The 71,911-nt window shown below is 50.6% G+C and overlaps 1 protein-coding gene across 1 annotated transcript; it reads right to left on the minus strand.

Annotated features, from left to right (window-relative positions):
- Window positions 1-11,546: 11,546 nt before the first annotated feature.
- WFS1 (wolframin ER transmembrane glycoprotein) lies at window positions 11,547-32,156 on the minus strand (the record flags this gene model as incomplete). The annotated part of the gene is made up of 7 exons (XM_079713174.1): window positions 11,547-13,355; window positions 18,035-18,180; window positions 19,043-19,123; window positions 20,554-20,724; window positions 22,506-22,650; window positions 23,128-23,210; window positions 31,922-32,156. 7 exons carry the CDS (start codon window positions 32,154-32,156, stop codon window positions 11,547-11,549), a joined length of 2,670 nt encoding a protein of 889 aa, XP_079569300.1.
- Between the last annotated feature and the right edge of the window lie 39,755 nt (window positions 32,157-71,911).

The raw sequence follows: 71,911 nt of genomic DNA on the forward strand, positions 1-71,911 counted from the left end.
AAGCTTCAGTGAAGTCTTGCCAAACCCTGCAGCTCGGTCCCTGTGGGAAATCAGGGTAGCCTGTGTCCATGCTGAGAATGAAGAGGCCTTGCGCAGAGGGCAGCAGGGAGCCTGCAGGAGGGAGGGGGGTGCTGGGGGAGGGGGAGGGAGGGGAGGAGAGGGGTTTGCTGTGCCCGGAGCCAGCAGGCTGACCAAACCATCGCCACCACTCAGGAGGATGGTCTGGCCTCTGCATGCACCCCCAGGACCCCTGGCACTGCTGGCCAGAATCTGGAGTCCCTGCAGCCATGCAGGTTGGGAGGGCAGGGATGCTGTTCATCGCCGCCACCAGCCACTTTCCCCTCTACTGGTAACTGGGCTATGAACTGGTTTGGGAGAAACCTCATGTGTGCGGGCTGGGTGCAGTGCTGGTCCAAGTGTCTTGCCTGCTTTAGTCATGGGGTCAGTGTCTGAGCCAAGCGAGGCCAACCCAACCTCTCCCCTGACTCTCAGGCCAGGAGAAGAATGTTGTATCCATTCCAATTACTTCCAGTGGCCAGAAATTAGGCCCGCAGCAGGGGAGGCTGGGAAACAGGGCTGTTCCTGGGTAGCCAAAGGTCCAGCTCAAGGTCAGGGCTCCACTACCAGAGAGGAAGGGCACCTGCGAGGGATAAAGATAAATGGAGTGGTGCTGGTATCTTCTAATGCTGGAACTGTGCAGAGCCCTGTGCGGGCCCCCTCCCAAGTACAAAGGTCCCTCTATGTCCCCTGCCTCTTGTTTGTATAAAAGCTGAAGTTTCCCAGGCCTCCCTGAGTCACAAAAGAGCAGGCTCGAGCAGTTAACGATGAGGACGATAGAGTCACAGATTCAGTAGCTGATGTACATCCCTGAGTTGTTTTACAGATACTATAACTGCCTCCAGAGGGAAAAGCTAACTGCACGATGACCAGACTGCAGCCATGACACAAGCCGCTCTATCTTGAGCAGTATTGAATCTGTGGCTAGCACAATTCCAAGAACTGCCCTCAAGAGAATGAGATTAACACTACTGCTCATAATAATCTATATATTTGTGGGCATCCAAATAATAGTACCTTGTTCTGCCCGTATATGTAAATGGGCAGCTAAAACTGTCAGCAAAGAGATGCTTCAAACCCACGTCGATACCTTTCACTCTAAGACCTCGACGCCCTTTCTCAGGATTAAGCAGTTACAGAAGATGGACCTTCGTCCTTAATCCCATAGAAATGGAATGATCTCTGAAGGGGGGGATTTGTAAGTAGCTCTTTGCAGGAAACAGTCCTCTCCAGGAAATCCCTTTTCTCTTATCACTTTAGCAAAACTGCATCGTGACTAACTTTTAAATCAGGCTGCCCCATGCCCTACTCAGCTCTGGCCCAAGCACACCTTTCAAATCTTTTGCTCACACAATACCTTCCTAACTTGTTGGTTCTTTCTGTAGATCAAGAAGTAGGAATAAAGAATAAGTAATTGGGCTTCCCTGGTGGCGCAGTGGTTGAGAGTCCGCCTGCCGAAGCAGGGGACGCGGGTTCGTGCCCCGGTCCGGGAAGATTCCGCATGCCGCAGAGCGGCTGGGCCCGTGAGCCATGGCCGCTGAGCCTGCGCGTCCGGAGCCTGTGCTCCGCAACGGGAGAGGCCCGCGTACCGGTAAAAACAAACAAACAAGAATAAGTAATTGGGCTTCCCTGGTGGCGCAGTGGTTGAGAGTCCGCCTGCCGATGCAGGGGACGCGGGTTCGTGCCCCGGTCCGGGAAGATCCCACATGCCGCGGAGCGGCTGGGCCCGTGAGCCGTGGCCGCTGAGCCTGTGCGTCCGGAGCCTGTGCTCTGCAACGGGAGAGGCCACAGCAGAGAGAGGCCCGCGTACCGCAAAAAAAAAAAAAAAAAGAATAAGTAATTAACAGATGACCAGATCTCTTCCCTGGCTTCCCCTTCAGTAATCTCACAAACTGTGTGAACAAGATATTAGCTAAAGAAAGGTCATGAGGGCTTCCCTGGTGGTGCAGTGGTTGAGAGTCCTCCTGACGATGCAGGGGACGCGGGTTCGTGCCCCGGTCCGGGAGGATCCCACATGCCGCGGAGCGGCTGGGCCCGTGAGCCATGGCCGCTGAGCCTGCGCGTCCGGAGCCTGTGTTTTGCAACGGGAGAGGCCACAACAGTGAGAGGCCCACGTACCGCAAAAAAAAACAAAACAAGAAAGGTCATGAGGAGTTGACAAGCCTGCACACAGAGGGAGGTGGCGACGGCCCTGAGTTCCCATCTCAATGATTAACGGAAATTACTTCCCTTTTTCCCTTTAAAAACTTTCATGGCCGAGCAAAACCTTCAGAGTTGGTTTTTTGGGGACACTGAGTCTGCCTTCTCCCCAGATTGCTGGCTTTCTGATTAAAAGCAGTGTTTTCCATTTCTACCAATACTTGCCTGTCATGTATTGATTTTTGAGCGGCGAACAGCCGGACCTGAGTTCGATAACAATGCTTGCGCCCAAACAACCCCCAGAGTCAGCCAGAGTCCATTTCTGGGAGCTGCCAGCAAGCAGTCCTAATGATGGAAGAGATCTTTGCCCACTCAGTGGGCCCGGTACAAGGGGGTCAGGGTCCACTTCTGCTACGGTGGCGTGAGCACCTCAGGGATGACTCTGCCAGAGACAACCACTCTCTCGGGACAGGAAATGACTCACCAAAGGCACTGACAGTGAACGTGGGCAGGCGGGTCCCGGAGAGGAGCAGAAACTCGGGAGAAGAGGCAGCTGAGGCGAGGGTCCCCGATGGGCAGGTCCAGCCTGAGGGCAGCCGAGGCTGCGAGGGGAGGTGAAGACACACCTGGATGGAGGGTGGGACCTGGCTTTAGCCAGGGAGCTGGGAACCTCTGAGAGGTTCTAGGTCCCGTGGGTGTCAATTCTCTGCCTGGGTCGGGTCTTAGACCCCATGCTGTGGGCAGGGACCCTCAAGGAGGCCGAGCAGGGAGGTGGGGAGTTTTGGTAAAAACAAAAACAAAACCCCTCACTTTCGGGGGTAACAGGCAGAGAGAAGGAACCCAAGGGTTTCCGGGCGGCACCTTGGGGTGGGGGTGAGAGGTCTCAGAAGCCACACAGCGGGGCAGCGGCTGCTGGGGTCTGGGGACTTGAACCCTGTCCGCTGGCCCACATCCAACGCCCGGTCCCTCCTGCTTGGGGGGACCGGTCACCATCAAAGAGCCTGGCCTGTCTTTGCCAGAGCAGCAATCAAGGGGGATCTGGGGTGACCAGGCACCACTTTGGGGGAGGGAATCCCCAGAGACTGAATGGGGGAGGCATCCCAGAAGCGAAAAGAAGTGTGGGGGGGACCCAGGACATGGATTAAGGGAGAAATGCAGAGATCAGGACATCAGCCAAGGCCGGAAAAGTGTCCCGCCCAGGAGCTAGAGCTCACAGCTTCCCCTGGCCTCGGGTCCCAGCTACGGGGGGTGGTCAGCAGCCCTGCAGTGGGGCTGGAGGTAAGTTCGTTTCCAGGACCAGGGCAGCAGAGGGGCCGGGGGGGAGGCAGCAGAGAGACTGAGCAGATTATGGATGCTGGGCTCTGATGTTAGGGCTTTTAGTCTTTAGGGTGTCGATGAGTGCTTCTACCTGGAAGCTGGATGAGGACCCGAGAAGGAAGAGAAAGCAGAACGGTGAAGAGCCTGAGGTCTCTTCCAGGTGTGAGGGCAGGTGCTCCTTACTGGCAGGGACACACACGGCAGCAGCATGTGGTGGGAAACAGGCAAAGGGGACTGGGGCGAGCCCTCCTCCCAGGGCCCTGAGGAGTGAGCCTGGGTGGGGTCCCTGGAGGGAGCGCTACCTCGTAAGCCAGGAGGACTCATGATGCTGTGTGTCATCCTGGTCCCGGCTCAGGTCCACCTGGCTCAGGTGAGTGACAGGGAACCCAGGGGAGTTTTGGCCCAGGCTTGGGTCAAAGCATTAGAAGGGATAGAAGTCCCCCAGCAGAACTCAGCAAGGACACCAACCAGTGTGAACAGGGGGTATAGAGTGGGGCACGCAGATCCACCTAGAGGTCGATCCCACACCAACGGTGGAGAATGTAGGGCCATATCACTTTTCAGAGAGTGACTTAAGCGGGTTCCCAGGAAATCTTTAAAATTTGGGGTGGTTGGGTGTACAGATAGGTAAAGACTGCGGGGGTAATTTTCATCCCAACGTTTTATTATAGAAACGTAGCTAGGTACCCTTTTAAGGATATCCTAATCTATTCATTTTGCTTTCTAAAAGTAACTACTGTGTCCGTCTTATTTTTTCATCCATTCATTTCATATATAATTTATACCCCCCTTCTACCCCTATTTGCAGAAAGGTTTTGAGGCCCCTGGGAATTTCCACCTGTCAAGAGCACTTACGGTCAGAACACAGAGGTCTTCTGTTCCCCGTGTAACAGGAGGACGGCTACTCTCTTCCTCGCTCAGTACCGCCATAAATGTGTACTTCAGCTTCCACTACAGGAAGAGAGCTTCAGACTTCTCTATGGAGTTGGGAGGAAATGTCCAGGCAGAGGGCCAGCAGGGGGGCTCGAGTCTGAGCTCCATCCAGACTAGGCTGTGTGAGCTGGAGGAAAACACTAACCTCCTGACCCACTCCATCTCTGTATGAGTTTCCTGTGGCTGCTGTAACCAGTGACCACAAACTTAGTGACCCAAAACAATGCAAATTCATTATCTTACCGTTCTGGAGGTCAGAATCTGAAATGGGTCTCACTGGGCTAATATCAAGATGAAAACTCTCAAGCAGGGCCGGTTCCCTCTGGAGACTCTAGGGGAGAATCCATTCCTTGCCTTTTCCAGTTTCTAGGGGCATCTACGTTCCTTGGATCATGGTCCCTTCCTTCATCTTCAAGCCAGTAGCATATCATCCTCAATCTCTCTCTCCCTGATCCTCCTGCCCCTCTCTTGTAAGGACCCTTGTGATTGCATTGCATCCACCTGGATAATCCAGGATCATCTCCCATCTCAAAACCCTTAACCCATCTGCGGAGTTCCTTTTGCCTCGTTTAGAGGATTAGCACATGGACACCTCTTGGGGTGGTTATTTTCCCTCCCGCGTCTTCAAAGTGGAAATGTCTATCTTGCAACAGCTGCCATGATGATTAAAGGAGAAAACACACGAACCCTGGCAAATTGGACAGGAGCCTCTAAAGCGCTCATGGCAGGTGATTGTGGCTCCTTTCTCTACTGGGCATTATGTCACTTTATTATTGGCTGATGGTCCCCCAGCCCCCCACCAGGAAACATCACGCCCACCAGGGTGGGGACCACTCTGTTCACTGCTGCATCCCCTGTGCCTGAGAAGAGCACAGCACACCGTAGGTGCTCAGCATTTGTTGAACGAATGAATTTTCTTTTTTTCATGATGACAAGCAGGACTGGTCCCCAGGTGAAGACCCTGCCAGGTGCAGGGACCTCTCCCAGAGCTTCTCGGTGAGGTTTATGTGTGCACAGCGGGCTGCTGTGGCTTTAACCCTGACATCTGGACACGCAGATCGGGAGTTGGGACGGTTAAAGGATTCTGTTGTCTCACGGCACGTTCAGGAATGACAAGGTCCTGCTTTACGGACAACTTTGAAATAGGTACAAGCAGAAATTGGGGTTTTTGCAGTTACATGACGTGTGATTGGGATATAGGCACGGAAATGAAAAAATGGAAAAGAGCATTTGAATAACTGAACGTTGAAGAACTGGTCTTTAGCAGCATGTCCACAAGGGGAGTGCGGCCTTTCTGATACTGCTGTCCACCCCCCAAGAGGATGGACAGGGCAGGTTCCGTGAAAGAATACCCCTCTGGGGCACTCAGAAGAGGGGGGTCTCACTGCGATGCATGGGAAGCTCTGGTGCCAAACCCTCTCCAGGCCTCAACTGGGTCTTCCCCGAGCAGTGCAAACGCTGTGATGCTTCATGGAAGCGTCGTGAGACACCCCCACACCTCCACCCACCACCGCAGACCAGCCCCTGGTGCTCCCGCAGGCCCAGAGAGATGAAGGCCTGGCAGGCACTCGGACGTGGTGTGATCTGCTGGTGGCCCCTGCGGTCAGCACAGTTCTTTCCTGGCAGGCCCGAGGGTGGCCCCTGCGGGCAATGTTCTGAAAAGGGATTTTAAGCCCCAGGAACGCGGTGGTTTCTTTGTGGCTCTGTAAAAAGAACAGGCTTTGGTTCTGTGCCACCTCTGCCACCTCCTGGCCATGTGACTTCGGCCAAGTCCACACAACATGAACATGAACCTTTAACAATTCTCACATGTAAATGTTGGCAGGGGGTGGGCCATGCGACCTAGTTCTCAGGACCCAGCAGCCTCATGTAAACAAAGTGCCAGACCCACAGTGATGCTCAGAGACCTAGGTCCCCTACCCGCCTCACAGAGGGTGGGGATGAGCTCCCGGAAGCAGGAGTCTTTGCCGCCAACAGCCTGACCTCTGCAAACCCCTCCGTGCGCCTACCACCTGGTCCTGGGCCCGGCAGACAGTGGCCTGTTTATCAACAGGGAAGGAGGACAGTGAGCAGCCCGGGGATCCTCAGGGCCACAGAGGCCAAGGCCATTTGGTGCTTGTGGCCCCGTGGAAGCTTCCATAGAAGCAGTATCTACCACCAAAGGGCCGGCTGGCCAGGTCTGCTGGGAGACGGGGGATGACCTTTCCACTGTCTCCTTTCTCCTCCACACGGTGCCTTAAAGTACCCTCTGATCCATTTTCCAGAGCTCAGCCCTGACGTTATGAGGGCCCCGGCTTCAGAGTCAAGAGAGGGGCTCTAGCTGCCTGCAGGACAGAGACTCAATTCCAACCTGGCCTTTGGACCCCAAGCTCTATCCTCTGGAACCCCCTGGCGTCCTGGACGATGCCTGAAGCGTCAATGGGTTCCCTGAAGGTTGAAGAGTCTTCCTCTGACCTCACCAAATCCAGTCTCTCCCCTTGCTATCAAAATGGGGCAAACCCCACTTCCTCCCAGAAGGCTTCCGGACCCCGTCCCCCTCCCCAGGCTGAAGTTCTGCCTTCTCTGGGCCCCCTTAGCACTTCCTGTGTCTGAAGGCAGGAGGGCACTTCTGACTCCGCACTGGGGCCCACACACATCTGACTTGTGTGATTTCCCTGAGGGTGGAAACTGGGTTTGATTCAAACCGTGCAATTACAGCATCTGCTCAGCATCACAGTGCAATAAATATTTGTTCGAGGGAGGCAATGAACGCAATCAAAGCTCATTAGTTAAGTTAAATAAGGAATGTTTTAGATGATAAGTCATACGTATTAGCCAACCTCTTCTGGATGCGTAGTCATGAGGAATTAAAGCTGTGATGCAGGGAGAAAGGCAGGACTGTGTGTCCCGGCGGGTGTGGTGGTTGGGAGGTGGGTGCACACAGAGCATCATCTGACACCAGTCCCGTTTGGATGAAGCCACTCCAATAAGTTCCGTTCAGCTAAACAGGGCTATTTTTACAAAGGTTACACTTTTTAAAAGCTAGAAGGGACATTCGTCTGGTGAGTGCCTATATAAAGGTTCTTAATTGGTTCTAAAGTTCCATGAATGCTAAACTTCATTTAAAACATTCACAAGTATACTGAGATTTACTAGTGCCTGACACTGTTGTGACCACCCTGCAATAAAATTAACTAGTTTAATCCTAAAAACAACCGATGAGGCAGGCCCTGTTACATCCCCAATTTACAGAAAAGGCACCGGAGGCCTGGAAAGTGTGAATCTGCCCGAGGCCACACAGCTGGGATGAGGGGTTCAAACCAGCCAGGTGGCTTCCTATTCTCATCTGCTGCACAGGTTACACCTGAACTTACAAATAACACTGTTTTTGCATGGAGTTCTATACATTTGTTTTTGTTTGTTTGTTTGGGTGTAGAAAAGAATTTCTTTATTGCCTTGCCAGGCAAAGGGGGACACAGCGGGCTTGTGCCCTCAAAAACTTGTGTGTCCCAACCCAGGGCTTTGGTGAGAAGTTTTATAGCAATGGTTCAAGGGTGGGTTGCTGATTATTATCAGGGTGTGTGCAGGGCCTGTGCTCCTTTAATCTGGCCTCAGGTGGTCTCCTGATGAGCTTCTCTGGTTCTTGAGGTTGTCAAACTGTGACCTTCTCTGGAATGAAGAACGCTTCGTCAAGTACTTAACATCTTCCATTTGTTGGGGATTTTAGTTTTGTAGATGAGCTCAAAGATATTGTTATGTGTATGTATCCTTTGAGGCAGAACCAGGACCCTGCCCCAAGGCTGCACTATTGTTTCTTGGCTGCTCCTCCCTTGTCTCCACATCCCCTCCCTTCCCTAATTAGCATCTCTTTGAACTGGCCCTTTGGAACTCAGGGAAGGTCATGGAGGCTGAAACCTATTTCCTACAAACAAGAAACAGGGGACACAAAAAGGCTTCTGCGGCTAGGAGCCCCACAAGGTCCTGCTTGGCTTCAAGAGGAAACCAGGAAAAAGGCAACATTGCTGCTAACAAAGCCCTAAGGAAAGGTGTTCCTTCACCAGTGGGTTTGGATGAGGACACTGATTTTTATGAGGAAGTTACATCAGACCATCAATAAACTCTTTTAAGATTCTTCCATCCAAAGTTGCTCTTTTCTGTATTCTTTTTTTTTTTTTTTTTTTTTTTTTTTTGCGGTACGCAGGCCTCTCACTTTTGTGGCCTCTCCCGTTGCGGAGCACAGGCTCCAGACGCGCAGGCTCAGCGGCCATGGCTCACGGGCCCAGCCACTCCATGGCATGTGGGATCCTCGTGGACCGGGGCACGAACCCGTGTCTCCTGCATCGGCAGGCGGACTCTCAACCACTGCACCACCAGGGAAGCCCTCTTTTCTGTATTCTTTATTCGTGTTTATACCAATTATCTGTTCCTTGAGAATGTGAAAGAAGTTTCTGGTAAAACTTCCTTTTGAGACCGATGGGGGTGTGTTCGGGGCAAGCTGCTCCAAGATGTGCCACTCTGGCATGTGGATTATTTAGAGGTGAAAAGAAGCAAGACCCAAAAGACTCAGGAAGAACCTTTGAACTTCACCCTTACTGCCTAAAATATTTAAGATAGAAAGCCTGTTCCAGGAAGGAGTTATCACCGTAGATAACTGTAGTAAAGTATTGAACTAAGTGTGGTAAACAGGGAGGAACCTAGCAAGGCCCATCTAATCAAATACATTTGGCTTTTTTGTTTGTTTGTTTGTTTTTCTTAATTTTGTTTTTTTTTATTTTTGGCTTCGTTGGGTCTTGGTTGCTGCACGCGGGCTTTCTCTAGTTGCGGAGCACGGGCTCTAGAGTGCAGGCTCAGTAGTTGTGGCGCATGGGCTTAGTTGCTCCGCGGCATGTGGTATCTTCCCAGACCAGGGCTTGAACCTGTGTCCCCTGCATTGGCAGGCAGATTTTTAACCACTGCACCACCAGGGAAGTCCCACATTTGGTTTTTTAAACAGCGTTTCATTGCTAAGTAGTTTTGCGAACCACTGACCTAACCCAGACTTACATTTTATAGATCAGGACACTGGGACCTAGGGACAGGGGCTGAATGGCGGATGCAGGGCCATCCCCGTGAGACCACACCACCCCCTGCTCCAAGGAGGCGCTCTGCTCGGGAGCCGAATAACAGCGTGACCCAGAGGACAGGGCACCAGCAGATCTCGGTCTAATACTGGCCCTGCTGCTCACATGCGGTGTGATCTCCTCCTGGAACTTGTTTTCTGTGGATCAGGGCTGTCATGGCACCTGCCCCCTGCCCCCTGCCCAGTGAGGATGATATGAGGTCATCTGCATTCACTCAGAAAGCCAGGCAGCTTCCTCGCCCTCCGGACAATCAGTGGGGAGTCTGGGAGGCAAAGCTGAACTGTGAACTCATTTCATGGCCTCACAAACCTCCAGATCAGAGAGGGGAGTGGGGCTGACATTTAACCTCATCTCATTACCTGGGAAGAAACCCACAGGCACAATGGGATGCCACCCTCCTGAGCACTTCCCAACATGGGATTTCAGGCAGACCAGACCAGGCAGGAAGACAAAACAGGAAGAGTTAGCAATGCAGGGATGCAGATGCCACCCACCAAGGTGAGATGCGTCTTCAAAACGGAGGTGGCCACACCCTGAGTCAACTCCAAACCACAAAAGGATGTGTGAACAACTCCAGGTTTCCTGACCACAGCAAAGAACTGGACATGCAGCTCACTGGATGGGGGGCACTGCCCGCTGTGGGGCAGGAGGGGACCAGGCTGTCCTCAACCTGAGGGAAGAAACCAAAGACCGGAGGGACCCAGACAGACATGTCCCCCTGCCCAAGGGACCCAGACAGGCATGCATCCGTGCCCAGGGTGCTAAGTTTGCTGAGGGACCCCAAGCTGCTCTAGCCCCCCCTAGGTGGCTCAAGTTCTGATGATAATTCTATGGAATTATCATTGTTCATCACTGAATACAGGATTCGGTTTCACAAGCAACACACTGCTGAACAACACAGCTACTGAACCATGAATAACCACCTATGTGCCCTTTCAGTGGTGATTTCAGTTTCACAAATAATCATGACCATGAGCATTTCACACCTAGTAAGACCCAGGCAGACAGCTGGGTGATGGTGCAAACGCTGCAGGGGCCCCTGGCCTAGTAGTGTCGGGTCGCTCACTGAGTTCTGCTCTTTGTAACTCCAGCTGCACTTGTATGCACCTCAGTACAAGGGCAGACACCTGTTGATTCTCTCACACATACAAAAACAAGGCTTCTTTTAAAGAAAGAAAAGGACAGTGGATTTCATCAAAGGTTTTTATTTCGGCTGCTTTAGGACCTTGACTTTCTGCTTTCTGGTTCTGAACATGGCCTAGCGTTTCTGAGCACCGGGAGGGGACGCCCCGGGTTCCTTCTATTTCCTGGTCCCGGTGGATTCGGGCGAGACCCTCGCAAACTCACCCATTACCCACCAGACAGGAGAGCGGCGAGGCGGGCAGGCTGCAGGCTGCAGGCTGCAGAGCTCGGGGTTTCTGCCCGTGTGGCCTCCGATCTCAGAATCAGGCAGGGCCTTGGTCATATGACAGAGCGGCTCTGCAGGCCCCCAGGATCTGCAAACAGCTGTCAAGGCTTAGCAGTGACCAAATAAATAAGAAAAGCTATCGTTGAGTTTACACAGCAGCACTATTGGTTCTTTAAATAACAAACCCAAACAGAAGTAAATGAGGGGCCGGGGCGTGCGTGGAGGTCGTAGGGGAGGGAGGGCTGCATCTGGAAAGTGTTTCTCGGGCACAGGAATCCTAGTCTAGCCTGGCACACCAGCTGCGCACGGAGAGGTCGGGACTGCGGGTCGAGGCTGTGCATGCCATCTCCAACCACACTGGGCAGTCGAAGTGAACACAGCTAAAGGAGTCAGCCCGTTCACAGAAGTGTGAGCAGACTACACGTAACAAACGGTCTCCAAAGCCCTGCCTTTGCGCATGCATGCGGACACACACACACACACACACGCACACACACACGCACAGTGGTTAGTGTTGCGCCGTTCAGCCGGGAGGCCGTGGGGGGAGGTCCTGGCAGCCACATGCACCAACACTCCTGCAACAGGACGCATCCTCAGGCCACCGACAGGAAAGGGAAGAAGAAGAAGTCGAAGGCGAACTTCACGGCGCCGTGCACGGTGCTGCGCCAGTCGCGCTCCACCTTCACTTGCCGCCTGGCCGGGGAGAGCTGCGCCATGCAGTTGAGGCAGCTGATGGCCTTGAGCTCGAAGACGGGCCACTTGCTGCCCAGGCGGCCCTCGAGGACGGTGCTGAACTCGATGACGCTGCCCTGGCGCAGGTGGAGCAGCACGTCCTTGAACTCGCTGCTGGCCCGCAGCACGATGTCCTTGGTGATGTCGTCCTCCTCGGGGCCGCGGGTGCCGTTGGCGCCACTGTAGGGCATGCCCACGGTGATCTCGAACTTGTGCCGGTCGAACTTCTTGATGTGGCAGGGGTGCTTGGCCAGGAGCTTGAGGCGGCAGAGCTCCTCCTCGGCCGTGGAGACGTTCCCCGAGCTACAGGACGGGTAGGCCTCACCGTAGAGGCAGCGCACCCAGTCGCCAATGAAGAGCGGGAGCATGTTGATGGCCGACTCGGCGCTGTTGTCGATCTCCGTCACGCGGACATACTTGAAGCGGCCGGTCCACGTGACCCTGTGGCCCTCCAGGTGGCTGCACAGGATCTGAGTGCGGGCCATGTTGGTCTCCTTCCAGGCCCTCGGCCCGCACAGGAAGCCGTACTGCTGCCAGGTCAGCGTGGAGTTGTAGACCTTCATGCCCTCCGAGCGGTACACGTAGAACCAGCAGAAGAGCACGATGGCCGTGATCCACACCAGGATAAGCTTGACGATGGAGCTCCGTGTCAGGGACTTGACCATCTCCACCATGGAGAAGTTGGCCCTGGTCCACCAACGGACCAGCAGGGGGATGCTGCAGACCACCATGGTGACCACAACCTTGGTGAGCTCTAGGGACAAGAACCAGTGGGCCAACTGCACCACAGCCATCAGCGCCAGGCCGGCCACCAGGATGGGGAGAGCGAAGAGGAAGAGGAAGTAGCCGATGGATGCGCGCACCAGCCCCAGGCCGGTGGACTCGAGCAGGATGACCACAGAGAGCTCGCACCACATGAAGCAGACCAGGTAGGGGACCAGGTAGCAGTAGGCGCCCTTGAAGTTTCTCAGCTGGGCCATGCGGAAGAAGACGTACAGCAGGTACACATAGAGCAGGCAGGGGATGCTGACGTTCAGGACGACGAAGTGGCCGACGGGCACTGTGAAGAAGGTCTGGCCCAGGAGCTTCAGGTAGCGCCAGTCGACGGGCACAGTGGGCAGAAGAGAGAGCAGGCCGGCCGCCACCTCGGTCACCAGGGCCCTCCTGGTGTAGGGCTCGGCCGAGGTGCTCAGGCTCATGTAGCTGGTGACCGTGAAGAAGACGGACACGACGGCCAGCTCCGAGCAGGGGATGCAGTCCTTGCTGGCGACGGGGAAGGAGAAGATGACGAAGAAGACAGACAGCAGGAAGTGGACGTAGGGCTCCAGGTGGTTCCAGCCGAAGTTGCCCTCGGCCTGCTCCACGTCCAGGTTGGGCTCGAATCGCAGGAGCAGGCTGGTGAGGGCACGGAAGCTCTCCCAGGCCTTGCTGTCCTGGAAGACCTTCAGGGTGCAGATGACCATGGAGATGAAGGACAGGTAGAAGACGACCAGGGGCACGAGGAGGGCGAAGAAGTCGACGGTGAGATTGCTGACGATGAAGAAGAAGACCAGGGCGTTGACGTGGTGGGTCGGCACGAGGGTGGACAGCCAGTGCAGGCCCGCCCGGGATGCCACGTCGATCAGGTACTCTTTCAGCTCCATGATGACATGCAGCGGGTATCTGACCACCTGGGAGGAGGGGTGCAGACAAAGGAGGGGCGCTGGAACGCGGCCGGGGTGGGAGCCCTACTCTCTGCCGTGTCACTGCTCTCTGTCACTCACCCGCACTGCCCCCGGCTCCGGGCAAAGCGAGCTCACCTGCCGTTTCAGCCACAGCCGGGCCCTTGGTCCTCACGGTCCCTCCACCTGTAACACCCTCTGCAGGTGGTGATGCTCCACGTGGTCTCACGAACCTTCCCTCGACCCCGCCCAATCCTGCAGGGCCCGGCCTCTCCCTCCTGCACACCCCTGACTCCCAACCCTCCACCAGGGTCTCCTGACTTATGAGGGCTGGTCTTCGCTGCAAGACCTGGGGCGCCTGGCAGAGCCCACCTGGCCCCCTCTTCCCTCCCCACGGGCCTCACACTTGCAAAGGTGACGGAGCACCGGGCTGCTTGCGTCTCAGCCACCCCTGTGGAGGGGACTTCACCGAGCCTCAGCGGCTCACCCATCCACCAAGGGGGAGAGGAACCGCTGCTTTACCGGCCTACGCTGGGCTCTGACCGGCCCAGGAGCGGAGCGGGGACTCCGGGAAGGAGAGTTCGGCAGCCATGTGAATGGAAACGGTTCAGCTGCGACGGGGCGGATGCGACGTCTTCACTGCGACAGGAGGCCCGACGCCAGCCGCCTGCACCCCCACCCCTGCACACCGACTGCTCAGAACAGACGCACAACCCTCACAGCCACGTTCAAGGGAAGCACCGCTCCCTGCCTTGGGTCCCACTCCCCGGGGCTGTGCTCGCTGCAAAGAGCAGCAGAAGCCCTCGGCCTTTTCCGCAACAGAAGATGAATGAGGGGCTGCGAGGGAAGCGAGGGCGATTCTGCCACCCAGGGTGGCCCCCATACCTGCCTGGGTCTCTGTACAGAATCCCGGAGGCTTCCAGCCCCACCATGGCTCCGGGGAGACGGGAGGGAAGCCGAAGGGGGTGAATAAAGAAAGTAGCTGTGGGCAGTGCCAGTGCTCACTCGGTCCTCCTCAAGGAGGACCACACCAGGGACTGGGTCCTCGCAGAGGTCACCCACGCCTGGGGGCAGCAAAGCCCAGCTGCACCCAGAGCCCGTCCGAGGGGCTACATGACAGAAGCCGTGTCAGCGGCCCCCTGGGGACAGACTCGCTTTGCCCCACCCACCAGGGGGCCGAGGAGGGCAGGGATCCTGGGTGTGTACAACTGAGTGACAGTACTGGGGTGTGGCCGTCATCTGCCCAAGAGCCGCGGCTGGCAGGCAACTCAGGATGACCAGGACGTCCGGGAGCAGCCAGGAGAGTGAGTTCTCCAGATGAGAGTGACCCGGGCTCACAGGGGAAACAGGAGTGTGTAAGACTGTGTGTGTGTGCGTGCACGTCTACAGACACACACGCGCGTGCACGCAGAGCTGCATTCCTCCTGACGTGTTTGTGACGGTCCACTTACTCTCTGTTTTAGAATGGGCAAGAAAATGAACAAGCCAGTAAACCAACTAAAGGCTCCCCCAGCTCACTGGGGCCAGCTTCCCAGAAGCAGACACAGCACTCACCCCATCTGGAGGTGGCACTAGGGGACGTCAGACGCCATAAGGTTAGCCTTGGTGGGGATTTCTGACACTTGCCAGACAGCAAACCAGTGTCTCCAAAAAGAACCTGCTCTGGCTTCCTCTGGGAGGGGCCCCTTCGGCCCAAAGCCACACCCACCAGCTGAAACACAACAGGATGGAAAGAGCCCTCGAGTGCATCAGCCGCGGCCTCTCGGCTCATCCCTGTGGACGGGGCCTTTCTAACCAGACAGATGAGAGGCACTCCAGGGCGGCTGTTCCCACAGCCATTCTCTCTCTGTACAACCAGCACTGGACAGCTTTGGGGGAGCTAGCCTGGAGGTACCCAAGTAGCTGGGACCTTAAAACTAATCTGAAATCCTGTCCTAATGCTCAAAACCATTCACACTATTTTTTTTTTTTTTTTTTTTTGCCCATGAGGCCACACAATCACATGGTTGAGAGGACCTTTAAAAGACACAAAGCTTCTAGAACCCGATGTCCAATGGTGCCAGCCTCTGCCTGCATGGTGAGGCCCCTGGGCCACCACGACCAGGAGTTCTCTCCGGTCCCAATTCTGTCCCTTGTAGCTTCTATCCAAGCCCTACTTCTTGGGGCCCCACCAAATTGTGAGACTAGAAACCTTTTCTGTAGAGAAAGCCCAAACAAATTAAAATGAACTTTTCTTTGAGCAGGAGAGAAATTTTTAAAAATGAGTAGGGGGACTTCCCTGGTGGTCCAGTGGTTAGGACTCTGCGCTTCCGCTATTAGGGACACAGGTTCGATCCCTGGTTGGGGAACTAAGATCCTGCATGTCGCGCAGCATGGCCAAAAAAAAAAAAATGAGTAGGGAGTCAGTTCACAAAAGGATAGGAGAGGGCAACCTGGCCAGGGCTGTGGTCACCAGTCGCTCGGCTAATGTGAGAAACCGAGCAAACAGCCTTTTACAACCGGGGAAGCCGACCAAGGAACCCACTGCTCACTCAGCAGGTCGAGGCAAGTTCATCTCAACTAGACTCTGCTCAGACCTGAGTGAATGTTCACGTGCTGGATTCTCAATAATTTAATACAAAAACATTATGACTTTAAAATATTCCTGAATTCATCTTTAAGAAGGTTTCATCTGTCACCAAAGGCTTGAGAAGAGGCAGCTCGGACCCTGGAACATCCCTGGGGGTCACGTCAGCTCGCAGAGAGGCATCTGGCACTTCCCACTGGGGTGCTGAGGACTCTCCAGGCACGTGTCCTTTCTCCGTCCTCCAGGGGGCTAATAAAGGCTGGAACAGCTTTTAGTTCCAGGAGACGCCTGCTATGATTCATTCTCTCTTTTTCCAAAGGCTTTTAATGAGACAAACTGTAAAAGAATCAAAGTGCTCTGACAACTTCAAAAACTGAAAAAAAAAAAAAAAGAGCCTTATTTCTTTTCAGAATACTTTAAATCTCTTTTTCCCAAAAAGGACTTTCAGATATCTTACAGCACTGAACTTGTTACCAGTAAGGAGGGTAACATAACTTGCTGTCCAAACAAGGATGCTTTTGAAAGCAGGCATCATTAGTAATTATGCCAGAACAATGCAAACTACAATGTCCAGGCCAGGACCACCTGGCCCATGGGTCTTCTCCCACTACCCTTTCACCTTTGACACTCACTGGCATTTGGGGAGCACCTCCTCTTTGTGAAGAACCACAGCAAATGCTCCACCTTCCCTCGCTCACTTTAATAAGAAAACTAATGTCATTTGTGAACACACTTAGCCCAGGCCTGCTTCCGAGTGGGCCTCCAATAAAAGCCATGGCCTCCCTGGTTGGCTTCCTGGGCCATCCCGACCCCGCGTCTCAGAACCTTCACCCTGGACACTCTACCTGCCCTCAGGGACTCTCACTCAGCTCGCTGGTCCTGAGCGTGGCCTTCACACCCACCTCTCTGGGCTGCAGCATCTCTGTGGAACTTGCTTCCAAGTCGGCCTCCCCACCCACCGAGGGCAGCTTTCTGAGCCTCCATCTCCAGCCAGCACAGTGCTTACACTGCGCTGCGTCTGGGAGGGCGACACGTCAGCACACTTTCTGTCACCAGCCCCGACCCCGCTCGCGCACCCACAGTCCACTCTCCCACGCTGACGACAGCTCACACACATTCCCAGGCAGCTGGGGATGCACAGAACCCGACGGATTCTTGTGTGACTAATGCCAGGACCTCTGTGATGCTTCATCTGCTCAGAGGCCCTTGTGCTGGCCAGGGCCCTCCTGGCCAGTCGTGGTGATGGACCTGTCTGGGGCCGGATAGCCAGACTTCTATAAATCCTGGTGTTCTCGGCAAAGTGAGATACAGACACAACTAATTCAAGCCCGTGAGCTGAACTGGGGGAAATCTGGTGAAGGGCGGTGTGGCCACACTGTACATCTGCACCCTTAGTCACAACCACGTGACCAGGAAAACAAAAGCTGTGACACCAGGGCACACGAGCGGCCACTCCTGGCTGTCGGCAGGCGTCTGGATAAGCCTCCCTCGCACCCTGATGCCACTGCTGCTCACTGGCCAACGGTGTAAGCGCACGCTCCCCACTTCAGGTTGGCCCTCGGTCACCACCCTGCCACTCTCTCCGCACCACACCCGGCTTGCTCCCCGAGCCCCTGCAGATCCAGATAAACAGGCATCACTGCAGGGGCCTCCTGGCCACCTGAACACAGCACTCTGTTTTAGGGAAAAGGCATCTTCGAGGAACTGACCTCCACTCTGTGCCATAAACGGATAATTTTTCAAAATGACAGTCTAAGTGAAAGGCAGCCTCCAGTGCACGGCATCCTGTTCCCCCGATGGCGTTTGGCAGGGAAAGATGAGAAGGTGTCTGTGCTTGTCCATCACCCACTGAACCTGCCCGCCCCCGACAGTGTGCCCTTGGTTTCAGAGCCTGAGCGCACGTGAAAGGCCTCCCTTCACGTGTGTCCTTACAAAGACGCGTCCTTACGCAGTTATGGGGACGTCCCTGCAGGACGGGCCTCCGCAGTGACAAGCTACACAGTTCCTGAGGCCCCTGTGTTGGGCGAGACCCCCCACCTACAGCTCCCCGGGAGCACTGGGGGGCACAGGGGGGCGCGGCCCGGGCCGAGAGCCCTCCACGGGCGCCTCCAGCCATGCTCACCTTCAGGCGCAGGGGCAGGTCCTCGGGGCTCTTGCCTGCCAGCTCGTCATCGTCGACGTCCTGCAGGAACAGGTCGGCGGGGATGACGCCCTTGGCGTACTTCTTGGTGATCTCCACGAAGTCGTCTAGCGCTATGTAACTCTTGGCTAAAGCACAGGAGAGAACACATGGGGTCTGCGAGACTGCAAGCACTGTCACCCCACGTGGCCAGGCGAGCAGGGGCACGCTGGCTGGGCCAGGCAAACCCCTCCCTGGGCCCGGACGACGGGAGGAGAGAGGCAGACAGGCCTGCCGATGGCCTCCTCACCTTGGTGATGTGCTGTCCCTCCCCCGAAGCGGTCCCCTCCCTAGCTCTTCAAGCCTAGGGGCTGCCTGAGTCCAGCTCCAACGCTGACTCCTCAGCCACTGTCACCGCCAGGGCCCCTGTGACCCCTTCCCTCCCTTGGCCCTGGCTGCTCATAGCACTGACGCCCTGCGGCCCAGCCCCCACCTAACCCCGCCAGTCAACACGCATCCTCTGAGGACCTACTATGTGCTGGGCCTACTGTGTGCCGGGCACACCTTCACTACCTCCGCCCGCCATGTTCTGCCCTCTATCCCCCACCTCCCCACAGCCCACGCTGGGTGTCCCCAGGCCTCTGCCTGTGACGTCTGCTTGGCCTGGAGCACCCCCCAGTGCCCTCCGAGGGCTAGATGCCTCCTCACCCTCACTGGCTCGGGCACCTGGCATGTTCGCAGCCCCCGGCAGCTCTCTGTCCTGCAGGGACTGTCATGCTGTCCTCCCTGTCCCTCCAGAGTGCATGCTCCCAGTGGGCAGGGTCCAGATCCCAGAGCCCAGAACACTGACACCCAATCAACAGCCCCAAAGGGACTGAAAATCCATCATGCCTCCAAGACCCTGGAGGCCAGGCCTGGACTGCCAGGAGGGAGCAGACACGGCGCTCGGGGTAGTGGGAGAGACAGCACGGCAAGAGGTGTCACAAGCGCAGGACCGGCGGCCGTACTCACATTCGCTGCTGACCAAGCGCTCTAGCACCCGCCTCTGCTTCTGCAGCGACTTGGGCACGGGGCCAGGCTGCACCCCTCCGTCTGCAGGGGACAGAGAGGATTGAGAATCTGGGCAGGCTGACCGCCCCATTCCCTGCAGCCCCCCAGGAACCTGCCAGTGTGCCCTGGGGACTACAGGGCCTGGTGCCTCCACGTAGCCCTGGAGGGCAGTGCAAGGGCCACCCCTCGGGAGGACTGTCACCTCTCAGCTTCCGCCCCCAAGGGTGACTCAGGCCCCACAGGGCACAGCCCATCCCCTGTACGGGCGCGGCCTTGGCACTGGACACACCACACCCTCCGGTCAGCCTAGCCTGTCCCCGTACACCTTTGCTGCTAGCGTCGTCACTTGGCGTGATGCTCCGCTGGAGGAGGAAGCGCCCGCCCCTACCGCCACACCCCCAACCTGGCAGGCATTCACCCAGCTCTCCCGTGCCAGGCTCCGAGGTGCACCTCTGCAGGGGTGGGGGGCGGGCAGGAGTTGGACCAGAGCGCAGACAGTGACAACAGGAGAGGAGGGCACTGTGACTGAGAGGCCACGGGAGCCCCGAGTGGAAGTGGCCAGTGGGGGCGGAGGCAGCACGTGCAGGTGGCGCTGAGGCCTCACAGGGTCTCCGGGCTCCACACGGGGCAGCCGAGCCTGTCCAGTCAAGCACGCCTCTGCCACCCGGCCACCTCTGCTCGTCCCAGAGGGGCAGGTCAGACAGGACTCCTGCCCTGAAATCCCCGGAGAACGGGCAGAGGTGCCCCCCCAGCAGTCCTCTCTGAGGGGTCAGCAGGTAGCTCCAGCCCCCAGCATCTACCCCTCGGGGCCGGAGAAGGCGGGGCGAAGCCCTGGGCAGAGAGTCATTTTCTGAACAGCGGGAGGCAGGGGCTCCTCGAGGTCACGAAGTCACAAGAGTCAGGTGCCCCCCGCGCCACCAACCCAGGGAAACGGAGAGGCCACCCCCAGTCAGGGACGCCCATCCTCCCGCCCCGTCCGTCCTTCTGGCTGTTGCCCATGCCCTCTGTGGAAAGCCGAGTTAGAAGGAGGTGGGAGGACTGCAGAGGCTGGCGATGAGGTCTGCCCCGGAGAGACTCTTGGGGGTTCGGGGACCTAGGTCCCCGCCCGCACCTCTCACCCTCCCCGCACGCCCTGTCCCTCAGGAAGAGCAGGACACCGTTGGAACGACAAGGCCTGTGGCTCTGCCTGTGGGCAGGAGGGGAGGAAACCCCAAGGCTCAGAGCAAATCAAGGGAGAACCAGGGAAGGGCCCACTGGGCGCCCAGACCTTGGACTGAGCCAGAGCTTGGGGCACAGCTCAGGGCGGGGACCTCGGGAACAGGAGGATGCCCAGGAAGGATGCTCCCCGGCTTTACAGGACACCTGTGAGGTCCCCACAAGAAGGTCCCTGGAGCCCCCGCTTCGGCTCCCATGGGGAAGCGCCCAGGACTCCAACACAAAGGCCCAGGAGGCCGCCCGGCAAGGCCGCGTACCGTGCTCGTTGACCTGGCCCACGTTCTCCAGCAGCTCCGACACGGCCACCTGCTTCTTCTTCTTGGGGTTGAGCTTCCAGTACATGACGAGGGCCGCCTTGCGCACGGCCCGCTCCAGGTCGGTCTCGGAGGAAAGGTGCCTCACCTCCTGCTCGTTCTCGGAGGTGATGCCTGAGAGAGGAGAGGCATCAGAGCCCTCGCCTCACCTGCCCAGAAGCCGTCAGCGATGCCCCGGCCCTGGCCAGCCCGCTTGAGGGGGTTGGGAAGGGATTCCTGCAAGCGGCTTTGCAGGCACCTTTGTCACCAGGGCTGAAACGAACATCTGACCAAAAGGGCGTCTGGCCAAAGTCCCGGCCAGTGGGCGGCTCGGCCTGGCCTTTCAGCAGACACTCACCAAGTGTCCATGGTGGCCTGGTGCTGGGCAAGGACTCCCCGTCTTCCTGGCTTGCTCCCCGCTCCCCATTTCACCCTCACAAGGACCCTCTGTGGGATGCTGCTGTCCCCGCCTTACAGATGGAGAAACCCAGGCACACAGGGGCGGCCTGGATTGCCAAGGCCACCGAGTCAGAGAGGCAGAGCCGGTCTCAGACCCCGGTCAGTCTCACTGCAGTGAGCGGCCTGAGTGCAAGAGCGGGAAATCCCTGCACCTACAGCGCCCGCCCCTCCTAGGGCAGCCAGGAGCAACTGTGTCCCTGCACAGACGGCCCTTTCTCACGTAGGCAAGAGTCACCCATGGAGAAACCAGGAGCAGGTGTCATGGGCTGGTCAGCAGCTGCCTTTCCCCCTGCCCCCCACCACCTGGACGTCAGCAAGGCCCTTCCAGAGGGCAGCGAGACTAGGGATGGAGGATTGCGCTTTTTCTCCTTTGAAACGTCTCTGAAATTTTCCACCAGAGCCCGCGTTTCTTTTATGATCGGTAAGGACTCAACTGTGAGAACGTGGAGGATGTGGGTCGCACGAGGCCTGGCCCCTCCCTCACACGCCCTCTGGTCCTCGGGCCTGCCTCGGCTCCCTCAAGGCCTCTGGGAACCACTGGCTCCAACGGTGAGCTGTGCGGACCGCACCGACTGGATCGGCCGGTGCAAGGCCATCCTGCCTGCCCCGGAACGGGGAAGCTGGCTTGGTGAGAAATTTTGGCTAGCAAAATATGACCATTCCAAGTTGTCAAAGGCATCAGCCTAAGGTCCAGAGAGAGTAGATTCTATATAATAAATGTTACTTTAAAACATTACAATGCAAAACCAGAAGAAAAAAACTACCAGACTACAAAGCACTTCTCTCTGGGTTTCAACATGATGGATAACTTCTATCTTGATGTTTTCTATATAGTTCAAGTTTTCGTTGATAACAATAAACACTTCTACAATCTGAGGGGAAAAAGGCCCCTTTCTGACACACACTTTCATCTTTCTTCTGAGGTGTGACCCTTCAGGAAACACTCTTCCCTGACACCAGGAACGAGCCATTTCCCTTGGGCAGGATAACCTAGTAAGTGTCCGCACGTGGCCAGGCTACACATCACTGGCCCCCCCAACATCCAGACCCGTCCTGGCGGTGAGTGCCAGCCTGAGCGGGTCTTCACTGGTCCATGGTCCCCAGCTTCTCGGCTCAGACTGGGTGGAAAGTCAGTTCAGAAAGTGCCACTCTGATCTCAGGTCCCCGTCATGTTCTCCAACTTGGCTCCAGGATCTACTCCTCAATTTGGATTAGAACCCAGAGGGTATCTCCTTGTAGACACCACCACAAGTTAAAGAGGATGAAAATGGCTTCACTCCCTAAATATCACGTTATACTCCAAAAATGTCTAAACGGCAAAGCCACTGGCATAACAGAAACCACACTCATTACTCAACGGCACTGCCAGCAGCAAGTTTTCCTGCTGCTATTTTAGTTGTTAATTTAGCAAAGCAGCACGGCATACCTCATGCATCCCCCCAGGCTGCTTGACCCACCTTTTCTGTCCGCCAGGCACCGGCGGAGAAGCTTGACGGCCTCGCGCCGGCCCTGCTTGGCGGCGAGGGTCAGCCAGTCGACGGCAGTGCAGTTGTTGACCTCTTCATCCCCGTCGCCGGCAAGCTGCAGGTAGCGTTTCCCCACCTGCAAGCAGGACCCCGTCACGCCATGTGCTGCAGCGGCCTCCACGCACAGCGCCCGGGCTCCCACGTCCTGCCCTGACCTGCTCCCTGTAGCTGGGCAACCTCGGCCTCCCTCTCCCTCTCCGCCCGGTGCTCCCTGCCAGAGGGGGGTGTCAGGACCCCTCCCCCATTGATGCGATGAGAGAGCGGGTGGGGGCATGAGGACAGGCAGGAAGCAGAGATGGTATCAGAGGAGGTGATGCCCAAGATCAGGCAGGAGCTGGACAGAGGAGGTGAACACGTGCGTGCTCCCCAGAGGGCGGAGGGAAGAAACAAACACACCATGAACACGGAAACGCAACAAACGGGGGCCTGGCACACGGCGGGCACAGTCAGGCCGGCTCCCGGCTCCCAGCTCCCAGCTTGCAGGCACCAGCTTCTCCCACACCCACCATGCTGCAGGCCGCGGCCTGAGTCTCCCGTGGACAGCAGGGCTCACCTCCGTCTGTGCCTTGGGGTCCCCAGCCTTGGCCTTCTCCAGGACCTCTTCAAAGGGGGTGTCCACATCTCCCTTCGCAGGCCCTTTAACACAGGAAAACAAGCAGATGGACTGTCACCAAGCTGGTCCTTGTCACTTGTCTGAGGAGGGGAGGGGACGGCAGGAACAGACTTCAGCCCCAGGTCAAGAGCGTGACAGCAGATGCAGAGAGAACGCGCCAGGAAGCTGCTTTCCTGGGAGCAAGGACCACAAAGCTGCCAGGCGGCGGTTCCAGTGGCTGCTCAGAGCTCGTGGTGGGAGACAAGGGACAGAGCGGGGCACCAGTAAGCACCGTCACCCCCTCAGCTCACTGCAGCCAGAGCGGCTGAGCTCAGGCTTGAACGGAGTTCTAGAAAGATCCGAGGGCTCCAGTTCAAAAGCCTCTGACCTGAAGAACCTGCACCCCAATGCCCAGTGCCCCAATAAAGAAACCAAATTCATGTTTTCCAAGACTGTCGTCTCTACACACGACTGATTTTTGGAGGTCATAATCACGGTACATACATTTTGGTATATAAATATATATATATAAAGTAGTGAATCACAACCAATTTCCCATGTTGCTCTGCAGTGAAATGTACCATTTCAGTGGCTCAGAAATCCCATCAGGGTTCTGGGCCTCTGCTCTCCATCGGACCTTTAGGTTATTCCCATACTCCCTAATTTTATAAAATGGTGCCAACAAACCATTCTGTAGGTGTATTTTTTATTGGGGGGGTTATTCTCCCAGCATAGGTTCCTCAGGTGAATTACTAGGTCCAAGGGTCCAAACATCATACAGCTCGTGCTATATTTTCTTTGTAAAAAGCTATCCTAAGTTACAAAAGCATCACGTAACTTCATCCATTTCACTACAACCTCTCCTGCACTGGGCAGCATAACAAAAACTTTTTTAAAAAAGATCACTTTTTACCAGTCCCTTTCTTTGATTTAAGCAACCAATACCCGGGCCTATGCCCGACACCACACCTTGCCTCAGCCATTGCCACACCCCACCTTAGCAGGTGCCTATTTGGGATTAACAGACTCTTGCTCTCTAGACATTTCTAGAAACAGAAGGCAGAATTCAGGGAAACGTGAACAGTCCCCAGGAACACCCACCGGATGACCAGCTTTCCCTACCCCGTCATCCAGCCTTTCCCAGAACCAGGTCCGCCAGGCTCAGAGCCGGCCCCTGTGTGCAGGGTGCCCAAGTCTACGGCACCCAGGAGCCCAGGGGGAGACAGCAGGGCAGGGGCCTAAAGCGACGCAGCGTAGGAGGTTCAAAGGCAGAGGTCACACCTAGTTTGGAGAGGACATGGGGGCTGGGCGGGGGTGTCTGGGGATGGCTCAAAAGGAGGATTCTTAACGAGACCCACAGGTCAGGCACCTGTACTGAGACCCTCTTGGTGGACAGCTTGCAAACATGATGATACCTCTCCCTGCAGAGTTCAGCCTGGGTTTCCTTGCCCAGAGATGGCTTCAGGGCCCAGGACGTCCATCCCACCCTGTGGCCCCAGAACTTGGTGCTTCCTGAGTCATCAAGGTCAGTTCTCCCTTCGGCTGCTGTCACCCCTTCAGCAAGGGCGGGAATGAACTTTCTGGCCAAGGGCTCAGACTAAAGAGAACAAATGGGAAGGGTGGGCTCGCAGGGGAGGAGGGAGTGTGTGTAGAGAAATCTGACCTGCGTGTGAATCTACCCTTAGCGTCAAAGTGCCACATGACCAAGAGAGAGTCATTTTCAATCCCATCGTCAATATCCATCCAGTAGGACGGTTTATGAAGAATGAGACACTTCGTATTAAGTGCCTGGTCCAGAGTTGGCGTTCCCAGTGTGCGTTCCTTTCCCCTCCCCACGTCCCACCTCTCGGCTGACCCCAGGGCCTTCCTGGCTCACTGAGGCCACACTTCCCAGCCCAACACCAGGCACCTCTCGGAGTTCACAGCTCTTTTCTTTACTAACTAAATTCACAAGTCCAAGGTCCTTTTTATTAAATCAGAATATGGAGGATTCGAGCACAGATCTGTTGGCTAAAAAGATTATTCTGTCCGTGATTAATTTTTCGCAGACATTGTCCATAGCCTGACATTTCAAGAAGTCTCCTCAACATACAGAATCTCTTTGAAACGTGCACCTCACCTCCCTCATTACTCTGCTTTCCGTTTGGCACTGGCAGAAATCGGTCTACAACTACTCAAATGTTGGGCTCATGCTGCGAACCGATCGGGGGGTTCTGGCTTTCTCCATCTAAGGAGGAACCCTCACATAAAGAACACCGCCAGAAGCTGGCTGCGTCAGCGTGGACACCGAGGGCCGCTGAGCACACGAGTTCTCTGCAGGCTTGACCCTCATTCCTGGCCTCTTCCTAACCCTAACCTGATGTCCCCTTTGGGGACCCACCCTCCCCCACTCTCACAGGGTGGGTGCAGCAAGCCTACCTGGCCCGTCCATCTCCCTGACCACAGCAGCAGGTTCAGGGAGGGACACAGACCCAAGTCAGGACAGTGGGGTCCGTGCTGGCTGCTGGGCAATGTCTCTTCCTTCTGCTGGATCTCAGCTGACAGACACCAGCTTGGAGGCCAAGGACTGCCCTGGGGAAAGCCCACCTGAGAGTGAGGGCACGCAGGAAAGCAGAGCTGGGGGCAGATTCCCAATCATGTCACCTGAGTCCCTGGATACTCTACACTGTGCAGACATATGGAACTAACAGATCCCCTGCACCCTGTTTTTTTGCTTTTTTAAAAAATAAATTAATTTTATTGATTGATTGATTTTGGCCGCTTTTGTTCTTTGTTGCCGTGCGCGGCTTTCTCTAGTTGCGGCGAGAAGGGGCTACTCTTTGTTGCGGTGCGCGGGCTTCTCACTGAAGTGGCTTCTCTTGTTGCAGAGCACGGGCTCTAAGCACTCGGGCTTCAGTTGTGGCGCACGGGCTTAGTTGCTCTGCGGCATGTGGGAGCTTCCCGGACCAGGGCTTGAACCCATGTCCCCTGCATTGGCAGGTGGATTCTTAACCACTGCGCCACCAGGGAAGCCCCAAACCCTGTGGGTTTTTTTTTTGTTTTTTTTTTGCTTATGTTAATTTACACTGGGTTTCAACATCACCGGCAACCGAGAGTGTGCCGACTCTAGCTCACTTTTGAAAGTCTTTCTGTCGATCACAAAACGGCAATAGCAGAGCTGCATGGCCCTGGGTAGTCTCCTCACCTCTGCGAGGATCCACGGAGGACCAGCACACCCCTTCCTTTATACTATTTATCTCCTGTGGATCCCATGCATTTGAGAGACTTGTATCCACCACACCGCATTAGTAACTGATGCTCATTTTGTCATGAAATGGGAGGAGAGTCCCCAGGATGCTGTCGCCTCCCCCCAGCACAGCCCATCTCCATTTTCCCGCGTCTCTCACGGTCCCACCAGCCTTTACGGAGATGATCTGTGTCCCGCAGGTCTGACCCATCTCCATCCCCCAGTGTCAGACACAGCTCAGCAAATGCTGAACAGATGGAGGGGTGGACAGGGAACCGACAAGGGAATGGTCTCAAGATTTCATCTCTGTCTCCCCACATCCTTGCACAGGGCCTGGAACACAGCACACTCTTGGCCTGGAGACTGAACTGCCAAGCTCACCTCCCTGGTCTGAGCAAGTTCTGAGTAGAAACAGACAAAGGTGGGTGGCGAGCAAGTCATGCTCCCACTCGTCACCCACCCCAGGGCCGTGGGCTGGGGAGCCTCAGGCGTCCCTTCCCAGAAGTCCCGAGGGCTCTGCCAGATCCCCGGAGACGGCTGAGAGCAAGTGAGAAGCTGGCTTCCATTTTCCACAACTGCTGAGATCTAGATTTGCTGGAGCACATTGTTTAAATTGTTGAACGCACGCCAAAGGCTCTTAAAAGAAGAGCACAATCTGAAACACACAGAACTGTGGTGCCGTACTCCAGTCTCTAGGGGCTGCCGCCCGTCCACTGCCTCACTCGCTGGCCCTGGACAAGGCCTTGGGCCTTAGAGTCCCTGGTCCTCTCCTGACACCCACCACGTGGGCTGCGGTGAAGGGAAAGGTGATAAGAACCCGAGGGCATCCCACGTATCCTCCTCATCGCTGTGGGCGGCTGGGTCACCTTGCACCAGGGGGTGTCCCAGCAGCCTTCGTGATGCTGACTCTGGTTCTCATGAACGCACAAGAAGGACAATCCCTGCGACCCCGTCGTTTCCAGGGGCTGGCTAAGCTCCAAGGCGGGGGTCCCGGGCAGGAGGTCCGAGCTGCCCACAGGCCCAAGCAGGGGTCATGGACCTGGCCCGTCATCACTCACCCAGCAGACGTTTACTGAGCGTTGGCCCCGGGCCAGTCTGAGCTCCAGGAGCCAAGGGCACTGAGCTGAAGGAGGCAGGACCCCCGCCCTCCCTACCCACCCAGGGGCCAGACGGGGACAACCACATTTCAACAGTGCAGGCTCAGGGGGGCGGTGGAGGTGCCAGGCACCCTCAATCCTGATGGCAAGGGCTTCCTGGAAGAGGTGACACCCAAGACTTGGAATGCAAAGGGGAGGTTAAAGGCAAGGGATGAAGGGCATGCTGCCAAGTTTCCAAAGGTCCCAGGAAGCCACCAGGCCGGAGACAGCCTCACCGCCCCTGCCACCTGTCCTCACGACAGGTAACCCTAGAGTGAGGGGGTCAGAGTGACGGCCTGGCAACCAGACAGACCAGGGCTTCAGTCAGGGTCAGGATAAAATAATGCGTGTACAAAACTCCCTAAATCATCAATAGCCAGCACCTTGACCGGACAAGGAGAAAGCGAGTCGTTGGTGGCTGTGGCTTGTCCCCAGGATAGCAGGGACTCGGCGCTCCGCGTCCCCTCCCGCGCCACATCATCTCCTGACCTTCCCAATCCCGCCGTCCCGCCCTGAACCCCGCTGGGAAACTGCCCCGCCCACGCCCTGCACCCACCTGGCAGCTCCAGCCAGAGACCTGGAGTCAGCCCAGCTTCCGGGGGCCTCTCCACCTGCCACGTGCCTCCCTGCCGGCCTCGGCTCCCACGGGTCATCTCCACGTCACAGAGGTCATGCCGCTCCTCTGGTTGAAACCCTCTAACGTTCCTCAGAACACCCATTCCCCTTATCCCGACCATTTGAGACCCCACTCAGTTGGCCGACCTCTTGACCCCGCATCCAACCCCTGCCCAGAGCCATCAGCCTGGGAGCCCTTCGTGCCCTGCACGTGGCGGCGGGCCCTCGGTCTTGCCCACTGCCTTGCCCACTGTCTCCTGCACCCACTGAGCAGGCCCTCGGTCAACACCAGGGTGAACGCTTCCTGCTGTGTCCAATTCAGTGACGGTGACGCCACAGAGAGAAGGGACGCAGCAGGGCCCAGATGTGGCGGGCCGGGACCCTGAGGGTGCCAACTGGCTCAGCACTTGCTCAGTACCCCCCGCCCCTCCCCTCGGGGTCAGAAGCCAAACAGAGACCACATGTGTTTCCTGACTCTTCTTATCTGAAACTGGCAGTCTTGACTTGGTCCATCCTCTGAGGCCGTTTTGCTTCACCCAGATTGAAACCAAGTGCATTCCCAGCCCCGGTCTCCTGGCCCCGCAGCCGTGGGGTGTTTGTGGCTGGACCGAGATTCCGGATCAGGCCCTGGCCTGCCCAGAGGCCTTGGAGACGAAGCAGAGAATGCAGTGATCTTTGAAGGAGATGTGGAGATCAGAAGAGCCCAGTGGGGCGCGTTTCTGGGGACAGTCAGGCACTAGTCCAGCGTGATGGAGCCGCAGAGCTCAGGCCCTCTTCACCCAGAGCTCGGAGGTCCCTGCAGCTCCTCTGGGCATGGGGGCAGCGTGGGACAGGAGACTGGGATCACCCCTGTGCCCATCACTCAGCACTGGCCGCTTTGGCAAGTTGATGGCTCAGTTTCCTCATCTCTAGATGGGGACAAGAACAGAGCCTCCCTCTCGAGCTACCGTGAGGGGTCACGTAAAGCCCCCAGGTCCGCAGTGCACATGGCAGATGCTCCCCACCACGGGTCTGGGGCCCCTGCATGGAGCAGGGGCAGTGCTGAGCTGGGGGTGCTCAGCTCAGGCAGCTGGCTTCTCAAGGGGGAAAACGAAACGGCAAGGCTGGGTGAGCTGGAGAAGGGCGGGGCGGGGCCTGGGACTTCCCTAACTCATACAGAGCGCCTGGAGCAGCGGGGGCCAGGAGAGTCACGGCGTCCTGCCTCGTGCAGGACACAAGGAAGCATGTGGGCGCACACGCACACACGCACAGCTTACAGCACAACAGCCTCCTGGGGGAGAGAAGAATCCGACGCACACGTGAAGCCCCTACACCCAGACACACAGAGCCTGGAGCTGACACTGAGACCGGTCGCCCAAGAGGGACTGAGTGGGGCCGTGAAACTGGAAGGCTGCCCCGACATGAGAGACAACACCCCAGGAGAAGCCTGAATAGGAAGTGAGACGGGCTCAGGGGGCAGGAGGCTTGATGACATCCACGAAACACATCAAGCTCCAGGCACAGACCCTCTCCACGCCACCGGGCAGGCACCTAAGGGACGAGGGGCCTTGACTCAGCACCTCGTCCCATGCGCCATGCTCAGAGCACAGGGTCCCAGCACGTGGACTCCACATGGCTGGTATGACTGCACCCACTTTACAGATATAGAGACAGGCTCAGCGAGGCCTCCCAACTCCCTCAAGGGCACACAGCTCAAGGCCACCAGCCCGGCCAAGCGTCCCACCTCAGCCATCCCGGCACCATCTTCCTGCACCACCTCATGGCCCTGACACTCAGTAAATAAACAGCTCATGTGCACAGACGTAGTCCAGAGTCCCGGCTGGGGCGCACGGGAGACTAGCACTGGCACCAAACCACAGAGTGTTTTTCAAACTACAGACTTCGACCCAGAAGGTCGTGGAACCAATTTAACTGCCCACAAACAGCATTTGTTTTTAAATAAAAGCAACAGAATGGAGACTATCAGACAGCAACACACACACTAAGGACAAGTATGGTTTTGGAAATTTCCGTTCCCACTGGATGTGTGCGTGTGTGCGTGCAGGCCCATGGGTGTGTGAGGCCGGTGATGACAACACACGTCTTTCTTGCTGTGGGAGGAGGTCAGAAAGTCTAAGAGGCGGCAGTGCCTTGAGAGCTGGGTAGGATTTCAACAGGTGGAGATGGTGATGGCATATTTGGGGCAGAGGTTCCCACGTGGCAAAGGGGAGGTGGGGGAACAGGGAAGGCGGAGGCGGATTTGGAGAACGTGGGATGGTCTCGGTGAGCAGGGAGGAGAGGGCGGTGATCCACGGAAAGAAGTCACAGGGCTTTCACCACCCACGGAGCTTTTAGACCCGATGTCCCCAGCGGGCTCCGTTCTGATCGCCGCACCTGTAATCGGAGCCAAGGTCCCTACTTCACAGGTTTGGTCGCTGTGAGAATAAGACAGACGCACTGAGAAGTACTGGGTGGATAATTAGAAAAAGTAACGCCGATACCAACTATGTTTTCCCCAAATATCACAGCCAGAGGTCCAGGGATCCTCCCTTTCTTGGAACTCACAGTAGACTTGAGGATTTTTCCCTACAACAGCCCCGAAAGCACAGAGGAGCCTCTCACACAAGGCTCCTGTTACAGCCCGTTGCCTGGTCCTGCCCCCGCTCACTCCTGGTGTAGCTCAAATCGCAGGCCAGACACGAGAGCATCACCAATCTGAGCCTTCCTTCTTCGCTGCCACCCCGTCACCTGGGAGGTCCGGGGCTCTCTCTACCCCAAGCCCACCCCAGGCGAGGCCATTTCTTCCCTCTGGCCCTTGCTCGTGCTGTGCCCTCTCTCCCCAGGCTCACTCTTGCTCAGGCGTCATCTCTTCCCACAGAGCAGGTCTCCACCTCCCCAGCGCCAGGGCCAGGGCCACCTCTATGCTCCCCAGGCCCTGTGCTTCCCTCTGCTCCCCACGAGACCGTGGACTCCTTGGAGGCAGGGGGCAGGCCTGACTCACCTGTGCTGCCCATGGCCACTCAGGGCCAGCAAAGGGCCGTGCTCAGTGAGCAGCAGCAGGTGGACAGAGGACGGACCAAACCCTGGTGTCCCTCCCCCAATGTCAGCAAGGCTGCCAGAGCCACAACCAGCTGTCCCGTCGCGCCCGGGTCCTCACACTGTCTCATCTCTTCCCCTGGGAGGTGCCTCCTGGGACAGAGTGGAAACCTGAGGAGGCCCAGGAGTGCACTGCGGGGGAGGGGAAGCCCTTGGAAGCCTGGCCTGAGGATGGAAGATGGTGGTCCAGAGGGCAGCGGGGACCTGGGCCTGGGCCCAGGTATATTCCAGGCTGGCAGCCAGTCCCCAAGGGGAGTGGCCACGTGGGGCCCCCAGACCAGGCAGAGCTGCCTGACTGAATGGCCCCTGAGCAGTGGCCACGGTGGACAGGGAACAACATGGGCTGCCCCGAGTGCTGGGTGGGACCAGCTGGGGTGGGGAAGACTTCCTCCTGCCACCTCCCCCCATACAGTGCCTGGTGGAGACCCTGAGCAGGTGGGAGCTGGTGCATTTGATTATAAATAAAATAAGGAAATGTGAAGTCTGCTGCAGCCCAAGTTTGTGAACTTAGGAGCAAAGGCCGCTGCAAGGTGAGAGTCGAGGGGCCCTGGGTGGAGCAGGTGGGCCCCCGACCACAGGGGATGCCCTGCAGGAGGAACCTCGCAGGGGTGTCTGGACCACGTGCCAGGACTTGGGTGCTCACCCTGCTTCTAGAACAGCCCCGGGGGAGGACAGTCCAGCTTCCCAGGCCCCATGCCCTTACCTGTTCCATCCACCCTTTCTTGGCTCCTGGCATGCGAGGCCTGGGACACGGCCGGGGCAGCTGTGTCTCTCACATCTGGTCCAGGTCCAACCTGGGGTCCGGGAGCTCGGGGCGCCCCACTCGTCTCCTGCTCCACCGAGGTCGTGGCATTGAGCCGTGAGCGGGCCTGGGGCTGTTGTGGCAGCGGTGGAGACTGTGGGCCAGAGGGGCTCGGAGTACGGGCACCGGAAGCCATTCTGTAGCGAGAAAAGCGGAGGGTCAGACACATGAGGCCAGCCAAGCCCAGTCTGCTCTGGCCTCTAGTTTCTGGTAAAGAGAGGGGACGGAAAAGGGAAGCAGGGTGGGGGCTGCCCAGCATTCTATGTGATCTCATTCAACCTCGCAACAGCCCCCGTAAGACACTCCCATTTTACAGGGCAGGAAATCGAGGGATGAAACACTCAAGGCCGGCTGGCTTGGCAAGTCCCACAGCAGGCATGAGCCGGGCCCTAAGTCTCAAGGCCTTGAGTCCCTGCCTCACCAGGCATGAGCCACGGAACCTCGGGTGTGCTCATCTGAGAAGTGGGGATGTAGAATGTCGTGAGGATTCAGTAAGATGGTCCACACGGAGCCCTGGGCACAGTGCCTGGCTGTGCTGGGATGAAAGCTGGCCTCCAAGTACGTCCACCCAAAATCTGTGAAGGAGACCTTGCTTGGCAGAAGGGGTCCTTGCAGATGCAGTCACGGATCTTGACATGAGGTCATCCTGACTTAGGGTGGGCCCTAATCCAGTGACCGGTCTCCTTATAAGGAGAGGGAAACACAGACACAGAGAGGAGGGCACCGTGTGAAGGAGGAGGCGGAGATCAGACAGATGCAGCTGCACGCCCAGGGATGCCAAGGATCGCCAGCGACACCCGAAGCCAGGAGAGGCGAGGAAGGACTCTCCCTCAGGGCCCCCAGGAGCAACCAACCCCGCCGACATCCTGATCGCAGACTTCTGCCTCCAGAACTATGAGACAATAAATGTCTATTGTCTAAAGCCACCAAGTTTCTGTAAATTTCTTATATGAGCCCTAGGAAATGAATACACTGGCACAGAGTGAAAGTTAAATCAATGTGAGGAGAGAGGAAGAGGAAGAGGAGGGATAGGGAGGGTGGGGGAGGAGGGAAGAGAGAGGAAAGAGGGAGCGAAACGGGGAGGTGCAGAGAAGGGGGCAACACAGCCCCTGGAGCCAGGACGTAGTCAGACCTGCCCAACTCCCAAGCCCTCCACGCTAGGCCTGAACCACAGGACAGATATCAGGGAACTTGAATGCACCCGATATGAACACACACTAGATGTGGAGTGACGGAAACCATGAAGCTGGTGTGTCAGAACGGATGACTGGAACAGACTGGTGAGCGCAGAGAGTCTACAACAGGGGAAAGGGCTCCATTAGTCAATGATGCCATTTAGCAAAACAGCAAAAACCACCACTGACACAATTAAGGGCAACCACGAGCCCCAGACCATGGAGCTGAGAGCTCTAGGAGTTCCCCAGCCAGGGAACCAGGGTCAGACACAGACCCTGAAGAAGTCGGGACCACGTGCACTGTGCGGGGGATCCCCAAGGATCCCATGACCCTCACCACAGCCTCAAGGCCATCTCCATCCTCTTCACTGAGATGAGGAAATGAGCACAGAGCAGGGAAAGCCTGGCAGTGAGGAATCTGGCTCCCAAACTAACCCGTCATAGCTGTCGCGCCCTTGGCTGTGTCCACCAGCTCTGTGGTCCTGAGCAGGCCACATCCCTCTCTGCACCTCAGTTTCCTCAACTGTAAATGGGGACAGTCGTCTTACACTTGGGGACACTGTGAGAAATACATGAGACCAGAGACCACAAGGGGCCAGGTTCCCAGGCATCCCCAGTGCCCAGCTCCAAGCTCTGAGCCTGCCCTGAGCCTGCCAGAGTGGGTCTGACACGTGTCTGCAGGCTGCTGACACAGCAAGAGTCGGAGGGGGCCCCAGGCACCCCACGCCACTTCCCCGGGGCTACACAACCATGTCTGCTCCATTCCTACTACAGATGGGTCCCAGAGATCAGATCTCTGTCCGCCAAAGAACCCTGGAGATTTCAATCTGGACATTCCTCACCCAGAGGGACTAAGCCCTTATTTTAAAACATCCCCCTGGCTGCAAACCAAAAGCATGTCAAGCCACATGGATCTGCTTGGAAACCAACACAGTGCTTGGTGCTATTTCCAAACACCAGGCTTCCCAGAACCAAACAAAGAGGAAACTTTTGTGAAATTCGTCATCTGGCTGCACGTGCAGACCCATTGGGCAGGTGGCCAGCTGTGGGCGGGGAAAGTCCGAAGGTGATTTAGCAGACAGAACCCAGTTGTGCAGGTCACTGGCTGACCTGAGACAAACCACGTGGAGCCACATCCGACCTGGAATTTCAGGAAAACACAGGTTCTGGCTGGCCTGTTGGGCTAAGTATTATGCATATCACATTACAATCAAAATAATACTGTTTAAAGTAAAATCTCTGGTTAGTGAGAATGGAAGAATAAAGGAGGATTAATTTTCAGGTACCCTGAGAGTTGGCCAAACCCTTTTTGAATCAAAGACCTTGTTATTTTAAAACAAACGAAATGATCCATTGCCATGGATGGGTCACAGGGAGGATCACAGGTGATCTCCCGGTGGAGGGACCCGCATGGTGTCTGGTGCTTTCTTTTCTGTCTTCTTTCCTGTGACACCGGGGGCCCTGAAGGCAGGGGCTACATCTCATTCACTCAGAATACCTGCCTGCTTGCCTTGCAAGGTACACCGGAGGCAGCCTGGCCTGGGGGAAGGAGCCCGGCTGGGGAAGGGCCTGCCCCAGCTCACTGTGTGATCGGAAGCAGGTCCCTCCCTCCACCCTGGCCCCAGAATCCCGAATCCAGACTCCTGACTGCAGGATGAGAGCATCAGCGTCCCGCTCCACCCCAGCTCCAAGACTCCTCCGATGCCTACGAGTGGGGCAGTCAACCCACACTGCCGCCCCGTGACCAGAGCAAAGGCTTGGAACCTGTCATTGTGTAAAGATCCAGAAAAGTAGAGTGGCCAGCATTCTTTCCACATGAGCACCCAGGCATATTTTTATCCCATCAAAACACAAAATGCCAGCATCACGGAGCTCGGCTGAGGGGCTGCCACCCCCTGAGAGGGCTGCTAGGATCATGCATCTACTGACACGTGGAGAATGATCTCACGTGGACTTCGGCCCAAGCTCTCTAACCCTTGCTCAGGCCGGCCCCACTCTGCTCTCCCCCCAGGGGGGCCACCCCGACCTCTGAAACAAGCCCCCATGGGAAGCCTTAAGGATGTTCACACACCCTCTGAGCAGAGCCTCCACCATCAGGATCCCAGACCAGGGGAAAAACCAGGGGTGCCCACGGTTTCACATTCAGCCCACTTGCTGCTCCCCCACATCCACGTGCCACTGTGGACCTCCACGCCTTTGCTCCTACAGAGCACCTCTCTGGTGTCCATCACAGCTGTACCTTCCAGCACCGTCCAGAGAGGGCAGGTGTGAAACTCACAGCCCCTCCAGACGGTGCTACACTATATAGCTGTTAACCAGGACCTGTATAAGAACGTTTAAAGATAAGGAAATGTTTGGGCTTCCCTGGTGGCACAGAGGTTGAGAGTCCACCTGCCGATGCAGGGGACACAGGTTCATGCCCTGGTCTGGGAAGATCCCACATGCCACGGAGCGGCTGGGCCCGTAAGCCATGGCTGCTGAGCCTGCGCGTCCGGAGCCTGTGCTCCGCAACGGGAGAGGCCACAACAGTGAGAGGCCCGCGTACCGCAAAAAAAATAATAATAATAAAAAAAATAAGGAAATGTTTGCATAACGCTGTTAAGCGGGATTTAAAGCACCATGAGCTATTGCCCTGAGTCTATTTAGGATGAAAACAAAATTCATCTGCACAAAAAGATGGAAGAAAATGCCCCCACAATGGTTATACTATGTCTGGGTGAAGAGACTACAGGTAGTTTTATTTTATTCTTTTTCTAAATGTACTTCCCTCGTTTTCTATAATGAACGTGCAAGGTTTTTGAAATTACCACAAAATGTTGTTCTAAAACCCGTCTGTGACTGAGCCTGAAGGGGGAGGGCCCAGGGGTTCCCAGGGTCTGGGATGTCTGCTCTGGCCTGGAGCCTGGCACAGGGCTGCTCCTCAAGACAAGGGCACATAGCCCTTGGAGGCACCTATTTTTGCCCCAGAGTATTAAGGGCCAAACCAAGGAACATCCCGGCTCTACCCAATGTGCCAAGTTCCCAGGACTAAGGGGGAATCAAGCTGGGAATGCTCCTCGCCTGGCCGGGATGGGTCAGTGGGCATGGACTGTGGGCCGATCCTGTGCCGGGCCCCAACTTGGGCCTCCCGGGCCCCAGAGAGGATCCTATAGGACCTGCCTTGGAGAACTCAGTCCAGATGGGAAGGATGACACCCAAACTGACAACCACAAGGAGGGAGCTCTCGGGGGCTGCAAGCACAGAAGGGGGCCACGCTCAGCGGTGGAAAAGGGGCAGGGTGGGGATTCTGGATGAGTGGCCTTGACTAAAGCTTTAGGACAAGCAGACATGAGCCAGGCAAGGGTGAAGGGCAGGAGGAATGGAGGTGTGTGGGCATTTCAGAGGGGGACTGCCCAGGAGAAAGGGCAGCGGACGTGGCTTAAAGGCAACATGGCTGGGAAGGTGCGGAAGTGACTCTGGGGCGGGCGCACAGGGAGGAGAAAAGAGGCTGAGCGGGCAGCCGGAACCTGGGGCAGGTCCCGAGGGCCTGAACAAGTGCCAGGCTTAGTGTGGGGTTGAGCGTAGGGCAGAAGGAAATGCAGGCTGGTGCTGCAGGGCAGTGGCAGTTAAAGAACCATCAGGGCTGTATGGGGACGGCCCAGGGAGACCGGGGAGGGAGCTGGGTGGTCTTCCAGGGAAAGTGAGGAGGCCTGGCCTAGGGCAAGCATCTGAGTGCGCTCCTGGGCCAGGAGAAACAGAAGCATCACCAACTGAATGTGGGCAGGGGGGAGCAGAATGGGGCCTGATTTGTGCCCTGGGGCCATGGTGTCGGTGCCACTTGCTGAGGAGGGGACCTGGGAGAGGGCAGGGAGCCATAGGAAGCACAGAGCAAGCTCGCTATCATAATTCTTACCACCACTATCGTGGACCAGGATCTGGTCTCTGTCCCACAGCACAGGCATTCTGGGGATCAGGCACTGAACTAGGTTCCCCTCTGTGACCAGCCCCAAAGGCCTGTCCAGCCGTGGCCTGGGAGGGGCCGGGGAGGCCTGAGTGGGGAGTCCTCCACATACCCCTCCATCCTGGGAAAGGAGACGAGATGTGGTCTCCCAGCAGCCTTTCCTGTGTCCAGTCAAAGGTCCGTTGGCTGGGGGAGCAAGTATATAAAGGAACGTTCTTCTGAATCCCTGATCAGATGCCAAGGGGCTCCAGTGAGAATCACAGCCCCTTGGAGACAGAGCGGACAGGACGGGCAGTGGAGAGTATGGCCTCTGGGCTTCTGTTGGCGTGGCTTCCTCACTGAGTCTGCAGTGAGGGCAGGCAGCCAGCACACTGAGTACCCAGGGCATCGCTCCCTCAGTGATGCATCCCAGCAGAAGGGAAAGCCCTTTACAAATGGGCCAAGTGCCAGGAGTCACTGTCCAAGGTGAGAAGAGGCAGGCACTGGTTCTCAGCACCTGCCCAGGGGCAGAGGTTTCCCACCAGGCTCTGCATGATCAGCTGTGGGGTCTTAACCGCCTCGTGGGTCAAATAGGGATATAATTCCTACCCCTAAGACTACTGGGAGGGCCAAATACTGTACAAATGTTAGTTCCTCAGAATTTCTTAACATCAACTACAATAAATGGTGTGAGAGGGCCCAGCTCCACCACACCCAGAAGTCAGATTCCCCAGAAAGTTTCCACCTATCAAAACAGAAATTGATGTTCCTGAGGGCCAGGTTCACACCAGCCAGGGCCCAGGGGCTGCCACTGGCCCTCCCCATGCCTTACTGAGGAGGAGCCCCAGGGGGAGAGTAACTGCTACACAGATTCTAAGTGGGCAGTGGGGGCTTCAGCCTCAGAATCTGCCCCTTCAGGAGGGCACGTGCCCGCTTGGGGAGTGAACCCCCAGCACGCGCGCGCACGCGCACACACACACACACACACACACACACACCCAGCAGCCCCTATGAGGAGGCCCAGGCGCCTTCCAGCGGCCCCAGGGGCACTGAAGGCGGCCCGGGGTTCCAGAGAGCCCGCCGACGGCCGCGGAGGAAGGGCCATGACTGGGCAACTTGGTACAGATGCTGTGGGACGCAGGGCAGGCGCGCCCCCTTCCATTTGCTGGGTCCCCAGCGCCACAAGCCGCTTGCCTCTGAAGCCGGTTTTCCCGCCGGCAGTGGGATTTCTAAGCCAGGCTCGCGGGCGTGACGGTGCTCGGAGCGCGCAGTGCCCCGCGATGCCCGGGGTGCCCGGACTGGGGACGAGGGGGCGCGCACCCCGGAAGGAAGACGTGATCGAGGCCCGGGCAGGGGTTGCCGTGAGCGTCGCGGAGAGGGCGGGACCCCGGCCCTCCAACTTCTGGGGAACTTGTAGGGGACACTAGTACCAGCCGCCCGTCCGCTCAGATGGGGAAACTGAGGCCGAGGCGGGCTGCAACTCCGGGTGCTCCCGGTTCTCTTTCCAGCCCACCCTGCGACCATCCCTTGCCGTGAAGTACTCACCGGCCCGCTAGTAGGCCTCACGCGGCGCCGCGACGCCCTTGGACTTCAGAGCTCGCTGCAAAGCTGCTCGAGAGGAGCTGGATGCACCAGGGCCAAAGGGAAGCAACCGCGACCGAGCGGGCGGCGCCGATTACAGTGGCAGCGGGAGAGCTCTGCCCACAACGAGGGGAGGGGAGGGGCGGGGCCGGGGGCGGGGCCGCAGGCTGTCCTCCACTCTCGACGCGGCCAGGAGGACGCGGCGCCGACTCGACCCGCTGAGCGGCCGGCGTGCCTGCCAATCACTGCTCTCCTCCGCCAATCGAAGAGCGCCTCGCCTGACAGTTGCCCACTGGCCCACAGGGCCTCCAGAGAAGAGGTCGCCGGGTGGGCGGGTCGGACCCGCCCACAGCAAAAGTTTCCGAGTGGACTCGGGCCCCGGCACAGCCCCGGCCCTGCCACTCCACGCCCACAGACCGTCAGGTCACTGGGAAAGAAGTGCACTCGGTGCGTAACAGGTGGTTGGACCCCCGGACGAGACTCGGACCACCTTTCACTCACTACCCTGGCCCCAGCGTCCCCAACTTCAGATTCATTATCATTGTTACTGCAATATTAACTAACACGTTGAGCGCCTACTATGCACCAGACGCCTTAATTTCGGCCTCACCAAAGATGGAGAGGGCTCCCCTAACAGAGGAACAGGGATAGGAAGATGTGGCCCATTTAAATGTGTACCTGTAACCAAGGGCTGCTTTAAATGCGTGAAATGCAACGTAGCATGCTTTCAGAAGGTAAATGTGTGGCGCGAGGATAAGGCAGTTTGGAAACCCTCCTTTCGGTTCTGCCCTGGGGTCTGAGAGGTGTGGTTTGCAGATAGGGGCAAAGGTCTATACTTGAGACAGGCCTTGGGGCTGTGAAACACCGGTTGGCGGTGTGGGGCGCCTCCTGGGCTGTGTCTGCTCTGTCTGGTCCTCACAGCCAACCTGAGATACCTGTCCTGCGTAATCATTGCAGAAACTGCGGCTCAGAATGGCTGCTGGGAATATGTGACCAATATTTCGGGGGCAAAGTTTCCAGATGGTTTGGGAGATGAGTTCTATCCACTGAACACACTACCTCGGGGACTTTTGTTAAAGCCACGAGACTCACATCAGGCAACTCACTTTATCCTCCAGCTGCCCCCTCCATCCGATCCCCATCTTCATGTCTGACCCGGTGAGGCTCACAGAGGAAGGAAGGAAACAGGCATCGAGCAGCACCCACTCTGCCCCAGGCTCAGTTTGGGGGATTTCACACCTCAAGGTTTTTCATTTCATCCCCAATGTCACAGTGAGAAGATTGGGGCTCAGACATAGACGGGTATTTGTCCAAAGTCACACAGAACTCTTTCCCCCTTGCAGTATACTAATTACAGAAAATTTGGAGAATTAACACAAAGTAGAAAGAAGAAAAAAATCACTCAAAAGCTATTACTGTTCACATTTTGGGGTTTATGCATATTTAAGAAAGGGTTTCCAGAAGTCACTGTGATCACACTGCATGTGTTGCTACATGTGTGTGTGCATTAGAGCAAAGTCCTAGAAGCAGAATCACTGAATCCTGATAGGCTTCTTCAGATCTATAGATACATTTTACCAAAACAAGTTTCTCAAAGTTCCCTCCAGTTTACTTCTGAGGGGTACACACTGGCTTGGAGAATTTACTTTATTTTTTCACCTTGCCTACTATGGTAAATGAAAAATGGTCCCTTTGCAATTGCAATTTGCATTTCCATGGTAATTAAGAGGCTGGACATTTCATATTTCTTAATTTTGAGAAGGATTCTCTTTCTCATTTATCTATTGGGAGCTTAGAGGCTCTTTGAAAACTAACCAGATGAGTTTCTTTTCTTTCTAACCCACCCATCTTTACTGCCCAACCTCTCCTTCAGCATGGAGGGCTGGAGGCTGACCTGAATGGCTCCTGCAGCCCACCCTTGGGATCAGCAGCCCTCTTCGCACCTGCAAGGCTGGGAGCAGAGACGCCTCCTCCAGCATCTTGGCAGGACTTTTCCAACTCATTTGTCACTGTCTACAAGAACATAAGCAGGGCTTCCCTGGTGGCGCAGTGGTTGAGAGTCCGCCTGCCGATGCAGGGGACACGGGTTCGTGCCCCAGTCTGGGAAGATCCCACATGCCGCGGAGCGGCTGGGCCCGTGAGCCATGGCCGCTGAGCCTGCGCGACCAGAGCCTGTGCTCCGCAACGGGAGAGACCACAACAGTGAGAGGCCCGCGTACCGCAAAAAAAAATAAATAAATAAATAAAAAAAAGAACATAAGCAGCTTGTCATCCATCCCCACTGGCTGGTCACTGCCCACCATCAAGGAGACCACCATCAAGTAGAGGACAAAACCTGTGAAGGGACCCAATAAACAGTGGGAAGGGGACAGATTGAACAATTCCTCCTGGGGAGGCAAGAGAGAAAATGAACCTCAGTCAGAGCACAGAAACATTTAACATATGCCATGGATTTAAAAAGCTTTAAAAGTTGTAGGTAAATTCAGAAAGAGAATAGTCGCGGTGAGAAAAATTAGCACTGGAAGATAATGTGGAATAAATGCCTTAAAATGTGGAGGAACAAAAAAAAAAAAAAAAAAAAAAATGTGGAGGAACAATACATGAAAATCATCAGGGAGAAAATGAGAGGCTTGCTGGCAGTTCCAGGCGGTACGGCATGTAAAGAACAGGCACTCCAAAAGGAGCTGGAGGGGAAACAAATGAAAGAAATGCTAGAAGAAAATGTCTCTGGGCTGAAGATATGCCATAAAGTCTCCAACTCCAAGGATAAGTTATGAGAAAGTCTTGCAGAATTCCAGAAAAAAGCGGTCACAACCGAAAGAAGGAGAATCAGAGTGGTGCCAGATTCCTAGGCAATTTTGGGACAATGTCCAGGGATTCTGACTGTCTGATCAACTTTCCCCTGCTATGATGGAATTCATGTGTCAGGGCAGAAGGAAAATATCTAACATGGCAAGACACAGAGAAGGCCCCTTTGCCCACGGAAGTTTCCCTCTCACCGACATAGTTCAATCACAGCAGAAATCTCGAGATAAAACACAGAAAATAGTGGTGAGCAATGACCCTTGCAAAATATGTGGTTTAATCTAAATATGCCTGGGATTCTGTACAATAATTGCTAAATAGGGATTCTTGAAACATAAGCCACATACTGTAAGGGAAACCTGTATTAGCTTGAAAGTAAAAAATAGAATTGAGGGCTTCCCTGCTGGCGCAGTGGTTGAGAGTCCGCCTGCCAGTGCAGGGGACACGGGTTCGTGACCCGGTCCGGGAGGATCCCACATGCCGCGGAGCAGCTGGGCCTGTGAGCCATGGCCGCTGAGCCTGCGCATCTGGAGCCTGTGCTCCGCAACGGGAGAGGCCACAACAGTGAGAGGCCCGTGTACCGCAAAAAAAAAAAAAAAAAAAAAAAAAGAAAGGGGGGAGACAGAGGAAATAACAGCAATAACAACAAAATCTAAGAAAATATGAAAATTTAAAACCATGGATATCAACGTTCATAACAAATGTGAATGGGCTGAATTTCCTATCAAAATCCCGTAAGGCTGGGATAAAATCCAAATCTAGTTTAAGTGCTGTTTACAAAGGCATACACCAAAAATGCTGACGAATAGAGGTCCAAAATAGTCTACATTTGAAAACTGAAATTTAAAAGATAACAAGAATGACAAATTAATGTTGTTTAAAGAATTCAAGGCAGAAAGTATTCACAGGAACAAAGAGGGATATTATGTAATTGTGCAAGGTACAATCCACAGAGATTCAACAGTCATAAACCTTAATGCATCAGAAAATACAGCAGCTGTGATGGTTACTTTTATGTGTCAATTTGTCAAGGCCAAGATTTGGCCAAACACCAGTCTAGATGTTGCTGTGAAGATATTTTTTTAGACAAGAGTAACATTTATACCAGTAGACTTTGAGTAAAGCAGATGACCCTCTATAACGTGGGTGGGTCTCACCCAATCAGATGAAGGCCTTAAGAGGTGATGACTGAGGTCCTCTGAGGAAGAGGGAACTCTGCCAGCAGATGACCTTCAGATTTAAGTTGCAACATCAACCTTTCTCTGGGTTTCCAGCCTGCCCTGAGGTTTTGGACTTGCCAACCCCCATGATCACATGAGCCAGTTCCTTAAAATAAATCTCTCTCTAGATATAGGCATAGATATATAGATAGAGATAGAGATAGAGATATCTCCTATTGGTTCTGTTTCTCTAGAGAACCCTGACTGATATGGCACCCAAACTCATAGGGCAATAACTTGGAAATACTAAGAGAACTTATTAAAGCACAGCTCTTGTCCTAATTCAATGCCATCTCTCTAGAAGGTCTGTCTTCACTCTCCCACAAAGTCGAACCCTGTGCTTTGCTGTTGAGTACTGAATGAATGAATGGATGAAGGAATGAATGGCTTCATAAGGACAGCGTCCAGACCCTTTAATGGGATATCTAGAAATGCCGCCCACACTTCAGTCCTATTGTCCCATCTGCAGTCCTCTGATGCCTCCCTGTTCTCAGATTCTGCATTCATGTGCTTGCCCACTTCTTTCCTATTTAAAGTCCATTTCAATTCACTCAGCAAACATCCTTCCTCACTTTTCTCTGTACACTTGGCATGTAGCCCAATGCCTACCAGTTTCAGGCATTGGGCTACATGCCAAGCGTACAGAGAAAAGTGAGGAAGGACGTTCGTGAGTTTTCATCTGAAGGACAGCAGAGTTGGGGCCTTTTTTAGACCATCAGTATACTAGGGCAAAAATGGTCCCCTAGATATCAGGTCCTACCTCCCGGACCCTGTGAATGTTACCTCATTTGGAAAAAAATGTCTTTGCAGTTGTGACTAAATGACATGTGATGTAATTACATGAAATGGGGTGATTACCCTGGATTTTCCAGGTGGACCCTAAAGACTGTCACAAGTATCCCTAAAGGAGAGAGGCAGACGGAGGTTCGACACACACATAGAGAAGGTGATGTGAAGACGGAGCAAAGAGAGACTGGAAGATGCTGGCCTTGAAGATCGGAGTGATGCAGCCGCAAGCCAAGGAATGCCAGCAGCCACTATGCTGGAAGAGGGCAGGAAATGGATTCTTCTTGGTTTCAGCCCAATGATACTGATTTCAGACTTCTGGCTCCAGAACTGTTGTTTTAAGCCACTGAGTTTGTGGCAATTTTTTACAGCAGCCACAGGAGATTAATATAATCCTAATGTTGTGTTGGGACTGTAGTCTTGCTGTCATCTGGTGTCCACTGGGGTCCTGCAGATGAGGTTAGGTGAGGCATGGAAATTCCAACCCTTGTAAGGGCAGCCTTGGGATAAACATAACCAGAGTACTGAACCAACCCCTTGGCATTCAAACATATACTCATCAAAATCAAGGAATCAAGGGGCCAAACCACCCTCCTGTGGGTCCCAGGATGATAAACAAGCAGTATTGAGTGTTGGGAAATTGCCCTTGATTGACCAGGCCGAGTATTCCGCAGACTCAGCGACCTAGGTCCTGAGTGTGTAACCCACTGAGCTAGTGAGATCAGAACAGCACGTGGGGTATGTCAGCCACACATTGGACATCTAGGACTGTGAGACCCCAGGATCACCCATGTATCCACATTTTAACAGGTTCCCTGGAGATTCTGATGTGCAGGGAAACTTAAGACCCAGGACTGTAAAGGTGAGTGATTGCGAGTGTGATCTTCATCCTTCACCTGGGTGACTGTTAGAGATGCAGAAACCCATCCCACCTCAGACCTCCTGAGTTAAGGGTCTTCATTTCAAAGAGATACTCCTGTGATTCATGTAGATAGTAAAGTCAGAGGAGCCCTACTCTGGGCTGCAGGTTCCCAACCCAGGCTGCACGAGTATGAGAACCACCTGGAGAGCCCATCCTGCCCAGGCCAACAGAGCCAGAAGTTTGGATTTATGGGGAGTCCTGGAGAACTGGGAGCAGAAGGGCTGCATTCAGCATTTAGCAAGGTCTGGAGCACGTTCTGGCCGCGCTCCCATGGACCCCTTCCCAGCCTCCCTGCTGGAGGCTATCCCACCTGCCCTTGACCACCTCCAAGACAGGAAACTCTCTTTGGTGTTACATCTCAGTGGGTCTCCCTGACACCATGACCGACCAGGTGGCCTCCCTCCGTCTCCAAGGAGGTGGTGGCTCCTCAAGATCACACATCACAGAGCTGGTCGGTGGCAGAGCCTCTGGGCTGCTAAACCCTGCTCCCTCTATCCCCCATTTCTCTGACCATCCCCCCCTCCCCCTCCCTCCTTTCCTATGCTCCTTTATACACCTGAGCTCACAGTCCACTCTGCAGAATTCTTAAAATTGCAGCAGAGGGGCTTCCCTGGTGGCGCAGTGGTTGGGAGTCCGCCTGCCGATGCAGGGGACGCGGGTTCGTGCCCTGGTCTGGGAAGACCCCACATGCCGCGGAGCGACTGGGCCCGTGAGCCACAATTACTGAGCCTGTACGTCTGGAGCCTGTGCTCCACAACAAGAGAGGCCACGGTAGTGAGAGGCCCGTACACTGCGATGAAGAGTGGCCCCCGCTTGCCACAACTAGAGATAGCCCTCGCACAGAAACGAAGACCCAACACAGCCATAAATAAATAAATAAATAAATTTCTTTAAAAAAAAAAAAAAAATTGCAGCAGAAGCGGCCAGAGTTGCGACAGAGGGCTTGCCACTGGTCACATGGCTCTGTGTCACCAGGGCTGGGTGCTACATCAGGGCCCCCGCAGCCCCGCCTACCCACTCCGGCCTGAACCTCCACCCACCCCGCATGCACACCCCCCACGCACTGCATTGTTGCCGGGTAGTTCTGAGCCCCCATGAGTCGTGATTTACTTATCTCTGAAAGCAGAGTGACTGCCACTTAGGGGCCTTCTGATGAGTCACCAAGTACATCGAGAAGTTTCACACTGGAAAAAAGAGCTTGAGGATGCCAAGGCAACTTTAAAGCAGAAGAAGGACAAATGCCCGCACAGAGGAGAAGCACATCCCAGAACCCCCAACTCCGCGTCCCCATCACCCCACTAGGTCAATAGGCGGGTTCTCCAGAAGAACAGAACCAAGAGGACATATATGGATATATAGAAAGAAATGTATTACAAGGTATTCTCATGTAATTACAGAGGCTGAGAAGCCCCGCAATCTGCCGTCTGTAAAGCTGGAGGCCCAGGAAGGCTGGTGGTAGTTCAATCCAAGTCAGAAGGACTGAGCCGATGCCAAGGGCAGGAGAAGAGGGACGGCCCAGCTGAAGTTGCGTGGATTCACCCTGCGTCCGCCTTTTTGTTCTATTCAGGCCCCGAACAGATTGAGGATGCCCGCCCACACTGGGGAGGGTGGTCTGCCTTACTCAGTCCTAACTCAACCACTCTCACACACACACTCAGAAATGAGGCTTTACCAGCTCTCTGCACACCCCTTGGTCCAGTCAAGTCGGCACATAAACTTAACCATCACAGTCACTGCAGCACCAGGTGAGGTGCACCTCCTCCCCCAGCCTCGGGTCCCTCACCTAAGAAATGGGCTCAGCCTGCTGCCCTGGGATCGGTGGAGAGGAGTGACCATGAAAGCCACCAAAATGGGGGCCTGGCCATGGCGTCGCTGAGGGCAGCTCAGAGGCTGCTGATGGTTTGGTCAACAAGCCACAGGGCTCTGTGCCACCAGGTCTGGACCATGCAGCAGCTGCCATATTTGCCAGGAACCTACTACGCGTTTCCTCCCTGGATTCTTCGGCAGGAGGTGGAAGGTCCTAAGGCACATCCCCCATCCCTGCCCTGGAGGGCCTTACGGGCTGGTTTGGTTCAGATGTTGGAAACACCAGCCACCTGTTGGAGAACAGGAATGAGATAACTGGGGAGAAGCTGTGCTGGCCTGCAACTTCCCAGCACGGGAAGAAATTGCCACCGGCTACAGTAGTCAGGGAAGTCTCCCTGGAGGAGGTGCCGACTTTACATTTTTTTTTTTTTTTTTGGTTCTTCTTCTTTCTAAAAAGTAGACTTTATTTCTTAAAGCAGTTTTAGGGTCATAGTAAAATTGAGCAGAAGATACAGATATTTCTAATATATACCCCCTACTACCCAATACCCAGAGCCTCCTCCACTATCAACGTCCCCCACCAGAGTGGTACCCTTGTTATAATCAATGAACCTGCATTATCACTTAAAGTCCATAGTTTACATGAGGGTTCAGTCTCAGTGTTGTACATTTTATGGGGGTTGACGAATGCATGATGACATGTATCCACCATTATAGTATCGTACAGAAGAGTGTCACTCCCTTAAAAATCCTTTTCATCCCTCCCCCCACCAGCCCCAGAAACTACTGATCTTTTTACTGTCTCCAAAGTTTTGCTTTTTCCAGAATGTCATGTAATTGGAATCACGTGGTATGGAGCCTTTATAAGATTGGCTTCGTTCACTTAGTAGTATGCATTTAAGTTCCCTCCATGTCTTTTCATGCCTTGATAGCTCATGTCTTTTCAGCACTGAATAGTATTCCATGGTGAGGATGTACCCGTTTATCCGTCCATCACCTACTGAAGGACGTCGTGGCTACTCCCAAGAGGTACTGACCTTACATCAGAGAACTCAGCATGGAGGGTCATTAGGTAAGTCTGGCACAGGAGACTCACAGACCTCTCTGAGCATCAACTCAGGATACCCCTGTACCCCACGGGTTGTTGGGAAGGTCTGTGAACTAACCTGTGGGGAAGTGGCAGCACAGGCCCAGTGCACAGTGGGACCAGTGGATCCTGATTCCCTCACATCACCCCCAAAATCATCACATCTACTTACAAATGGTCACTACGCCTGGTGGTTCATTAAATCCACACAAGGACCCTGGGAGGTAGCTATGGTCCCCAGGTTATGGACAGGGAGTCAGAGGCTCTGGGAAGTTGAGGGACCTGCCCAAGGTCATGCTGTGATGCCTCTTTGGTCCGATTGTCCCCAATCCCTGCTACAATGCCACACGACCCACAGCCCCCATGTCTGAAACCCAACAAGCTCACCTGGGCAGGGGTTCAGGTGGCTCTAAGGAAGGTAAAACGTGTCACTAAAGGCCCCTTTTAAACAAACACCCCCAGGCTGGGGGCTCCCAACTTCCTCCTGTGCCTTCACATGGGGCTGTGGCTTTTCCTCCTTCCCTTCTGAAGTGACAAGCTTTCAGTCCAAGTCCCCGCTGTCATCTTGACAAAAGCCAGAGCTGGTGGGAGACAACTTCTCGCTCATTTTAGCAGGAAACAATAGAAGAAAACTTAGGCATAAAGCACTTAGGTAATGTCAAGAGGAGCTGAACATTACCCAGTTCAAAATCCTCCCCAAAACTTTCCAGACACCCACTTAGCAGCAGCGATCAGAATACCATAGATAGGTGTTGACGTGGAGACTGGCAGGGAAAGCTGGGGGAAAAAAGCACTTTTGATATTTGTGGGAGCAATTTGGACAGTTTAGCAAAAGAGATATTGTTTTTGATAATCGTTAGAAATATAAATTACCCAGAAGGCTTACTGTGATCACAGATAATTGTTTTCCCCAAGTTTTTGATACAATGGAAACTGTCAGACTCTGGTTGCAACTTGCTCTGTGACTTGCGAAAGAACTTCTGGAACAAGAAAGGAGAAGGAGCCTGGGTACAAGGGATTCTCTTGGCTCTTGCCTTGAGACTGTTACTTCGTGGTACATGAAATGCTGCACGAATTCATTGAATTGACATTTTTTTCCTGGAGAAAATATGGTATCAGTTGTTATCCACAGTTCAGGTTGCCTTTGTGCTGCCCCAATGCAGGGACCACAAGTTGCCATCCTCGAGTACATAACACCTTGGTTCCCTGAGCCTAGGGGAGGACAGTCTGGCCGGATGTCAGTATGTACCTTCTGCCTGGAGAGACGCTGGGGCCCAGGATGTGCCCTACCAAGGGCAGCAGAGTTATTTTCAGAATAAGGCTCAGACATCTTCGTGAGGGCCTGTAGAGTCCAGAGGTAGCTTGGGGGCAGCTGGAGAAAGGGTAACATTTGAGCTAGATCCCAAAGAAGGAACAGAGGTTTGCTGTAGGAAGAGGAGGGAAAGGGCCTTCCGGGAAGAAGGCAGGCTGCATGCAAAGGCCTGGAGAAGTGACACAGCAGGTGGTCCAGGCAGAAGTTTGAGCTGATGAGAGCAAAGGTGGTGGGGAGCAGCTGCCAGGGAGGCTGGAGAGGGCTGGATCCTGAAGGACCTGGGAGGAGTTTGGAGATTACCCAATTGGCAAAGAAAGAGCAACCCCTCCCTCACACCTGTTGTCCCAAAGTGGTCCCCTGGGGAGGAAGAAGGCATAGTTCATGAGAATCAGGTATCTATTGCTAGGTAAGAAACTATGCCCAAACCCAGTGGCTTAAAACAACCGCTTTACTTGCCCTTGAATTTGGGCAGGAGTCAGCTGGGTCGTTCTTTTGCTGCTGGTGGCATCAGCTGGGGTCCTTCATTTGGTGGCATTCTGCTGGCGGCTGAGCAGGGCTGGAAGGTCCAAGAAGGCTTCACTCACATAAAGTGGACCTTGGGCTCCTCCACATGGCCTCTGTCTCTCCAGGTGGCTACTTGGGCTTCCTCCTGGCATGGTGGTTGAGGGCAGTCAGACTCATACATGGCAGCTGGCTTGCACGAGAGAGGCTCCAAGGTGGGGGCAAAAGCAGAAACTGCACATCCCTGGAGACCCAGCCCCAGAAATTAGCATCCATTTCCACCAGAAGTTCACAAGCTGTCGTTCAAAATAAGTCACAGGGGGGCCAGCCCACATTCAACATGATGGGTGATGAAGAATTTGCAGCCATTTTTAATCTACTGCAGCATGGGAACCCCCCAGGAAGTTAAGTGACCAGCCCAATGTCACAGGCTGAGGTAGTGGCAGAATCAGAACTCAGTTTCAAGTCCTCGGCTCCCAGCCAGGGCTCTTTCCTCATCACACAGTCCTCAAAGGCACTTGTCAAAATGGGAAAATATTTCATCTAAGGAGACAGTAGTTAGGATCGAGGCTCTGATGTTCTCTGATCTTCTCTGATCTTCTGGACCAACTGTCCATGGACCTTTTAAAAGAATCTGTTGAACTGAATGAAAAGGGCAAGTGGGAAGACTTTGTCTTTAGAGAAAAAAAAAAAATAGGAAGAAGAGGGAGTCATTGTTACTAAGCAACAAATAGAAGGCAGAATGATATGAACAGCATCAAATTAAATAGGGCTTCTCAGCCTTTGTCAAGTCACAGCTCACAGAGAAAATGGCACTTGTGCAGATTAGAGCAAGGCTGCTCCTGTGGGTGCTCACTGACCCCCAGAGGCTCCAGGCAACCCCGGCAACAATAGATCCTAGTGCTGAGGAAATAACTATTCCAGCACACACTAACCCATTTGCTGTCACCACCACCACCACCATCATCACCATCATCACCATGAACACTACCATCACCATCACCACCACCATCTCCACCACCACCATCATCATCCCACTACCACCACCGTCTCCATCATCACACCACCACCACCATCATCACCATCATCATCCCACCACCACCACCACCATCACCACCATCATCATCCCACCACCACCACCATCTCCATCATCATCACCACCACCACCATCATCACCATCATCATCCCACCACTACCACCACCATCACCTCCATCATCACCACCACCACCATCTCCATCATCACCACCACCACCACCATCTCCATCATCATCACCAGCACCACCATCATCATGATTATCACCACCACTTTCATCACCATCATCACCAACAAGGAAATATAGCAGGAAAACACCTGAGTAACGTTTAGGGACTTTACCTCTCTTCCTCATCTCTAAGCCAGGATAGTGCTAGTTAGCATTCACTACTAGGTATTATCTCATTTGGTCCTCTCAACAACCATGTAAGGTGGATGCTATCTTTCCCCTCATTTTATGGTTAGGGAAACAGAGTCCTTAAGTAACATGTCCAGGGTCATGCAGGTCCTGGTGGCAGAGGCAGGACTTAACACCCAGCAGCCTGGCTCACTCTCAACCCCTCAGAGATTCCCTCCTGGGCCTCTTGTGAGACTCAAACGACATCCCTCTTTTGTAGCTGAGGCTCAGAAAGCTTAAGAGACTTGCTCAAGGTCACTGAGCTGGGGGACCAAATCTTGTCTTTCCCTCCTGGCTGGGGCCTCTGTACCCAAGTCCACATTGCCAGAGCCAGCTCTTTACCGGCCTGCCAGATTTTATGGTCTTCAACAGACCACTGCCTCCCTGGTATATCTGGCTGTTACCACTCAGTGGCGATTGAACCGTCACATTATTGCCCCTGGGCGTGGGTCCTTATCTACACCTGTCTCTGGAGCTTGCAGGCGGTTATCCTGCATGAGCAGATGGAATTAGACCTCTCTGGAGGTGAAATAAAATCTGTCTGAACATCTGCCTTCTCCCCACACCTTAGGCCATGGGAGGGTGTGTTGAACAGAACTGCAAAAGGGCTCTGCGCATTATAAAGTGTTTATGAAACCTTGTGATGATAAACATGATTGGTAAGGCCTGCAGAGCCACTGAGCTCTTGGATAGCAAGCTGAGAGCATCATTATCAGGAATTTATTACAACATTTAAAGGATATGATGAGAAAAATTGCAGGAACCATCACATCCAGCCTGGTGAAGACACAGCTTGTGGAAGCAGGAGTGTGCTGTGGAGCCTTTGCACTACTGTGCCCGCTGCCGGGGGCACCATCCCCTACCCCTCTCCTGGCTCAGCGGGTCTCTGCTTGAAGCTCGTCTTACCAGTGTGGGATCCTCTGACCACCTTGACCACCCCAGGGCACTCTCTTGGCCATTGTATTCCATCTGCAAGCCTGGCCGTGGTTCTGGGTTGTTTACTTGTATTATTAGTCATTGAATGAATGAATGAGTGTGTGAGTGAATGTTTTCACATCCTCCACACAGCAGTCAAAATGACTTCAATCTGATCATATCATTCTCCTGCTTAAAAACCCTCCAAAGATGTCCCGATGCACGCAGAAAAAAAAACTCGCTCCTTTCCCTGGCCTCCCTCAGTGATGCTGCCCTACTGCGTTCACAGCTGTCTCCCTTGTTCCCACCTATTCAGCCACACTGGCCTCCCTTCTGTTCTTAGAGGGTATCAAGCTCCTCCCACCTCAGGGCCTTTGCCCATGCTATTCCTTCCACCCACAATCACTCCCTGACCCACTCTTCATGCAGCTGCTCCGTGCCCTCCTCCCTCCCAGACCGCTCTATCCACAGCATGCTTGTCTCGCCAACCCCACACATTACTCACCCTGCTGCAGGCCCTTCTAAGTGTCCCCTATTTGTTTGTGAACTGTATTTTTTTTTTTTTTTTTTTTTTGGTACGCGGACCTCTCACTGCTGTGGCCTCTCCTGTTGCGGAGCACAGGCTCCGGACGCGCAGGCTCAGCGGCCATGGCTCACGGGCCCAGCCACTCCGCGGCATGTGGTATCTTCCCAGACCGGGTCACGAACCCGTGTCCCCTGTGTCAGCAGGCAGACTCTCAACCACTGCGCCACCAGGGAAGCCCTGTGAACTGTATTTTTAAATCTGTCTTCTTTACTAGCCTGTAAGTAGATTGACAGTAGGAGCCATGCTTGTTTCAGTCACTCGACTGTATTTGCCTTAACAAAGTGCCTCAGAGTGGGTGGGGGCACTTAACCACAGAAGCTTCTTCTCTCACAGTTCTGGAGGCCAGAAGTCCAAAATCAAGGTGTCAGCTGGGGTGGTTACTTCCTGGGGGCTCAGTGGGAGGACCCATTCCAGGACGCCGCCTCAGCTTCTGGTGGTGGCTGGCAGTCCTTGGTGCCCGTGACTTGTGATGGCATCACCCAGTCCCTGCCTCTGTCACCACGTGGCCTTCTCCCTGGCTGTCTGTGTCTTCACACAGTGTTTTGCTCTCTGTGTCTGTGCCCAAATTTCTCCCTTCTTCTAAGAGATTATAAATCATTGGATTAGGGCCCATCGTCTTCCAGGATGACCTCAACTTAACTTGATTACATCTGCAAAGACCCTATTTCCAAAAAAGGTCTCATTCTGAGCTTCCAAGTGGGCATAAATTTGGGGATGATGCTATTCAACCCAGTACACCCATTATCCCTGGCAACCAGTCCATGGTATTTGTTGAATGAATGAACCAATCAATCAATTAATTAACCAGATGACCACTATCTCCTGAGGGAGAGTGAGCATATATGTTCTGGGGTATTCCAGAGGGCAGGACATGGGGGAAGAGACAGGGAGGAAGATTTCAACGCAGAAGGAGGAAGGACCAGTCGTGACTGAGAAGGGCCAGCACGCCCCTATATTTCCTTATTTCACTGACCCACTGGGCTTGACAGTCAGGCCTCAGGTCAGCCTGAGGGGAGAGGTCAGCATCATCCCAGGAACGTTGGTTACGGGCAGCTGTCTCATCAGCAGGTGAGCTCCGGCTCACTGGGTATTTTTGTGCCGTGCCCAGCAAAGGCTGCATCACTGTCTTGCCACGGACTTTGTTGAGGGGCTTCAGATAGACGAGCAGAATCTAAGAACCTTGGCAATTCCCTGGTGGTCCAGTGGTTAGGACTCCGCACTCTCACTGCTGAGGGCCTGGGTTCAATCCCTGGTCGGGGAACTAAAATCCCACAAGATGCACAGCAGAGCCAAAAAAAAAAAAAAAAAAAAAAAAGACTCTAGGAGCCTTTCTAATCCCAATGCTGCAGGATTTATTATCACAACCAAGACTGCAGTGCTGGTCACACCCAGAGGGGGGTGCCCACCCAGGCTCCTTCAGTCCGATGCATGGATGCATGGTGCCCTGGGTGAGGGGGCATGACCTGTGGTGTCACACTGTGGCAGAGACAATGAACTGTCCTCCAAAAATGTGTACCCCTCTTTCCATAGTGCAGCTACTCAGCTGGGGACTACATTTCCCAGCACCCCTTGCTCTTTATGTAACCATGTGACTACTTCTCACCAGTGGAATGCATGAGAAATGATGTCCCTTCTGGGCTGTGGATGTAAAGAAGCATGTGCCTTCTCTACACACTCATCCTCCAACTGCCAGGCAGGAGGGAGGTCTGTGAGGCCCTGGAAAGACTGAAGCCACAGGCTGGAAGAAGCCTGGGTTCCTGAGTCACCACATGGAAGAAGGCAGCCCACCAACCAGGATCACCAGATTGCACTGCTGGAGAACAAAAACTACCTTCTACTGGTTAAGCTACTGAGATCTGGGGATTGTTTGTTACAGCAACTAGCATCTTAACCAACACATTGATGAACCTCAGTTCAAACCTTGGCTAGCCATCTGGCCTTGGGCAAGTGTCTTTCCTTCTCCTAGCCTCAGTTTCCCCATCTGTAACATGGGCGTAATACCTGCCTTCAAAGGTTTTTATGAGTAGTGCACAAGGTCACTAACCCCATGTAAAGTGATTTGCACAAAACTTGGCACCCAGTAAGTAGCCTTAACTGTAGTTAATTCCCTTTCCTGCCAAACCCAATGCCTTTCTTAGGTCACCTAAAAAATCTTTGTCAACTTCCTGCTGTGGGCCAGACAGGACTACACACACCCTCGTAGGGGTTTTCCTGGGTGGACTAGGACATATTTGAGTAACTAAACATCTAAAAATAAACCAAAAGAAGTACTTACATTTATGGACAGAGACCAGAAAGACAGAAGCGCTTGCTGGCCTCTCTCTAGGCCGTGCTGAGCCACGAAAAGAAGCATCCTCCACTGTCCTCTCCACCAGCAATTCCTGAATTCCAGTCCCATCTCCATCACTGATTCAGGGCCCTAGGGACCTGGGATAGAGTCACAGACTTCGCTGGACCTCAGTTTCCCCATCTGTGAACTGGTTGGATTGGGGCCTCACCTCTGTCCCTCCATCATCTTACACGTCTCCCCCCACGCTCAGAACCCACTCTACCACACAAAGACAAATGTGCCTTTGCCTCTGGGTGCCTTAAAACTCCAGGCCTGTCAGACACCCTGAATTCCAGGCCCAGTGCCTGGTCTCCCACAGCCAGGAAGACAACTTATGGGTAGAGACAGGAGCTTGGAGATTGGTTCTATTTCCTTGGCAAACTTTGGGGCACAAGACAGAAAGCTGCAACAGGAAGAGACCCACAGCATCCAAGCTCAGGGGACCCTGGGAATCTCATGGTCCAGCTGCCTACACTTTATGGATGGAGACGTGGGCTGAGAGGAGAAGCCACTTGCCTGAGGTCACCCTGTAGCAGTGGGGACAGCACAAGCACTCATCACCCCACCCTTGGCTCCCCCATGACGTGAGGCTGACCCCTACTGCATGGATTTCACCTGAAGATCAGTGCTCTGACCTCTGATGGTGCACCTTTTGCAAATGCAGATTTCTGATTTAAACTTGCCTTTGAGGAGATGGGCAGAAAGTTCCTGTTTGCGGGGAGATGGGGGTGCAGGAGGATTTGACTCTTTGAGGTAACTCCCAGCCCTGGTCCTGACATTTTTTTCTTTTTCCAAGCAAATGGGTGGCAAATCAATTAATCACTTGAGTCTGGTGACCTCTAGTGGACATATTTTTAATAGCAACATTTAGGACTAAACTGAAGGGACAAAGATCTCAAGACAACTTCCTCCAAGCAGTTTATCTAGGGTTGTGACTCTAAGACTCTCGCATGCCTACACATCATCTTGGACTGTTATGAAAATGCACAGTCTGCCTTAGTGAGTCTGGAGGGAGTAGAGATTCTGTATATGTGATGAGCTCCGAGATGACGTGGATGCTGCTGGTACTTAAGGCAAAAGTTTGAGGAGGGAGGAGATGGGGAACTTAGATTCACCCACCTCTGAGCACAGAGGTGCTTCCATCTGCTATCTCACCACCCTGATGTCAAGGAAAAGGCGGAGGTATGACTCCCCTGAAGACACACAGTTGTCAAGGGTGGGACTTTCACTGAGGACCTTGGACAGCCAGCAGCCCAGCAAACAGAGTAACATGTTGGAAAGTACTCTGGACAGCACACTACAGTGACTATCTGAATTAATAATATGTTAAGTAAAAGAACCAAAGTTAGACTTATATTTCTTCTGCAATACCCTTAACACAACAGTCTGCTTTAATAGTTTTTAAATGAAACTTTGTCTGTAATATTTATTTACAGACATAAAACTAAATCACAAATGGAAATAAACTATGATTTTTTGATTAGTATTAAACAATGTAGGAACTGAAGTCGGCCTGCAGAAATGAAAGATTAGTAGACTATTGTCCACATGAGATTTTCTTTTCCTTAGTAAAACAGAATCACCTTTCAATTCTGGCTGATGAAATCTGCTATATATAGAACCCATCACAAGCAAAATGCAGTTTCAGTTGACTTTCAAGGTTCTTTATTTTAAAATTAGAAGGGTCATGTAAAATCTTCTTAAATAGCCTCAGTGAATGGCCTCTTAGATATTGTTCAGATTTCTTTGGCAAAAGCCAAATACAGGGACTAAACATTACTTTGGTCTCTCTCCTCCCTCACCTATATAAGCAAGGTATTAAAACAGCACAGAATATGAAATTTATGCATAAATTTACAAAGTGAAGCAACTGTAATTTAAGGCAACCAAAACTATGTATCTATTCCTACTAAAACTGAGACCTTGCACAAAATATATCACTAGAACTGCCAAAAGTTGAAACACACCCAGATAATTTTGGGAGAAGATAAAATAGCTACTGTTCTAGTAGCATCTTCTATACTTCTACAACTTAGCACACTTATGACTCCTAGGCCTCATTTTCAACTATTTTAATTCTAGTACTAAAATTTTAAAAGTTTAAACTGCACCAGTGTTTTGACTAATGTTTAAATCATGAGGACATATCATTTTTACAAATAAGGAAGTAAAAATATATTTATATTCATAAGACAGTAATTTATATTTACAAGAAAATTCGATTTTAAAATAGAAATTTGGTCTTAATAAAAGATAAAGAGGGCTTCCCTGGTGGCGCAGTGGTTGGGAGTCTGCCTGCCGATGCAGGGGACATGGGTTCGTGCCCCGGTCCGGGAAGATCCCACATGCCGCGGAGTGGCTGGGCCCGTGAGCCGTGGCCACTGAGCCTGCGCGTCCGGAGCCTGTGTTCCGCAACGGGAGAGGCCACAATAGTGAGAGGCCCACATACCGCAAAAAAAAAAAGATAAAGACACAATAAATCATTTTCAGAATGAGGACATGTTTTTAATTAAGGGGAAAACTGTCATTTTTTTATTAATTGTGTTTTATATGTTCATTAGACCAAAACATTTTACTTTTTAAGATAGTCTTGCAGGTGTCCATACGTAATTTGAATTTAAAATTTTCTATTTAGAAAAACTTTTTATGAAAATTAACTTTATTAAAGTCATTTAAAAATTGTATGCAGTTAACCATGTGTACAATATTCAAGTGTTCATAGTATTTAAGCAAATAAATACAAGAATATTGTTCCTTATAAATTTATAAAGTGTATCTTTGTTTATTCATTATTTTTTTTTTTTGCTGTTTAAGGAATTTTTATTAAAGCAATAATTTTTTAATCCAAATTGCATTTCCTTGCTCCATTATGGATTCTGTTATTTAAAACAGAAGTGACATTCTGAGCTATTTCACAGTAAAGAATTATAAAATTAAAGGAATGCTTAAAATTTTTGTACTTTACTGAAAATTATTTTCCCCAGGGTCTATAAAAGATTCATTTGTTTTTATATTTTGCTAATCCTTTCCCTTTTTTTGTGTGTGTTTGTAAACCAGTAAGAAATCTAGGACTAGCACTATGTTTATTAGACCTGGCATTTGCTCAGTACATAAGGTTCAAAGTTCTCTTCCCGGACCGGGGCACGAACCCGTGTCCCCTGCATCGGCAGGCGGACTCTCAACCACTGCGCCACCAGGGAAGCCCCTTTATAGGGCTTTTGCCTAACTTATCTTTTTTCTCTTACACCGAATATCTTGATTCCTAATAATATTAACATCATATTAATTAGCTTTATCTTATGTTAAAAAATTTCAAAATAACAATAGTAGTATTATTACTTACAATAAACTACTGAATTAAGTGTAAAATATTTTGCAGTTCTTTTTGTTCTTGGACTATATCTCGCCAAAGATATTCACTAAGAGTACTAAATTTTAAAATCACTTGATGTAATTCTTGATGTAATTACTAATATATATATATATATACTGATATACAGTTAGATTCATTTATTTCCATTTGCTTCCCATTCTAAGATTTCCTTTTAAACAAAATTTAAGTATAATTTTGGAATATATAAAACATTTGTACGATTTAAAAGTCAAGACTGCATGAAAGGCATTTCTGGAGAACTCTTGCTTCTTTTCCTGTCCCTTAAGAATTCCACCCCACTTCATTTATTTAGTTTTTGGTTTCTTCTTCCAGTATTTCTTTTAACAAATATAAACAAATAGGTATTTATCTTTGAAATATATCCCCCTCTAATTACACAAATGGCAGCATACTATATACACTTTTCTGTCCCATGTCAGTACGTCGAAATTATCCACATTTCTATTTACCACTGAATAGTGCTTCACTGTGGCTCTGTCATAATTCGTTTAAGCAGTCCTCTACTCATGCAAATTCTTTCCAGTCTTCTGCTGTTATAAATAATCCCACAATGAATGAAAACAAGCGCTTGTCGGGGGGAGGGGGTCGGTGTGCACGCGCACACTTGGGCATTCTTTTCTAAGGTCACACCAAGAGCATTTATTGTTAAACTTTGGGATTTTTGCCAATCTGATAAATGACAGATGGTATTTCAGTGTAACTTGATGTTTCTCTGATTAATGAGTGGGCATCTTTCCATAGTTTTAAAGGCTGTTTGCCTTTCTTTTTCAGTAAACTATCTGTTCAGGTCCTATGTCCATTCATCAGATTTTGGGTATTTCTCTTTTCTATTTTATTCTACTTTTTTAAAAGTTTTTTTGATGTGGATCCCATTTTTGGAGTCTTTATTGAATTTGTTACAATATTGCTTCTGGGTTTTTTGTTTGTTTGTTTGTTTAATGTTTTGGTTTTTTGGCCGAGTGGCATGTGGGACCTTAGCTCCCCGACCAGGGATCGAACCTGCACCCCCTGCATTGGAAGGCAAAGTCCTAACCACTGGACTGCCAGGGAAGTCCCTCTCTTTTCTATTTTAAAAAGATCTTTATATAGGAGAGAATAGCCAGTTGTCTGGGATATAAATTACAAATATTTTCTCCAGTTTTTCTTTTGTTTTTTGTTTTGCTAGCAGCGATTTTTCTGTTAAGCAAAAGAGTTTTCTTTTCATACCATTGAATATATGAATCTTTTCCTTCATGCATCTAGATATCAATTCACAGTTAGGAAGGACTTCACTCATTTTCTCCCCAGCACTTGTATAGTTTTACTTTTGCCTTTTACTTCTCTGATGCGTTTCTCTTTTTTTATATATATAAATTTATTTATTTTATTTTTGGCTGCATTGAGTCTTCGTTGTTGCACGCAGGCTTTCTCTAGTTGCACGAGCAGGGGCTACTCTTGGTTGCAGTGTGTGGGCTTCTCATTGCGGTATCTTCTCTTGTTGCAGAACATTGGCTCTAGGCGCACGGGCTTCAGTAGTTATGACACGCGGGTCCAGTAGTTGTGGCGCATGGGCTTAGTTGCTCCGTGGCATGTGGAATCTTCCCGGATCAGGGCTTGAACCCATGTCCCCTGCATTGGCAGACAAATTCTTAACCACTGTGCCACCAGGGAAGCCCATCTGACGCATTTCTAATTTACCCTGATATACGAGGTGAGGTATGAATTCAATGTTAAATTTTTGCAAATGGTTATCTAGTTATCTGATACTGTACTAGTTTGGTAGAGCTTCCAAAACAAAGTACGACAAACTGGGTGGCTCACAACAACAGAAACTTATTCTCTCACAGTTCTGGAGATTAGAAGTCCAAAATCAAGGTGTCAACAGAGTCCTGTTCCCTCCAAAGCCTCCAGGGGAGAATCCTTCCTTGCCTCTTCCAGCTCACTGTAGTCCCAGATGTTCCTTGGCTTATAGGTACATCATTCCAATCTCTGCCTCTGTCTTCACATGGCATTCTCCCCGTATGTCTTTGTATCATCCTCCCTTTGTGTGTGTCTCTGTGTCCAAATTTCCCCTTCTTATCAGGATGCTAGTCATATTGGATGAGGGGTGCAGCCTACTCTAGTATGGCCTCACCTTAACTAATTACATCTGCCATAACCCTATTTCCAAATAAGGTCACATTCTGAGGTACTGGGGGTTAGGATTAACATATCTTTTGGGGGGGGGACACAATTCACCCATAATAAGTACCATTTATTAAAATAGCCTTTTCTCCCTGTGACTTGAGGTATCTTTTGTTTATCATATATTAAATTTCCATATATATTGAGTCTATTTCTGGAGTTTTATTCTATTCCACTGATTTATTTGTTTATCTACTAATACTAGAATATTTTAATTTTAGTAGCTTTATAGTATTTTTTTTTGCAAAAACGTCTTCTTTATGATTGTGCTATGAAGGTCAAAAGTGAAATCAAGGATGTTATATCACACTATTAGACAATCTATTCAGAAAATTATGCCTGATAAATCAACATTTGATTTATTCTTTGTTTGTTCAAAGAATTTAAAAAGAGTTGCCTTCATAGCCTATTCTAAACATAAGCTAAAACAAACTATTTCATAATTTGTCATTTCTTTTTAAATATAAAGTCACAAACATTCATTTCTTTCCATCTTTTTAAATGGCTTCACTTCATAAATTTTTTTTTTAATCTCAATTTTTCTTGAGTAATGAAGACCTTCAATATCGCAATTTGGTTTCTTTTGTAACAAAGATGTCTGCTTCCCTCCGTCCCCAGTTCAAGGCACTGTAGAATGCCACAGTCCAGTCCCAAAGCTCCAGTGCAGGTGTCTTCTCTCAGTTAATCCCTCTGGTGCCTGGTGGTCTTCTTAGGGCACATATGGGACCCAGGACATGAAAGCATTTTCCCTAGAGGCCAGACAGTTTGACATGTGAGGGCTCAGAGCACTGGCCGTGCAGGCTCCCATTAATACGATGGTTGGATACCTGGTGGGCAAGGCTCTGAGACAAAAGACAGGGCTGTTCCTACTTGCATGCAGGCCTGTGGGGGAAACGGTTCTTTGTCAAACAGCTCCTGGAAGCATGAGCAGTGTCGTTGCCGTAGTTCTCAGGTGGGACTGCATAGTACATTGAATGAATTATACTAACCTTGCATGAAGCATTCTTTCCTCCTTTCTCTCCTTGGGGGCTCTGCTGTATGCCTTCTTGACCCTAAAGGCTGCTTTTTTTTTTTTCTCCTGACATCTTGATGGCTGTCTGAAATATTCTCCCACCATTCTGCCAAGGGTAGCTACCCTAAATTCTGACACATAGCCCTTGGATAAGGTGTTAGCTTTAGTGTCTTAAAGAAATGGAACAAAAATTAAATTGAGTTTTTAGCAGACATTACATTTTCTTTTCTTTGGAGTATAGTTTTTCCAGAAATTCTTATTTTTTTACTTGATGCATAGTTGATTTACAATATTATATTAGTTTCAGGTATAAAACATAGCGATTCAAAATTTTATAGATTATACTCCATTTATAATTATTATAAAATATTGGCTATATTCCCTGTGCTGTACAATATATCCTTGTAGCTCGTTTATTTTATACATAGTAGTTTGTACCTCTTAATCCTATACCCCTATCTTGCTCCTCCCTTCTTCCCTCTCCCCACTGGTAACCACTAGTTTGTGCTCTATGTGTGTGAGTCTGTTACTTTTCTGTTATACCCACTACTTTGTTTTACTTGCTACTGCATTAATTTACACATTATACTCCACTGGCAGGAGGATTGTTGTTAAGGCCATATTATTTTTAATAAAAACTGAGTATTTTGCTGTGCTTCTTCATATGAGTTATTGCCAATTGAAATTTACAATTCAATTGTAAATTGAATTGTAAATGTAGGAATGTAGGAATGCAGGAATCTCTAGGTTATGGATAACCATCTGTATCATTGCATTAAAGAATCATTTTCCATTAGTAAGCCAGTCACAGATTTAAAGTATTGTCCCTCAGTGCTGTTTGTATGTTCTGCAGAGGACTTTAGAATTACAGAATACAGGAGCTGGAAGACACCTGATGACAATTTAGTCTAACTCCTTGCTCTTCTAGATGAGAAAACTGAAGCCTAGATACTTTGTTACTGCCCAGTGCCCCAGTCTGGGCCTCATATCAACCTCTCTCAGTTGCCTTCTGCCCAAATAACACTCTGAATTTCAATGGCCCTCACTGACCACATCATCATGATGTCCTCTCACCAACAGCCTCCATTCTCAAGCTCGCATCAGCTCATCTCAAGTTTTATTTTTCTTTCACTAACAGCATATCACTTAAAATTCTGTTGGCAACAATTAATATGAATTCCAATCAAGTAGTCATTGGATATGTACTGCCCTCAGGGAGGGAGTGTAATCTGGACTACATAGTTTCTTTTATCTGAGGGCACTCCCTACAGAGGGCTTTGGTTGTAAACCCCCAACAGACAACACTCAGAGCCCTCAGTCACATGTTCACTGCTGCAACTGCTGTGCTGTAAAGAGCCTTTCTTGATCCAATGCAGTGATGTACAGGATTCCATGTTGGTGGATCAAACATTCTGTAAGCCCTTGAGTAGTGGTGCAGGTTGAGGCCATGTGAGAAGGAAAGACAAATCCATATTCAGAATGAGTGTCAGTTCCGGTCAAGATTAATTGTTCTCCTTCCTGTATGGAAGAGATCTGATGTATTCAACTTGTCACTGTATGACTATATGATCTACTTGAAGGATGGTGCCATATTGAGGTATCAGTGTTGTTTTCTGTTGCTGGCAGTTTGGGCATTCAGCAGCAGCATGGCTAGATCAGCCTTGTTCAGTGGGAACTTCTGCTGTTTGGACCTCTGTATAGCCTCCATCCCCGTCATTATATTTATGCACCAATTGTACCAGTACTAAGGTTGGAAGAAGCTGGCTCACATCAACTGGCTGAATCATTTCCTCTACCTGATTGTTGGTAGATACCCTCTGTGGGAATTAACATGTGTTATAAAATCTTCATTTTTTTTGTCTACTGTATTCTCATAGGTCCTTCCCTATGCCTCTTTCCCAGAGGTCTTTGTCTCCAATCTTCCGAACTTTTTCCTTCCAACCTCTAACCTACCAGCCAAGTCATTTGACCATGAATCTGGGTACCTTCTTACCTTGGGCCACTTCTCTTTCCATGCAAAATGAATGACAAGGTGGATAGTTCAAAGTTCTGCATACTAGGAGAATTTCATCTTATTGCTATATTTCCAGAGCTAAAGTAGTCAGTGATCCATTTTTGGCTTGCATCCACATCTTGAGATGAGCTTTCAAGGGACCAAAGTTAGCCTTTTTCCTCCTTGAGCTTGGGAATGCCTATACAACTTGGGAATGCCTATACAACTTGGGAATGCCTATAGTTGCAAGCTGATGGAGAGAAAATATTGCAACAGTTTTTGATGAAACGGGGTCCTGGGCCACATACACATACTGCTTGCTTGTACCCTGTAGTGCTTTTTGTGCCCGATTCTTGATGTGCTGCTTTTAGCTTATCATGGATTGCTACTAGGCCAGCTTGTCCTTATGCCTTGATAGGTCTAAAAAAGCCAAGCTCATGATGGGACGTTCTAGCCACATGGTCACTTAATGCCCATTATCAGGTGGATCCAGTAGCATGCCTGGAACTATTAGAGTATATAATTATCAGCAGATAGCACGGCCTTGCTAGAGAACCCCAAAGATCTATGTTGTAATTTTCCTAATGAGGTTTGCCATAAACTCCACATGGTCTCTTTTCTCACTGCAAACACTTCCAATATCAGAGAGTCTGCTGGACTGTATAGCCCAAATGGTAGGGTTGCTTGTATTGCAGCCTGAACCCATTGCAGAGTACTTTCCTGCTGTAAACTCCTGTCAAAGCTGGCAGCCGCTGTGTCACTCAGCATATGTGTCAGAGCAGTATTCCTAACTATGGAATATGCTGCCTCCAAAGCCCAAAGAGGCCTGTGAAGTATTGTACTTCCTTCTTCATGGTGGGAATGTGACATGCGATAATTTGTCCTTTATTTTAAACCTACCCCAGACTACTGGACCCCCCTAAAACCTTCACTGATGTGGCAGGTCCCTTAATCTTTAAAGAGTTTTCTCTTATTCTCAGGGATGCCTGTGTCCCAGATGTCCAACACACTTACTACTTCTTAGTCTGTTTTTACTGATCAATATAACAAACATATGTGATGTTCTACAGAATGTCCAGACGGTCCAGGTTTCTTTGGACCATATTATGACATAGAGTAGAAGGGCCACTATAGACTTTGGATAGACTGTAAGTGTAGGCTGTTGTCCTTCCCGTGAATGTGAATTGCTTCTGGTAAGTTCCCCTCTAGGTACTGCTTCAGCTATTACATATCTATTGGTCTGTAATCTTTTCATCTTCATCCAATTTTAAATATGTTCTAATTTCTATTATAATTACTTCGTGGTTTCATGAATTATTTGGAAGTATGTTTTTAATTTCTAAAATTTTATTATCTCTTTTGGATAAGCTTTTGTTATTGATTTGTAATAGTAGTGCTTTGTAGTCTCTATATCAGTTTAAAAGTTTGATACTTTTAGGCCTAAAAGTATTTTAGATTTTTGTAAATATTTCAAGTATGCTTGAAAAGAATAGAAATTCTTTAATTTTTGATTATAGTTCCATATAATTTATATAGCCTTACTAATTTTATGTCCATTTAGTCAGTTCCTGAAAATGATGTGTTAACATCTCTCACTGTGTTTGTGCATTTGTCAATTACTCTCTGTAATCCTATTCATTTTGGCTTTATTTATTTTGAGGATATATTAGGTATCTACAATTTTAGCACTGGTCTATCTTCCTGATGAATTTTTACTTTTATTATTATGTAGTGTAAGTGGGGTGAGTTTGAGCATTTCAGGGCTTTCAAAGAAAAATTTATGGCCATGAGGTGGCAGTAGAGCACACAAGCTCTATTTTGGTTCTACTTTTAAAGGTTTGCAAGTTGGGAAAGGCCCTAGCACCATACAGAGGCTTAAGGCATGAGGCCACCATCGAGAAGGAGAGGAGGGCAAGGGTACTGGGGGGAAGAGACATCAGAGACAGAGGTTTTATGTCTAGGGGGCTTATGTATGATGTCACTCAGCAGCATGGCAGAAGTCTCTGGGTTAGAGAATTCCAAAGGGCAGCAGCAGCTTAGAGTCTTCATAGCCCAAGGTTTATATTACCTGTGGCAAGCAGATTTTGGGCACAGTTTCACAGGGTATATAAAGCAGGCAAGCTCTAAATTTCTAAAACTCTGTTTGTTTGGACTATGTTTAAAACAAGTGGATGGGTAAATTTTAGTTTGGTGTCAGTGGGCTTTTGCGCTAATGGGTCTCAGCCTGCTGTAAAGAAATAAACAACCCATAGGCCAATATACAGAGGCCACCTTTGCCTCATATACATAACATATAGTCACTTTCTTTATCCCTTTTTTTGCTCATCGTTTATTATATTTTACTTTTTTATTGGTATTATTTGGTAAAGTTTCAGTTTATAGTCGTCTGCTATCTTACTATTTATTTATTACTCAAACTGTTCTAATAAGAATTTTACTTTATTCTTTGCTTCCACTTATCTAAAAATGCTCTGGGTAAGGTCATCAAATGACCGTCATGATATCAAATCCACTTAATGTTTTAAACTTTCTTCTTGTGTGTACAAATGTTTAATTTATATAATTTGAAAATGGGATGCCATACCTGGAATTTAGTATTTTTTTTCTGTTTGCTTACTCTTTTCTCTCTCCTCTTCCCTTTCCCACCCAAATTCCCATCTTTACTCTACCTACCCTCTCTAGACAAATGATGTCATCCCCATTAGAATATATCATTCCCATTTTTCTTTATGCTCATAAAATCATACGCAAACATATATACATACACACACAATACTCAAAATAAGAGTATATATATCCCATCACTATGGCATAGAAATAGAGTCAACTAATACAGCTCTAATGTGTATTTTCCATTAAGATCAATGTTGCAATAAAAAAATATATGTATATGTAGATGTACATACTGATTTTATTTCTATAGGATTATTGTGACAAAGAATATATTTTTTCCCAAAAGACTGTAACAATCTGTATTTTTTACCACCAATGTATGGAGTACCTTGTCCCTCCTGCAAAATTCCCACCAGTGATAGGTATCACTCTTCTTTATATGTGACCATCTATCTAATGGGGTATAAATTGACAATCTTCTAGAGCTTTATTTGTATTGCCCTGATTACTAGTGAGTTTGAGCATAATTTTCTACATCTTGGTCGTTTGGATTTACTCTTCTCTGTTTATGTCTTTATATTTGCCCATGTTTTTGTTTGCCTTTTTCTTGCCCATTTGTAAGTGCTCTATAGTAAATGTTATCATTTCATATTATATAATACAGAGTAGTATACATATTAACTTTTTGTAACCTACATTGCAATTTCCTCCATATTTATTACGTATAATTGATATTTGACTTTAACTCTTTTGTCACAAAAAATTGTTAATACAGGTTTTCCCTGTATTTAGTCTCTTTTTTTCTTTCCCCCCACCCCCCAACTTTCTCTTTCTAAAGTAAAAAAAAAATAATTTTTTTCTTGGCTGTGCCGTGCGGCTTGTGGGATCTTAGTTCCCTGACCAGGGATTGAACCCAGGGCCCCGGCAGTGAGAGCCTTGAGTCCTAACCACTAGACAGCCAGGGAATTCCCAATAATCATTTAAAAAATAATTTTATGCCACATTAAAGCCCTCAGGGAAAATTGGGAGTCCAATTTTGTTTTCTCTTTGAACTAAAACACCATATTTGTCATACATTAAACTTTCATCTCAATTCTTTTCTATCAGTCTTGTTTATTCTTATTTAATGCAGTTGTTTTTCTTATCTTATTAACTGACTTGATTCCAATGACTATAGTATATGCTGATATCTGGTGAGTAAAGTTCCTTTCTTTTTTGTTTGTTTGTTTTTGTAGAATTTTCTGACTCTAAATGAATCTTAATATAGTTTAATCCAATTTTAAAATACTCTTGTGATTCTAATGTGAGTTTTATTGAATTTATTAATTTTAAGAGATTTATATTTACAATAGTATTTTTTCATATGTTTAAATTTTGTTCAATTGTTTTTAGTAACATTTTTGTAGGTTTTTTTTCTTATAGATCTTATACCTTTCTGTGTAAATTTATTCCACTTTTTTTTTGCTATTGTGAATGAAATATTTCTTCCATTAGCATTTCAAAGCGTTTATTGCCATTAAATTTTGTATATTCATCTTGTTTCCAAACACCTTACTAAAAATCCCTCTTTAATTCTGTTTTTCCTAACCTCCGTGGTTTCCTAGGCATATAATCATATCAACAGTCACTACATCCTCCAAGATAATCTTTAATGACAGTAGCCATTCCTGTTAGTTCCTGATTTTAATTGAAACAGCTTATGATTTTAAAATACCTATAGGCTTTTCATAAATAATCTTCATTGTATTTAAGTAGTTTCCTTCAATTTCTGTTTTACTCAAGAATCTTCATTAGGAATAACTACTGAATCTTAGTAATAAGCCTTTTAGCATCTATTGATATGATCATGTTTTCTCTTCTTTAATTAATTTGGGCAATTGTGTTAATAGATTTACTGAAATCAAATCACTCTTGAATTCCTGGAATACAATCCTTTTTGCCATAGTTATTAACCTTTAAAAAATCTTTTTCATCTATATGTATAGATGAGATTGGTCTATGGTTTTTTCTTTTTTCTTTTTTTGTCTTGTGTTTCTTTATCAGTTTTTTGGGGTTTTTGTGGGGTTTTTTGGCTGCGTTGGGTCTTCGTTGCTGTGCGCGGGCTTCCTCTAGTTGCGGCGAGGCGGGGGGGCTACTCTTCGTTATGGTGCTGGAACTTCTCATTGCAGTGGCTTCTCTTGTTGTGGAGCACAGGCTCTAGGCACATGGGTTTCAGTAGTTGTGGCTCTCTAGGTGAGTGGACTTCAGTAGTTGTGGCTCTCGGGCCCTAGAGCGCAGCCTCAGTAGTTGTGGCGCACGGGCTTAGTTACTCCGTGGCATGGGTGATCTTCCCCGGACCTGGGATCAAACCCGTGTCCCCTGCACTGGCAGGCGGATTCTTTTTTTTTGTAGCAGCAACCCGTGCTGCTACACGGTTGCATGCAGAATTTTAAAGTGAACATCCTTCTAGTTCATCTTATTTCATTCATTTTCATGAATGCTGCTTCTTGGCAGCATTCAACACAGTTGAAGACTCTGTACTTCTATCTTAAATTCATTGAATGGATGTTATTGATCCATATCTTTAGTATGATAATGTAGAGGAATTTATGATGGATACTAATGGAAAATTACAGGAAATTTGAAAATTTAGTGAATTGTTTGCTGACATTTTTATTTTCTATTACAGGGTTCATCTCTGTAATTATGCAATTTACTACCTTTTTCCCCTTTCTATATTACTTTGGAAAATTACAGCCTTATAATAGACATCAGTAATTTGTAAATATTGTGGCTGATCTATTTGAGAACAGTGTTCTAAGAGAATGGAGTCACAGATATACTTTTTTTTTTTTTGCGGTACGCGGGCCTCTCACTGCTGTGGCCTCTCCCGTTGCGGAGCACAGGCTCCGGACGCGCAGGCTCAGCGGCCATGGCTCACGGGCCCAGCCGCTCCGCGGCATGTGGGATCTTCCTGGACCGGGGCACGAACCCGTCTCCCCTGCATCGGCAGGCGGACTCTCAACCACTGCGCCACCAGGGAAGCCCCAGATATACTTTTTGTAAGCAAAGAATCAAGCATTAAAACCAAAGGAAACTTAGAAAATGTCATCTCTGACCGAATGACACAGATTTGCCTCTCTGAACAGATTTTCAGTGTTCTTCAAGACCATAAACGGAATTCCCTGGCAGGCAAGTGGTTAGGACTCCACGCTTCCACTGCAGGGGGCATGGATTCAATCCCTGGTTGAACCAAGATCCTTCATGTCACGTGGCCACAAAACCCCAAAAAACAAACCAAAAAACCCCACCATAACTAGTAGAAAATTGCACAATGCAATTGCTAATAATTAATATGAAGTCTACATTTTATATAAAAATTATGCTTGCTACATGACTTTACTAAACTGGATTCCTGCAAAAGATAATAGATGACTCTCTGAACATGATAAAGTGAGCTTCCAGTAAAAGATTTCTATGACGAACTAAAGGATATCAGGTGATGCAGCGCAGCTAAAACAAAACAACAGCTCTGAGAGTCTCTTACAATCCCCCTTCTGGTGCAAAGGGCCTGCATGGCCAGCAAGGCAGTGGGGCAGTCACGGAACTGGGGCTGAATGATTTTTACACATGATTTGTAATCCTCCCTAAGGTGGAGGAGGTCATCTAACCTGATTTACGTGGTTTAAATCACTGTTCCTTTAGTTTTCCTCATACTTTAACTAACTAAACTAGGTAGTGAGTCATTAAACTTGAAAAATGTTTCAACTGAATGAAAAACTTCCTATGATAAAGCCTCCAAATAATCAAGGAACGATTCAAGGTATTTTCTGCATAAACTTTCCACCTGGATAAACCACTTTAAGCACTCAGCTTTTAACTATTTGAAGAGGAAATTGGTATCACCAAATGCAACACATAATTCTGCCTTCTTACATACCATAAACTACTTGATTCAAATTCATCATTAAACATCACTTGTATAATTTGCTAACAGTGATGCTCTCAGGGCCTGTGGTGTGCAGGACCCTATATAAAGTTGTCTCAAGCTGCTATCCTTTTAATGTTCACATTAAATTTATATTTTGGTTCCCTCCCCTGCTGTCAGCTGTCACGTTTTGTTTACCTGCTTCCAGCAGGACCCTGTCAATACTTATGATTTGTTCAGGAGCAGAAGTCAGATAATCAAACTTATTAGAATCAGGTGTGAAATAAGAACATGCACACGCTGAAGATGGGGACCTGAGGGCCCTCACTTCTCAGTAAACTACATGAGTGTTAGTAACAGGTCTCCTGGTCTTCTCCAGATTGGTGATGCTCCACAACTGAATTCTAAATATGTAAATTGCAATTAGATGTTTCTGGTAAGTAGTAAATAAAATATCCATCATAATTTAAGAACCTTGTTAAAAATTTTAAAACTCTCTTTGCAGAGGAAGAGTCTAATAGCACGTTTCTAATGGAAGACTGTGGGATCACAGTAAGGAAGACAGAACCATATAGATCAGCAGCTGGCTTAATTAGCTTCCCATAAACTTATAAACAAATTAGATTACAAAATACAAATGTAATTTAATGAATCATCATATGAGGCACTGAACTCAAAGCTGAATTGTCACATGCTTACCGTAATACGACTTGCTTAATTACCGATATGAATGAATCACTGATACCTCAAGCCTGCTCAACAGTTTTGAAAACCTACTTATGTAATGGTGGTGCTCACGTCTGAGTAAAGCAATGAGTAGTTCCCTGGGTCAGGTGTAGCAGCCCTCAAAATGATCATAACGTGACACTGTAACAATACAGCTGTTTCTTAAAGGTTCTAGAGACCCAAGGTAAGTATTTCTAGAGCTAAGTTATCTTCTGCTTTATCAATTCAGATGCAGTTAGATTTCAATTAGATGTCAATTTTTTAAGGCACATGGATTGGAATTCTGTGAATTTACAAGAGGAAGTGAGGGCAACTAGTAATAATGGTTATGTAAAGGGGTAGTTAAAGTAACAGCTTGCTACCAGCCCCATGCTTCTGAAGAAGTTGCACATGTGGGAAAATATTTGGGTACAACTCTTTAACAAATTTTAACAATTGAAAATGTGGGGAGAAAAAAACCTTATTCGAGAGTATAACCTTCTTACCTTTAGGATGTTAACATTACCTTTTATCAGATAGTTTTCAACTTTTTAAATGTTCTTACTTAATAATGTCACTTTAATCTCCACATTTGGGGAAAATTTTACCTTCTGTAAAATCTAAGAATGGGAACCACTAGAACATGTACAAAGCCACGTTGCTCTGATTTGCAGTGAATGCTTTTTAAGAAAAGCATTTCATGACCACAGACCAGAATAGCCAAACTTCTGGTGAGGAGGATTTTTTCCAAGTCTTGTGATCAACTGTGGAAAAATAATTGGTTAATCTGACAGTGAAGCCCCTTAAGGGTGTTGAAGAAAAGGTCTTAGGGAAAAAATACCCAGAGCCAAAGTGAGAGCAATGTTATGTTTCTCCCTACTCGCAGGTGAGGAGAGGAAAGAGCAACAATTTTGTACGAACAGTAAAATTCCTCAAAACCACACCTACATTTCTAACCCTACCTTTAAAATTCCTGCTGTTCTCAAGAAAATCAGGATCACATAATAGAAGCTTTGATACATGTAATAAACCAAACATCCACGTACCATGCTTAGAGCAGTGTCTGTTCCATATAAGTGCTCAGCAACTATTAGCTTTGAGATCATTGGAAGAATTAAATATGTCTGCCTCCCAAATCTTCTTCATATATAAAGAAAGCACAGTGAACTGACTGGACTGTAGCTTTAATAGACAGACTTAAGGATAGCTACTAATATAAGAATTACAATATGAACCTAAATAGACTCTTAGGCTAAAAAATTACAAGTTTTAAAGATTCTCCAGTAAGTTTATTTTGCAAGCCTTTTGTATTTTATGTTTGATTGGTATACACTGAATAAAGAGAAAAATGTTCATATAGACTCAGTTTTGAACACTGAACTGTTATCATCTTAAGATATATTCAGATTTACTTTATTTTTAATTGACCTTCAAACTGCAGCAGCTCACGAGGTTTAGCTGTAAGTGTTCTTGCCACCCCACCCTGTCACTGAGTCAGACATACACACATATAAACAGACACAAACAAGTCTTTTATAAAGTAAACAAGTCTTTTATAATGTAAATAATCGTTCCTTGTTGAAACTTTTTATACCCAGTTCCTGTCTTTTCTGAAATTGGGATATTCATATTTATAGAGAACAATATTTATAAAGTAAAGAGTTTCTCTTTGAAAACTCGAGCAATTCTTGACAGCAATAATTTTCTTATTGATCTAAAAAGCATGGAA

Source organism: Hyperoodon ampullatus (genome assembly GCF_949752795.1).
Source record: "Hyperoodon ampullatus genome assembly, chromosome: 1".
Lineage (NCBI taxonomy): Eukaryota > Metazoa > Chordata > Mammalia > Artiodactyla > Ziphiidae > Hyperoodon > Hyperoodon ampullatus.